Source organism: Myxocyprinus asiaticus, chromosome 5 (genome assembly GCF_019703515.2).
Source record: "Myxocyprinus asiaticus isolate MX2 ecotype Aquarium Trade chromosome 5, UBuf_Myxa_2, whole genome shotgun sequence".
NCBI classification, from domain to species: domain Eukaryota; kingdom Metazoa; phylum Chordata; class Actinopteri; order Cypriniformes; family Catostomidae; genus Myxocyprinus; species Myxocyprinus asiaticus.
In genome coordinates this window covers 2,307,135-2,379,223 of record NC_059348.1, presented here as the reverse complement: position 1 = coordinate 2,379,223, position 72,089 = coordinate 2,307,135, and the positions used below count along the sequence as shown (strand labels likewise).

The following is a 72,089-nucleotide window of genomic DNA, read 5'->3' as shown; positions in this document are numbered from 1 at the left end:
GCCCTCATGTTTTCCATTGTCCCTTGTCAGGTATTGTGTTTGGTAACGTGTCATGCTATGTCAAGTCAAGTTTAAGTCAAGTCCAAGTCAAGTCAAGTCAAGTCAAGTCAAGTCAAGTTTATGTTCATGTTAATTGTTCATGTTTATGTTTTGTATTTCACATCTATAGTTAGGGTTTTGGATTTCACGACTGTAAATAAAACTGCACTTGGGTTCTTCAATTCATCATCATCGTCTTCATCACTGTCAGCGCCAGCCACTCGTTACAGCCCAGAAATCTTTTAAAACGGATGCAGAGTTGGCTAATTTGCATGTCAACCCGCATGAGCTTGATTCTGGGGCGGGGCAGACAACTCTCCAATATTTTGAATTTGGACTGCAGCCCATTTAAAATGCTTGTTGTCAATCTTACATATAGTACCTTTAATATATCCAAACATACAGTAAAGAAATAAGTCAAGAAAGACTGTGTTGCAGTAGCAATTTGTCATAGTAATATAAACCGTTTTATCATAGATGTGTTTTGTAGTCATTTTATAACTTCAAATGCTGCTATTCCAATTTGAATAAAAAATTGGAACCATCATTTATATCTGTAATGATATTTATGATTTAGCTTGAGAATGTACAATGCAATTTATTAACACAAAGTTATTCTTTGCCTGATAGAATGCGTAACATATCACATATAGCACCTTTACGAAATGGAAGAGGCACCCATTTCCAACATCTGAAAACTCTTTATTGTGTCTGAATGTCCTCCTCATAATCTGTTGTCATGTCTATAAACTGAGACATCATTTAATGCTTTAGAATGTCATTTTTTTTTTTTTTTAAATTGTTCACCCTAAACCTCTCTATCATTTCCTTCTCATCTGAAGTTCACCATTGTTTGTGCAGATGACTTTGGGATGGATATGTTATCCTGTGCTGCTTTATTTGACAGCACTGTTTGATATCCTGCTGCAAATAGTGACAGACTAAAGAGCTTATATGCACTAAAAATAGCACACGCTTTACCTTCCTAAATGATTTCTTCTCGTTTCTCTCAGCAGCTGATGGATTAGTGATTTCCTCAAGTATTTCACCAGACGCTCGGCGAGATGATGGTCACATGGGGTTGCTTTAATTCTGCAAAAGACCCTCTGATCAGTTGACTGTGTATACTCATATGCTGAGTAACGTCCATACTCAGGTCTACAAGCAGATGAGGACATACATGATCAGTCGTTGTGCATTTTTAGCTGTCCTGTTCTGTTCTAAAGGAAGAAATTCTTATTCTTACTTATCCGATTTGCAGTAGTAGTTCACAGAACAGCTGTGAAGCATCGGTAGAACAGTTCACATAACAGTCCACTGCTTCAAACTAAATAGTTCACTCCTCCAAAATTAATTTATTTATTTTAATAATGTTTATGTCATTCCGAACTTACATGTATCTCACATTTTCCTCAGCTAAAATGTTACATTTGACCCATTCTTTCCCATGTGTTTTCTGTTCAATAGCCATGATGTTCATCTCCATTATCCACCTGAGACCTGAGCATGACTGCTGTGTGCATTTTCCCTTTTTGATTTGTAACTAGTAGCACTTAATAAACATACAAAAAGAAAATTGATGTCCTAATAAGGGGACAGCAGGACTAAGTTGTTAATTTTTAAATAATACCAAGCTATAGAAAGTCAGATTGTTTTTCATCAATTTGTTTATTATGTTTCCAGGAGTGTTGGTTATTCATGTTTTTGAGGCGTTATAGACATTACAGCAGATTTTCGGTAACTCTGCTTTGGAACAATTTGTATTGGGAAAAGCACAAATAAAAAATAAATAAAAATTATTTGACTTGATTTGACTTTTATGTTACAATGTTTTTTTTCTACTTTGGAACTCAATTTTCTCTCTTTGCACTGTCAAACAAACAAGTGATAATTAGTAATGAAGCATTTTTCCAATCAGAAATAAGCATAAATAATTCTGATTAAAAGTAATGTCCAGCATCATCCAATCACTGCCCGCCATGCTAAAAAAAAATTAAGCATTATAAATTCTGAATAAATGTACAATCAGTACAAACCATTGTCCATGTCTGCCAAACATGATGAGTGGTCCAAACATCATCTGCAGCCTGAAACTGAACTTTTGTCCAGATTTTAGGAGTGAATGCACTTGGCTGCATTGGAAAGATTTAGGATGCTCCATTGCTCCCTATTTAGTGAGTGACTTCACCTCCAGTGTGCTGTCTGTCTGTACTGGTCTCAGAACAGTTCAAAATGCATCTTATTTTTATCCTAACTTCATATAAAGCCTCTAAAAGCAAAAAAAAATTCTCAATGTGAAAATGCACAGTGAATATAGGATTTCTAATGAAAATGTAATGCTTTTAAATTTTAACTATTGTCCACTAACATGGTCATTGGGTTTAACAGTGTGGCGTTTCACGATAAATTGCTGAATATTTCAAAATGGCATATTGGATGAAACTAGAGATGTTACTTTTTTGACTCAAACAGGTACAATGTAAAAACGTAATGAGGTTTCTTACCAGATGTAGTTTTGTTGGCGTTTCTCCCAAAGACAAACTCTACTGTGATCAGCACCATGTTGTTTTGTCACATGACTCCGTCCGTCGAAAATTTAACCCTTTACTGACAGCCCTGAGTGTCCTGAACTGAGATCGGTCTGTTTAAATTAATTAAAATTATGCGTTGCGTATAGTGAAGCCAAAATGTACCCGCATGAGGATTCAAGGTTGCACGAGGTTATGAAATAAATAAATCTGTAAATTAATTTGCCTGTAACTCATTGAATAAAAATTGTGATACTGCATGTATATTTTCCTTGCAGCTCCCTGTGCTTTTACTTCGCCGACATCTCTCATCGTGCTGCGGTCTGACTACACCATAGAAATAGCGGTCTGCCCATGAAGAAAAAAAAGGTGAATGGATGGTAATAGCCACGTACAGTACAGGTCAAGTTAATCAAATCACAAAATAAGATGTGGTCCTCTGCCTAATATAGTCTACATACTTGGACATTCAGTTTCTTTAACTTTTTTCTAAGAACAGGTAAAAAAAAAAAAAAAAAAGCATGCCCATTGAATGTTTGAACTTGCACTTGTTTGAAGCTGTGTAAGTAAATTAAAGTAATTTTCTTCATATTTAGCCTATAATTTAAGATGCATCACTTCTATTTGTCATTGAATCCTCATTTTCAGTGAATTTTTTTTTCTTTTCATTTTTGTATTTTGTAGCAAGGTAGAAAGGTATGCATTTTATTTATTTTGAACATTTGGTTTAGCTTTAGGGTTTTGCATGTCTGCCTTTTCCTTCAGATGGCAATGAACACACTCACACACTCATTTTAACAGCGTTTCATTTAATGTGTGACAAATGTGTGCCCCCTGAGAATGCAGTAGAGTCTGTGTCCATTTGCATGAGAGAGAGAGGGATTGTAATTAGCAGGGATTTAACAGGGATTAACTCACTTCAGTCTGACAAACAAGCTCAGCACAGAAACCCCCCCAGACCCTACATCATCTACACACAAATAAACACAAATACTGAGCTTTACACACCAGCCTTCTCAAACGTATTAGCATTTAAAAAATGGATTGTTTGGACTCTTCTAATTGGATGAGCTATGTCAGAAGCTGTTGAACAATGCTGATAAACCACACATTCTATATCAGAGACTCATGAAACAGAATAGAAAAGAAAATGAGCAGGGTCTAAGGGGGCAGTCTCTGGGGGGCACAAAGAAATTCTAGGGGGTAATGCACCTCCAACAACCCCTCGCCAAGACCCTGTCATGATATGCACCCTTTATTGCATGTGTTGTCCCGAGATGGAAGAAATATTGGATCTAAACCTTTAATATGCGAATGCTCAGAGATGCAGAGTGTTTCTTTCTTTCATCATTCAGTTTGTATCTCAATGTAGAATGACATTTGATTGGGACAGAATAAAAAAGAGTGTTAATTAGTCACTATCAGTGTGTTCTAAATAAAAAGGTTTCTAAGGAGACATATCAGCAATGAAATATTGTCACTTTGCTCGGAAACACAATGCGGCAGCTTCAGTGATACCAAAATATATTCCTCTTCCTGTAACACAGATTCAGTCGAGAAAGAGGGGGTGATCGGTGATGTATGTGTGTGAAAACACCCACTGCCTGCACCAAATCACTGACAGACAGACGGATTGGTGGCTTCTATAAATAGCAGCACCTACATAAGCCTCTTCCTGCTGCAAAGCTAGTTTGATGACAGACGTGTGGCAGCAACAGCACACTCAAATCTGCAGCAGCAACATCAGCATATTTTAGGCTAACAAATAATGCATCACACACAGAGAAACAGCAAAATCATGAATTATACTAAAAAGTCTCATGGGTGAATCTCACAGAAAAAAATGTCTAGCATGCTCTTTTTTTTTTACTATTTGGTTTTTAAATATAAATTATATGGTTGCAGTAAGTTATTGCAAAAACGACACAGAAAAGTGAAGTTCTTTCATTTGAAAGTGTGACTTAAGTGTCCAAACACGCCACTGTATGCAAATTTTAACGTTTGTGTGATTCTTGCATGTAATAGGCTACATGCTGAACACAAAACAAAGAGACTATTGCTGCGTCCGAATATGCATACTCCCCTATGGTATGCCAAAAACAGTATGTCAGTGGAAATTGCCATTATATCAAACACAGTTGAAAGCTATTTGGTTCATTAAATGAAGCTTAACATTGTCTTTGTGTTTGTTTTTGAGTTGCCACAGTATGCAATAGACTGGCATTCTTAAGGTCAAAATGGTAAAAAAGAAACCACTGTCTCTAGAAACTCATCAGTCAATCATTGTTTTGAGGAATGAAGGCTATATAATGCTTGAAATTGCCAAAAACCTGAAGATTTCATACAAAGGTGTACACAAAATTCTTCAAAGACAAAGGACAACTGGCTCTAACAAGGACAGAAAGAGATATGGAAGGCCAGATGTACAACTAAAAAATAGTAAGTGCAGCACATTGATTATTTAAACTTTAACATACCGATTTATTGATGTGAACTGGGAAGCTAACTCAACTCTGCCATCTCCTTGTTGCAGACTTGTGTTGTAACATCGGGGAAGTTGTTATTGTATGCCAATTTAGTGTCACAAATTTGGCATGTTTTTTTGTTTTAATCCAAAGTAAAAATACCGGCAGACTATACAGGTCTGGAAAGCAGATATGTTGAAGGGCTTGTGTGATTGCTTCATACGGAGAGGATTTACAGATGCTGACGCACTACAAAAGACACACAGTCAGGTTGATGATCGTTAAGATGCAAAAAATTTATAATTCGTTTGTGCTGTTAGTCAGTGGTCAAGGAAATAAACACAGTTCAAAGCTGGAGTCAATTCCTTTTGGGGAAACTGGTTGATATTACAAGGTTTCGAGTCGATTCTGGATTCCCAATGCCTCAGAATCGAGAAATCGATTCTTTTTGGAATTGATTCCCAGCCCAACCTATTACATCCGGTGAGATTCCGAAGTGCGAATCAACTCAATACTAGCTCTGTCCAAAATTATGCAATACACTATGCATTTAGCCATGTAGTGTATAGGTGCGTCTAAGTAGTGCAAGTAGTATTGCTGCCTTCATGTGCTATCGGAATTATCCAACTTCCCACTTCTGAAGTGGTAATTACGAGTACGTCGTGTTCATGTGCTTTGTTGTCGGTAAGAACAGGAAACATGGACAATGCCAGGTTCATTCATACATATTTCTTGAGGAACTTTTATTTTGACACCATAATACATATCACTTAGTTAGCTTGCTGACGATAATGGAATTTTGTTCAAATACAAGCTATTTTCATTGTGTAAAAATGTACAACATGCATCAAATGGTTGCTGATATACATAAATGAATATGACCAAAACGGCAAGTGCTAACAATTAGCTGTATTTAGAAAAATGAACAAAACCTGTCATTCACTACAGAAACTGTACTCTCCTCCGCCATGTTGAAAGCTTAAGACTCCTGCCATCTCGGAATCTCGGGTATCGTCTAGAATTCCGAGTTTCCCACTTGAACTTCCAACTTAGCTGGGTCATTCATGTGCTCGGAACTCGTAATAACGATATTTCCGAGTCCACTTGAAGGGCACAATATGTTTACAGTGAAAATGCAACAAAAAGAAGCGTACTTTAAGTACCCGGATGATGCACTTTTTCAGCCGTCAAAACGGAGTGTGGAATGTTGGACATTTCATGCCTGTGACGTGCACAGAATGGGGGCAGCAGGGGCGCAAGCTTTGTTAAAATGTTTATTTATGAAACATATAGTTAGCATTTTGGCTGTGTACTCACAGAATGACGCTGACACACCAACGCAGAACTATAAATGCAAACCAACACAGGTCAGATAAAATGTCCCCACTCCACGTATTGTGTTGAAAGTTCATCAACAGATTAATACTCGATTACTACCACATTTCCAATATCACATAGCACACCTGCAGTGTACAGTTTGAAAATTCATACACTACACAGCTTGGTGAACAGTGTATTTTGTAAGTGCATCGTGTATATAGTGTGTCATTTGGGACACAGCTTATGACTTTTCAAAGTGTAGTATCGTCCCAAATGGAACAATAACATCTTTTTTATTACACAGCCAAATTTCTCATTTAACAGCTGACAGAAGTGACATTGCAAACGCAAGCTAAGTGTTGCTGTTAGCTTTAGCACATTAGCCAAACTCAGTTCAACACTTTGCTCTCGCATAATGAACATATTCACACAGCATGGGGTGATGGTAAAGCTTTCTACTCACATATGTAAGGTGATGTTTTCAAGGATGTTTTAATTGTTGCCACATTCACCATTAATTACAATAGTTTTGTCAGTCCAGCAGTCCTTCCGCTAAGTAGGGCAAGATGTGGCCGTTGAGTGCATGACGTTTCAAACATTACACACCCGTGTAAAGTCCAAAACACTGAATAACCCCCCTCCTAAATGCTATGTAAACCAAGAAAGTTGTTCCTTGAGCTTAAATTTTTTATTACGTTACATCATATATTCGGGTCATGGACAATGCCCATGTTCCCGGATGAAGTACTGTATGTCCACTACAGGAATGTTTTCTTACTACTCACCTGCATACCTAAAGAACATACTTCTTTACCGGCCGAGAAGTGCATTCTTCATCAAATGCCATATGTGTGATATATAGTGGTTTTTACCTGTAGATGGTGCTCCAGTACCTGTTCACCCGGTGCTTGTCCTGTAAGAGAACAGAATAAGAAAAAAGAAGATAAAACGAGGAGTTGATGTTACCCGGCCACGTGTATATTATGTGTTCTTGATATTGTCTAAAGAAATACTACATGGTGTCAGAAGAAAACTATGGATCAACTAAAGCCTCCAAATGGATTGAGTTTCGAAGGAAACATTGCAGAGAATTGGCAGACTTGGATTCAAAAGTTCCAAGTACGAGCTATATCTCATAGCGAGTGGAATTTCTGTCGGAAAAGGTAAAATGTGCTACATTTCTTCACATAGCTGGTGATGAAGCACTAAAGGTTTATAATACCATGGATTTTAATGAGGAGGAAATTAATAAAACAGAGACAAAATGTTTATTGTCTGAATTTTTGAAAGAGAAATTCAGACAATACTGTGAACCATGGAATAATTTAACATATCTAAGACACATGTTCTTCACTAGAGCACAGGTAACAACTGAAACGATTGATGCCTATGTGACTGATTTGAAAAATAATGCCAAAGAATGTGAGTTTGCACAGCTGACAGATTCACTGATTCGAGATTGCATTGTTTGTGGTGTGAACAATGATCAAATAAGAGCTAGGCTCTTAAGAGAACCTGATCTTGATTTAAGCAAAGCCATGAATGTCTGTCGTGCAAGCGAAGCCACAAAAAGCCAAATTAAAGCTCTTGTTGTGACCGTAAACAAAATCAGCAAGATGAAGTTGACTAAGAAGCCACATGAATGTGGTGCTGCTGCGAACGCATGGTCAAAGAAGGAAAGCGAATGTACCAGATGCGGTTACAGGCACAAGCTCAGAAAGTGTCCGGCCTATGGCCAAATATGCAAATTGTGTCTCAGAAAAAATAACTTTGGTCGGATTTGCAAAATGCAAAAGCAGAACGTCATGGTTATTTGTGTAACCTCCGTTCCCTGATGGAGGGAACAAGACGTTGTGTCGATGTAATGACACTAGGGATCACTCTTGGGAGCCAGAGACACCTCTGGTCTTTGATAAAAGGCCAATAAAAATTGGCGAGTGGTATTTGCATGCCACTCCCCGGACATACAGGTAAAAAAGGAGCTGGTATGCAACCACTCATTCAGGTTTTATGCTGAGGAGCCGAGACAAGGTCCAGCCATTTCAGCGGGTAGTTCAGCGTTGTGGCAGGAGGACACAATGTCTTATTCCCTCCATCAGGGAACGGAGGTTACACAAGTAACCATGACGTTCACTATCTGTCACTCACTCGATGTTGTGTCGATGTACTGACACTAGGGGTCCCTATACGAAACGCCACAACTTGCTGAACTGTGTTACGTGAACTGGCGGTGTGTGACGAGCAGACCACTGTGTGTCTCGTAGCCAGCACACCAGGTCGACACGTAACCTCCCCCAACATAGTTATGAGTGTCGATCGGCCCTTTGGGGACAAGTCCACTACCCAAAAGTTAGAGACAGGCTAACCCAGTCATGGCCTCTTTTCCCCTTCTTTTTTCCACTCCCTAAAAAAGAAGGGGGATTATCCGACTGGGCTGCCAGGTCTAGTTGGGGGGTGTCCCTCCCAAGGGGAGGACACCGCGGAGACCACACCTCGCCCAAAGAGAGGGGGGGGATATTTAAGTGGAAAAAATATGTCACATGGTCTTGACGACCAAGTGGAGAGTCTCAAGGTAGATCCTACCCAGCGGGGGAGGAGTTACTACAAACATGCAGACTGGGGCAGAAGGGCTCTGCCCAAGGAAGATGCAGTTTGCCAACAGGGAAACAAATTAGCGGAAGATATACATCGCATGGGGATTTACCTTACAGGGAACCGCCACATGCGGAGCACCTACCCCAGAACAGGGCTCTTAGTTAGCACGTGTACTGGGCCGGCAGCAAGTCTCTCTGAAAACTCGACTGCCACAGGGCTCGGAGGAAGTCAACCAGGGAACAAATTTTGTGAACACTACTGGGAATTAATGGTGCACATCTTCAGCTCAAAAGAGGTGGAAGGCGCTATGTGCAAGCGATACACCCAGCCGGCTATCCTGGGCTTATCCGCTTGTATTGCATGCCACTACCTGGGATGAAACCGGTTCCACCCGGAGGTTGTAGAACCTTGCAAAGGTGATGGGTGTTGCCCAGCCCACTGCTCTGCAAATGTCTGTTAGAAAGTCACCCCTGGCCAGGGCCCAGGAGGCCGCTACACCCCTGGTAGAATGGGCTCATAGCCCTACCGGGGGCGGCATGTCCTGGGCGTGATATGCCATAGCTATGGCGTCAATGAACCAGTGGGCGATCCTCTGCTTGGAGACAGCACTTCCTTTCCGCTGTGCACCAAAGCAGACAAAGAGCTGCTCAGAGATACTAAAGCTCTGCGTGCAATCCAAATAGATGCGTAAAGCACACATCGGACACAGCAACGATAGGGCTGGGTCTGCCTCCTCCTGGGGCAGCGCTCGCAGGTTCACTACCTGATCCCTAAAAGGGGTCATGGGAACCTTGGGCACATAGCCCGGTCGGGGTCTCAGGATCATGTGAGAGTAGCCCGGACCGAACTCCAGGCACGTTTCTCTGACAGAGAACGCTTGCAGGTCTCCTACTCTCTTGATGGAAGTGAACGCAGTCAGGAGGACAGTCTTCAAGGAGAGTGCCTTAAGCTCAGCTGACTGCAAAGGCTCAAAGGGGGCTCTCTGTAGACCCTGAAGAACTACAGGCGCAGTCTGGAGGGATTCAGCCTCCTGGTGCCTCTCAGGAACCTGATGATCAGGTCGTGCTTCCCTAAGGACTTACCATCGACTGCGTCGTGGTGTCCTGCTATGGCGACAATGTAAACCTTCAAAGTGGAAGGGGACAGCCGCCCTTCCAACCTCTCCTGCAGGAAGGAAAGCACTGATCCGACTGCGTATCTCTGGGGGTCTTCCCGTTGGGAAGAACACCACTTAGGGAACAGACACCACTTAAAGGCATACAGGCGCCTCGTAGAGGGGGCCCTAGCCTGAGTGATCGAGTCTACCACCGCGGGTGGTAGACCGCTTAGGTCTTCTGTGCCCTGTCCAGGGGCCAGACATGGAGATTCCAGAGGTCTGGTCGCGGGTGCCAGATGGTGCCCCGTCCCTGAGAAAGAAGGTCCTTCCTCAGGGGAATTTGCCGGGGGCAAGGAGCGTGAGGTCTGAGGACCACGTCTGGATGGGCCAGTAGGGTGCTACCAGGACAACATGCTCCTCATCCTCCCTAACCTTGCACAGGGTCTGTGCAAGTAGGCTCACTGGGGGAAATGTATATTTGTGCAGGCCAGGGGGCCAGCTGTGTGCCAGTGCGTCTATGCCGAGGGGGACCTCGGTCAGGGCGTATCAGAGTGGGCAGTGGGAGGATTCTTGGGAGGCGAACAGGTTCACCTGTGCCTGTCCGAATCGAATCCAAATCAGCAGGACCACCTGAGGGTGGAGTCTCCACTCTCCCCTGAGGGTAACCTGCCATGACAGCACGTCCGCTGTAGTGTTGAGGTTGCCCGGGATGTGAGTGGCTCGCAGCGACTTGAAGTGCTGCTGACTCCAGAGGAGGAGACGGCGGGCGAGTTGTGACATACAACGAGAACGCAAACCACCTTGGCGGTTGACATATGCTACCGTTGCCGTGTTGCCAGGGGTAGTGGTGGCTTGGCGGTTAAGGCTCTGGGTTACTGCCACGATGCCACCGTTAGGCCCTTGAGCAAGGCCCTTAACCCCATCTGCTCCAGGGGCGCCGTATCATGGCTGACCCTGCGCTCTGACCCCAGCTTGTCTGGGATATGCAAAAATATGGGGGAAGTGGTGGCTCAGCAGTTAAGGCTCTGGGTTACTGATCAGAAGGTCGGGGGTTCAAGCCCCAACACCGCCAAGATGCCACTGTTGGGCCCTTGAGCAAGGCCCTTGACCCTATCTGTTCCAGGGGCACCATATCATGGCTGACCCTGCACTCTGACCCCAGCTTAGCTGGGATATGTGAAAAAATTTCACTGTATGTGTGCAAATGTATAATGTGTGATAAATAAATATAATTATAATTAAATTAAAAAGTATAATTATTGTCTGTCCGAACTAACACGTGCTTGCCTGGATCAATGGCCGAAACCTCCGCATGGCGAACAGAATTGCCAACAACTTGAGGCAGTTGATGTGCCAATGCAGTCACGGGCCCGTCCACAAGCCGGCGGCTGTGTGCCCATTGCAAACAGCACCCCAGCCCGTTTTGGAGGTGTCTGTCATGACCACGACATGCCTGGAGACCAGTTCTAGGGGAACACCTGCCCGTTGAAACGATAGGTCGGTCCAAGGGCTGAAAAGACGGTGACAGACCGGCGTGATGATCACGCGATGTGTCCCGCGGCGCCATGCCCATTTCAGGACTCGAGTCTGAAGCCAGTGTTGAAGCGGTCTCATATGCATCAACCTGAGCGGGGTGGCTACTGCTGAGGATGCCATATGCCCCAGGAGACTTTGAAAAGGTTTCAGTAGAACCGCTGTTTTCTGTTTGAACACCTTCAAACAGGCCAGCACCGACTGGGGGTGCTCGTTTGTGAGGCGCGCTGTCAAAGAGACCGAGTCCAACTCCAAACCTAGGAAAGAGATGCTCTGAACCGGGAGGAGCTTGCTCTTTTCCCAGTTGACCCGAAGCCCTAGTCGGCTGAGGTGTGAGAGCACCAAGTCCCTGTGTGCGCACAACATGTCCCGAGAGTGAGCTAGGATTAGCCAATCGTCAAGATAGTTGAGAATACGAATGCCCACTTCCCTTAACGGGGCAAGGGCTGCCTCTGCGACCTTCATGAAGACGCGAGGAGACAGGGACAGGCCAAAAGGGAGGACCTTGTACTGATACGCCTGACCCTCGAATGCAAACCACAGGAAGGGTCTGTGTCGAGGAAGGATCGAGACGTGGAAGTACGCGTCCTTCAGATCTACCGGCGCGAACCAATCTTGATGCCGGACGCTCGCCAGAATGCGTTTTTGCATCAGCATCTTGAACGGGAGTCTGTGTAAAGCCCGGTTCAGTACTCCCAGGTCCAAGATTGGCTGCAACCCACCGCCTTTTTTCGGTACGATGTAAAACCCCTTCTTCATCTCGGCCGGAGGGACAGGTTCTATTGCGGCCTTCCGTAGGAGGGTAACGATCTCCGAGTGCAAGGTAGCAGCGTTTTCGTCCTTCACCAAGGTGAAGTGGATACTGCTGAACCAAGGCGGGTGCCTGGCGAACTGAATCGCATAGCCGAGTCGGACGGTCCGGACCAGCCATCGTGATGGATTGGAAAGCGCAAGCCACGCATCCAAGTTCCACGCAAGGGGGAGCAAAGGGACAATATCGTCAGACATACCGGCAGGTGGGGCCTCGCGGCGGGGCGGAGCTCGAGGTGCCACACCACGTTGTGGCCGTGCTGAGTCTAGGGACATCGAAGCACTTACCTGGCTCCTTGTGACCACCCCTGAATCAGCCTGGGACGGGGAAGGAAGAGGCCTGTCCTCATAATCCATGGAGACTGTCACATCGGAGGTGGCTGTGTGCCAGAAGGAAACTCGCCGAGCGCAGTTCCTGCAAAAGATCTGGGGCGGAACTACCCTCATGCAGTTCTTTTAGCGCCTTGGCTTGGTGGACCTGCAGGAGAGCCATGGCGTGCAGGGCAGAGGTGGCTTGTCCAGCTGTGCTGTAGGCTTTAGCCGTCAGGGACAACGTGAAGCTACAGGGCTTGGACGGGAGCTTTGGGCATCCGCGCCCGGTGCGGGCATAGGTGCACCGCAATCGCCTTATCCACCGGAGGAATCACCGTATAGCCCCTGGCCGCCCCGCCATCGAGGGTAGTGAGGGTGGGGGAACTGAGGAATCGGGGCCGGGCAGTAAAAGGTGCCCCCCACGATTTTGTCAGCTCCTCGTGCACTTCTAGGAAGAAAGGCACTGGAGCAGGGTGTGGCTGCTTTGAGTGGCGCCGCGAGCCCAGGAACCAATCATCGAGCCGCGAGGGTTCAGGGGAGAGTGGAGGGTTCCACTCTAACCCGACGCTCGCGGCCACCCGGGAAAGCATGTCCATTATCCCTGCATCAGCCTGTGACTGGGCAATCGTCCCCGAGGGGGGGAGCCCAGCTGAGGCTTCTGCGTCTGATTGGACAAGCCTGCTCTCAGATGCTGCGCTCGAGAGCTCATCATCTTCGCGGGCTCCGAACAAGAGGCCAGACTCGCCGTGAGACGAGGCGGCGGACTCATCCGGAAGCCCGACTGGGGCAGACGAGTATGCTGGGGAATGGGAGGTCCGCGGGGGGATACCCAGTGGAGGCGATCACATTGGGGTCCCCAAATCGCCCCCAGTGCTAGCTGTGCTGGCCTCAAACCCGTAGGTGGAAGGACTGAGGCGGGTAGGCGCTGGGGTGGCTTCCTTTCTTATGAAAGCAAGCCGCAACCGCAACGTTGCCATGGTCATGTTCTCGCAGTGAGAACATGAACCATCCACGAATGCTGCCTCCATGTGGGTCACGCCCAGACACGAAAGACAGCGATCATGACCATCCGAAGTTGAGAGATAACGACCGCAACCAGGAATAACACACAATCAGAAAGGCATCTTTAAAAAGACGTGTCTTTAAAAAGATGTTCCGTGTGTGCCGCTCTTTTAGAGAAATATACTCTTTTAGAGAAATGAACTCTTTCAGAAAATATACTCTCTTTTTTCTGCCGAAGCACCCAGGGGCGTTCTCTGCAGTGCACCAGTGCAGAGGAGGGAGAAGCCGCTGAAATGCGCCATCAGATCCAGCAGAAGTGAATGAACAGTAGTAATTCAACTCAATGAGCATGACCGTTCGGCTCCGAATAGAAAATCTGAATGAGTGGTTGCATACCAGCTCCTTTTATACCCGTATGTCTGGGGGAGTGGCATGCAAATACCACTCGCCAATTTTCATTGGCCATTTATCAAAGACCAGAGGTGTCTCGGGCTCCCGAGAGTGACCCCTAGTGTCACTACATCGACACAATGTCGAGTGAGTGACAGATAGTGAAAGACAGGGCAAAGCTAACTGAGAGAAAAGTTCATGAAATTGAACAAGAGGGAAACATAGAAATGTTCATAGGCACCATTGAAGAAAAGCAGAGTGAAGAGATGAATGCATTCCAGATCGACACAGTAGCTGTTGCCACAAGGGTGGAAAGAGAAAAGTGGACAGAAACACTTAGAGTAAATAATAGAACACTTACATTCAAACTAGATACCGGAGCATAATGCAATGTACTTTCCTACAAAGACTTTAAAAGTGTTGCAGTGAAAACCAGGTCAATGCACAAAACAAACTGCACATTAGTTGTGTATTCTGGTCACAAGGTGGAGCCAAAGGGTAAAGCAAAGCTCATGCTGTTTGTAGACTACAGCTCAGCATTCAACACCATAGTGCCCTCCAAGCTAGATGAGAAACTCCGGGCTCTGGGCTTAAACAGCTCGCTGTGCAGCTGGATCCTGGACTTCCTGTCAAGCAGACGCCAGGTGGTTAGAATAGGCAGCAACATCTCCTCATCACTAACCCTCAACACTGGAGCCCCGCAGGGCTGTGTTCTCAGCCCACTCCTGTATTCCCTGTACACATGACTGTGTGGCAACACATAGCTCCAATGCCATCATTAAGTTTGCAGATGATACAACGGTGGTAGGTCTGATCACTGACAATGATGAAACGGCCTACAGAGAGGATGTGCTCACTCTGACACGCTGGTGTCAGGAGCACAACCTCTCCCTCAACGTCAGCAAGACAAAGGAGCTTGTGGTGGACTTCAGGAGAAAAGACAGAGAACACAGTCCCATCACCATCAATGGAACACCGGTGGAGAGAGTCAGCAGCTTCAAGTTCCTCGGTGTCCACATCACTGAGGAACTCACATGGTCCGTCCAAGCTGTGGCCATTGTGAAGAAGGCTCATCAGCACCTCTTCTTCCTGAGACAGCTGAGGAAGTTTGGAATGAACCGCCACATCCTCACACGGTTCTACACCAGCATTGTAGAGAGCATCCTGACTGGCTGTATCTCCGCCTGGTACGGCAATAGCACCGCCCACAACCGCAAAGCACTGCAAAGGGTGGTGCGAACTGCCAGACACATCATCGGAGGTGAGCTTCCCTCCCTCCAGGAAATATATACAAGGCGGTGTGTGAAAAAAGCTCGGAGGATCATCAGAGACTCCAGCCACCCAAGCCATGGGCTGTTCTCACTGCTACCATCAGGTAGGCGGTATCGCAGCATCAGGACCCACACCAGCCGACTCCATGATAGCTTCTTCCCCCAAGCAATCAGACTTCTGAACTCTTGATCTCCCACGATCAAAATACATCAGCACTGCACTTTATTACCCTTACTCTTATATCTCACACCGGACTATTATAAATTATATTATTATTATTATATTATGTTCTCTCTTAACAACTGACTATCAACCGACAGCCTGAATGTCAATACAGTACAATACTGTACATTCTATATATATATATATATATATATATATATATATATATATATATATACTTTTTTTTATATATATATATATATTTTTTTTAATTTTTATTGAATAATGTGTATCTATATAGTAAAAAAAAACAAAAAAAAAAACAAAAACAAAAACAGCGTATTGTATACTGTACAGTGTATGTTATTATTTGTATATTGTTGAGTGTAATTATGTGTATAACAGATGTTTAAATTGTGTTGTGTTAATTTGATGTTATTGTAAATTGGTATATGTCTCATCACTGTCACGACTGCTATGTTGATCGGAACTGCACCCAAGAATTTCACACACCATTGCACTTGTGCATATGGCTGTGTGACAATAAAGTGATTTGATTTTATTTTATTTGAATAGTATGGTAACTGTAGTGAAACCAAACAAACTATGAATCTGCATCGATCCACAAGATTTGAACAAGGCAATTAAGAGAGAACACTACCCACTCACTACCCAAGAGGTGGTGAGAGGAATGCCAAATGCAAAAGTTTTCTCCATGCTGGACGCTAACCATGGGTTATGGCAAATCTAGCTTGATGAAGAAAGTTCCAAGCTTTGTACATTTAACATACCATTTGTTAGATACCGTTTTAAGAGGCTTCCCTTTGGTGTTTCTTCAACCCCAGATGTGTTTCAGAAGTGCATCGCTCAAAGACTTGAGGACCTAGAGGGAGTAGTGAACATCATAGATGACATACTCGTGTGGGGCGAAACTGTGGAACAACATGATAAAAGACTCTGACGGCTTCTGGAGTGAGTCAGGAGCATAAATCTGAAATTAAACCGGGACAAATGCAAGATCAGAATGTCAGAAATAAAGTACATAGGACATGTACTGAGTGGAGACGGTCTAAAGCCGGATCAAGATAAAATCAAAGCAATTGTGGAGATGCCTGTGCCACAAGACAAACCTGCCCTGATGTGATTTCTAGGTATGATCCAATACCTTGCAAAGTTCATACCAAACTTGTCTGAGGTCAGTGCGCCACTAAGGAAACTCCTGGAGAGTGACGTAGAATGGCATTGGGAAACTGCACAGCAGAAAAGCTTTGAAACACTGAAGTCACAAATAAGCATTGCCCCAGTTCTCAAATTATTCAATGTCCACAAAGAAGTGACTCTCTCTGTAGATGCAAGTTCAGAGGGTTTAGGTGATGTCACCTGGTTGCATACGGCTCAAGATCACTGACCGACTGCTGGAAAAGGTATGCACAAATTGAAAAAGAGTTATTAGCCATTGTGTATGGGTGCAAGAAATACCTCAATACCTCTACGGCAAACCAGTAAAAGTCGAATCAGATCACAAACTACTAGAGACAGTGTTCAAAAAGTCACCTGAAAAAGCACCACCACGACTTCAGCTGATGCTGATGAAACTTCAGCCCTATGACCTGCATGTAACCTACAAACCAGGTAAAGAGCTACAAATAGCTGATACACTCAGTAGAGCCTACCTGGAGGAAGGAACTGAACAGTTAATGGACAATGACTTGGAAATGCATCTACTGTCAGTCTATATTCCAGTCACTGAAGAGAAACTAAATACCTTCAAAAAGGCTACAGCAGTAGACAAAGAACTGCAGATGGTTATGGAATTATCTCAGAAAGGTTGGCCAACATCAATAAAAAAATGTTCCAGCTGCAATAAGAAAATACTGGACATTCAAAGAAGAACTTACCTGCTCTGAAGGACTGCTGTTTAAAAACACAAGACTTGTAGTACCACAAAGCCTGCAAGCAGAAATGTTGGAAAGGATCCATGAAAGCCATCTGGGAGTTGTCAAGTGCAAAGAGAGGGCAAGAGATGTGTTGTTTTGGCACGGTATGAGAAAGCAAATTGAAGAGATGGTGTTAAAGCGTTCTGTAACACATTCAAAAGAAATAACATTAAAGTACCTCTTATCAGTCATGACATACCAGACAGAGCATGGGCAAAGGTAGGAGTTGACCTCTTTCACTTCAATCAAGCAGATTACCTGCTCTGTGTCGATTACTTCTCAAAGTTCCCAAGTCTCACAAGTCAACAGGTGATAACTGCTTTATAGTCTATGTTTGCAAGACACGGGATTCCTGATGAAGTCGTCTCAGATAATGGCCCACAATTTACAAGCGTTCACTTTCATAACTTCAAAGACAGCTGGGAGTTCAAACATTCAACTTCAAGTCCAGGATACCCTCAAGCAAATGGACAGAGTGAAAGAGCAGTTCAGGCCATTAAAAACCTGTTGAAAAAAGCATAAGAAAGTCAAGGAGACCCTTACATTGCTCTTCTTGAATACAGAAACGCACCACTGGGAGGAGTGAAATTGTACCCAGCGCAGCTCCTTATGGGTCGCAAACTAAAAGCTAAGCTGCCAACCACGGGTCAGTTGTTAAAACCACAACTCCACATGGATGTTCAAAAAGGTCTAAAAGACAGACAGTGGAAGCAAAAATATTACGATGATTGTGGAACAAGAGAGCTACCTACTCTAAGGTAAGGGGGAAAAAGTCAGAGTTAGAGCTGCGAACAGATGGCAACCTGAACAGATGGCAACCTGCAGTAGTGATGAAACGTCATGACAAGCCAAGATCTTACCTGATACAAACAACAGATTTTTACAGGAGAAAATGGAGACACCTGCTCAAGACCAGAGAGATGAGTTTCCCAGATTCACACATTCAAGACTCAATGGATCCACATAAGTGCAGACACCTGTTGCATCTCCCGTAAAGGTAGTTCCGTAACCCAAAGTTGTTACAGAAGAAACTGTGAAGATGACACGCTCTGGTCGAGTGATTAGACCACCCAAGTGTTATTCTTGTTGAAGGACTTTAAATTAAGCAAAGTAATATCTGAAATTTTTTGTTCATCTAAGATTTGTATTTGTAGCCATTTGAGTTGAACTTTGGACATTCTAAGTTGCATTAATAACCTGAAGTAAGTTTAAGTTTTATAGTTCTGTTTAAAAAAAAAAAATGTAGGAAGCAAAGTAATTTGTAAAAATAAATAAATAAATAAATAAAGGGAGATGTGTGGTCTTTACCTGTAGATGGCGCTCCAGTACCTGTTCACCTGGTGCTTGTCCTGTAAGAGAATAGAATGAGAAATAAGAAGATAAAGAGTTGATGTTACCCAACTATGTGTATGTTCTTGATATTGTCTAAAGGAATACTACAGTATGTATTCTGAAAGTATGCGATATTGGATGCGACTTAAATGAAAGACAGAAAAATTATGTTAAATGTGTGAAAAATACTGGACGATTGTCAACGCTAACATTTCCACCTGTTTATGAATGTACAATCAGAGTGTTTCTAAGAAAAATAGATGGCCAGATTCAGCAGACTGAAGGACAGCAGCTACATGTTTATTTTGAACCACAGATATCGATGACATTAGATTATTGTTGTCACACACATGACTCTATGAAAAAATCTAGAATGTCTGTCCCCTTCAGTTTTCTGGCTGGTGGTTGTACCTGAGACATTATTGGTCATTCAGTGTTTCAGTGAAAAAGACTAACAATAAAGAGGTCAGAGATTTAAAACTCACTACCAAAAAAAAAAAAGTTACCAAAATGTTTTCATCTGTTTAACAATATTAACTTTTAATAGTATTAAAGATGACATCTCTGTTTGCTCACGTCTTATCTCGTGTAGATTGCAGCTCAGTTTCTGTCGTTCCTGGCATGCTGGGGATGGTTCCTATTCCTACGCCCCTAGGCGTCATCCTCCACAATTTTAGCAATAAATGCATTGATTTAATATGCGTTATTAATACAAATTGTATATTCTTTGTTGTTAAAATGAGAACTTTCCTGACCCATGACTTATATTTTTAACATATAAATGATGTATTGTTTTTATATTTATTGAATTTTTTTTTTTTTGATTGTTTGTCTTTATCTTATTTATGTATGCATTTTGGATGGTTTATACATTTATATATATAATTTTTATTTGTTTATTTTGTTCCTTCACCTGTATTTGTCTTTATGATTGTATTCATACATTGTTTGATCTTATTGAACATTTATGTAGAAAAACTCCACAGTTTTACCACCATTTGTGGACTTTTCAGACGGTCCCTTACCCACCGTAGGCAAATTTTCCAGCTTATATCAATGTTTATCAAAATTGGCTATCTGGGACGATTTCACCGTGACGCCATCTGACCAGTTTAAATACGGGACAAGTCGCTACGGGACGAATCATTTATCTTTAAAAACGGGACGATCCAGTATTTTACGGGATGGGTGGCAACCCGTACGCCCCTTGCGAACACATTAGGCCTATGGGATCAAAATCCCATATAGGCCCTATACAGAGAGCAATATCTGCACATATTTGCTGTAAGTGTGTGGGCTCCCTCTTGTGGTCGATTCTCTCTTACTGTTTTTCTCGATCGATTTTACACATTTCTCCAAACTCAGGTCACTGCTCTCAAAACAAATAACACAGTCATCTGAAAACGTAGTAATTGTCCTAAACAAATTGTAAATTTTTCTTGATTTTTATCATTTTCTCGAAACACTAAACACAAATTTCTCCGATCCAAGATTCGTCCTTTCAAAACAGTTAACACTGACAACTAAATTAAAGTCATATTCTTAAATGTCAGGTTGTCATAACCCTTCATATTGATATGTGCTGTGTAAGTTTTCACACAGTCCTATAAAAAAGTATCTATAAACAATTATCATGGTCTCTCTGAAGCACACAGAGTTTGGCCTAATGTAAGCAGATCTACAGTGACTTCAATCTCAACAAAGAAGAGGGAGAAATGGCATTAGTCTGCATGCCACAATTACTGTACCATCTGTGCTTACAGTGCTGTCTAACGTAGTTCTATACAATATAGCAAGACTGATTATTTTTTTTACAGTAAACTTCCTCATTCTCTTCCTAGAGGAAAAGTGGATCAAAACTAATAATGTAGAGATTTTTTTTGTTTTTTGTTTTAATAAATGTATAATCAGAAAACAATACACTGCTTCATGATGCTGTGAAATTGAATTGTTCTGCAACATTAAGTGTCTGTTTTGTCGGCAGAGTGAATTGTTTTAAAAGCATTTACTATAGTTTGGACAAATGTGTAAAATCAGTCGAGAAAAACTGTAACACATTGCTCTTATGATGAGAAATAATCAGAGGACGTTACAACAATGACACTATAAAAACAAATAAACAAAACACTGACATGAACAAAAGAATGTTAAATAATTTAATGCATTTTCAGTTTTTATTCTTTGCAGTGTAATATCAAACTTTATATGGAAAGCTCATTATATATGCTATAAAACAACAGTAACAGACACATCATATAGTTAAACATGTAAGACACAGATGACAGAATGGGGTTTTTATGATGGGGATTCTTTCTTGTGTAGTTTGGAATGCTGTATTACTTCATCATACAACATACAAAACACACAAACGATTATGATGTTATCAAGCACCTAGACTGAACAAAAGCTCCCATAACATCAGAGTATATCTCAGCATCTTATCTGGAATGTTCTAGATCGAGCTGCATCCTGTGTAAATACTTTGTCATTTAATTTTGGCAGTGTATTATTTCTGTCCCTTTAGCTCTTCATAAAATAAGGCACAATGTGGTTAATGGAAAACTGTTTAAAAGTGCAAAAATATATCCTATTGACTCCTTTACATTTAGGGAGAAGTTCTGCTTTATGCTATTACTTTGGTCCAGTTTTTTTAAGCCTAAAACAGTTCACAATATTTCCAAAACAGAGATGAAACATAAAGGGCTAGTTTAATCAAAAATGACATTTCTGTCAACATTGACTCACCCTCTTTTTTTAAGTTTCTTTCTTTTGTGGAACACAAAAGCAGATGTTTGGCAGAAGTCTCACCATTCACTTTCATTGCATCATTTTTCCATCCAATGAAAGTGAATGGTGACTGAGGCAATGAGTCCCTAACCTTCTGCCGAACATCTGCTTTTGTGATCCACAGAAAAAAAAAAGTCAACAATATGAGGCTGAGTAAATGACAGAATTTTCATTTTTGTTTAAATTAACCCTTAATTAACATCACTGCATATCCTAAATTCTTTAAAACTCAACAGCATTTTGAGTTCCAGTTGACTGAATGTTATTGCTAATAATAATAATAATAATAATAATGATCCAGTGAGTTTTTCCTCTGATATTGATGGATGATCGCAGTCATTAGCGTTAGATGACCTCAGACTTGTGACGTGCCAGAGCGATGGGGAGGGTCAATCACACATGGGCCCTGGAAGTGAAACATTTAACACACCAGATCAACCAAAGATCATGAACCGCACATCCACAAATGAACTATTTTGCTGCTAGGAACAGCATCATGTTACATTGTAATTTGCAAATTATTTTGATTCATTGATTAAATTTGATTATACAACAGTCAGTTAGTGTTTACAGCACTGGGACGCTTTACTGTTTGTATCACTCCACATGTCTGTGTCGGCAACATGCAACGCTTGATCCATTGGCTTCTCTTTTTGTTAATGGAGCAAAAAAAAAAACTGTTCATATTGCCAATAAATTCTATTTATTAATTTATTTGGTAGGTAACAATGTAATACATGGGATAATGTACAGTCTGCTTTGTGTTGAGGTCCTTATCACCCTGTTGGGTTTATTTTGCAGTAATGACAGGGTGAATGTATATTATCTGTAAAAAAAAAATATGATTAAATCCTGGTATATTTGTCCTTTTTAATTCTGTAGAATGTAAATGTTATGGTTATGCTCACATGAAACGTGTTGTATTAGGTGTCGTTTGAGTGTTGAATTCAGCCACTGGAATGCCGCGTGATGCCACCTGTGGGTACACGGCAGAGGAAGTGCCAACCTGTAGTTGGAGACGTCAGACCAAACATGAACAAAATGCTGAAAGTAAATGGAATTCAGAGTAAAATAAAACATTTTATTAAGTGACTATAAATAATAGACTAAGTCTATTTTAGCTGATAGTATATCACAGATGTGGAGTTCAAACCAAACCAAACCAAACAAAACAAAGCATAGCAAAAAGATTGTAGCATCCTGTATCACTCTGCAAACATGTTTGGTTAACAGAGCCATTTAGACTATTTAAGCTGATAGTAAATAATGTGTGGAGTTTTTAAAAATAAAAAGGTTGTAGTGTCTTAAAACTAAAAACAAACAAAAAAAAAAAAACAAAACAGAAGTTAGAAGTAATAGTACAGTATCCAGTATTAAGTTAAAAATTTTAGGAGTTCAAAGAAATCCAGACAAAAACAAAAAGATTGTAGCATCCTGCATCACTTGGTCAACATGTTTAGTTTACAGAGCCATTAAAAAGTAAAATTATTTTAAGTGACTATTTATTTTAGATTATAGTAAATGATTGTGGAGTTCAAACAAAACATAACAAAAAACAAAAGATTGTTGCATCCCATATATCACTCTGTCAACATGTTTAGTTTGGTTAACTGAACCGTTTAGAAGTAAAACTATAATAGGCGACTTTTTAAAATCTATTTGATAATAAATAATTTATGTGCCGTTCAAACTGAACAAAACAAAAAGATTGTAGCATCCAATATCACTCTGCAAACATGTTTAGTTTGGTTAACAGAGCCATTTAGAAGTAAAACTATACAACATTAATTTATTTTTTTAGGCTGATAATAAATAATGGAGTTCAGACAAAACAAAACACAAAACAAGATTGTAGCATCCTATATTGCTGTCAACATGTTTGGTTGCAGTAACAGAAGTTAGCAAAAATTATATTACAGCAAGTTACAATATTTTTTTAAATCTATTTTAGCTGATAGTAAATCAAACAAAAAACAAAACAAATAAGTGTTCAGTTTGGTTAGCAGTCATTTAGAAGTAAATCTATACTAAGTGACTGATTTCTTTAATCTACCAGTAGATCTGAGGCGAACACTTTGCTGAGAAAGCATTATTAGTCTTGACTGAGTGGTGTGTGAAACTGACCACCAGACAGTGATCACATGTGTCCAGCTCTTTCTCCACTTTTGTGAGGATGTGAGAGTCCAAAGTCTCTCCAAACCAGATGATGTGTGGTCTGAGCAGACCGTTACAGCCCTTCTCATCACACCTGCAAGAAAAGCCAGGTTTAGCACAGATATCCATATGCATTACATAATTGAAGAAATTCATCTAGAGATCCAACAACATCCATAATATATTTGTTTATTTAACAATAATATCAGTCATAACACATGGTATAAATGTTAATTTCTATGGGTTTTAGGCAGTATAAAAAGGATTTCCATTGGTATAGTTTCCAGTTGTGGGAAACCTCTTATTCATTCATCAAGTTAATCAGTCCCTTTACTTGTGATATCATGAAGTAAATCAGATCACTCCTTTATTATCATGTTAGTACATACTGTTAGCTGTATTTCTATAGTACTAGTACTCAGTACCTGGGCAGGTCTGTGACAGGTATAGGAGCATCACTGACATCAGGATCAGGTGATCTGTGAGAGATTGAAGGCTGAACATCATTAACTTCATACCCATGAAACATTCACAAATTTATCCTACCCCACTTAAAGTGAGGCTGATGTACTCTTTGCCCTCCAGTGCTGGACAGATGAGGCTCTTGAGATTGCTCTCCACATCTCACATCTGGTTTTAAACAGATTTCCTACAGAGAGCAAAAGATTTCAGCATGAGAACAACCATCCATATAATGCATCCATCAAAAGACTCGTAAACACAAAGACAAACAGACTGATATTCTTCCAAAACTAAAAATACTTCTGAAAGGAACTATTTGACACTTAAAATTAAATCTCTATAAATGCAACCAACAAACTGGACGCCAATTCAAATAATTTCTAACTATAATGACATCTCTATGAGGGTGAATCTTGCCTTAAAAGGTATCTATTTATCTATACATACTGTATAGATAAACATTTTCATGAAGCTAAGCACATTTCCCCCAAAATTGTCATTAATAAACAAATAATCTCTCTCATTGTAATGCTAAGAAAAAAAAAAAAAAAAAAAGTTCCTCATACATTATTTAAAACATATACATTATAGTATTACTTGTACTGAATAAAAAATGTGTCAGGATATCACACACACACACACACACACACACACTCTTATGGAAAGAAATTGGTACTTTTATTCACCAAAGTGGCATTCAACTGATCACAATGTATAGTCAGGACACATTTTTTTTAAGAACTTCTTAAACTACAAAGAGTTCTCATCAAAAAATCCTCCACATGCAGCAATGACAGCTTTGCAGATCCTTGGCATTCTAGCTGTCAGTTTGTCCAGATACTCAGGTGACATTTCACCCCACACTTCCTGTAGCACTTGCCATAGATGTGGCTGTCTTGTAGGGCACTTCTCACGCACCTTACAGTCTAGCTGATCCCACAAAAGCTCAAAGGGGTTTGTCAAAGCCGGGATTCAAACTTGGGTCTCTGGTGCAAGAGTCTTAATTTCCACCAGTGAGCCACAGAAGGGAGTTAAACCTAACAGTCAGACGCATTCTTAAATGAACTCAGAAGAGTTTTACAAAAATAGCAAAAAGGGTACAAAAAGCAATTTCTTACTGACAACCACAAAACAGAAAAATCTTTAGTCTAAAAAGGATCCAAAAGGAGGAAAAAAATTATCTCCAAAGAACTCAGGAAAAAGACACCAAAAAACAGCAAAAATAAACACAGGGAAAAAACAATCCAAAAGGCTTTCAAAGTTCAGTACTTAGAACTAGAGCAGACTTACGGCAGCAACTGGCTAGGAACATCAATAACCAAGCGAAGAAACAAAAGGAAGTGATCAGTTTAAATACACAGCCCAGAAGGAGGCACATTTGAAAACAATGGCACTGATTACAAGAGGCACAAGATAGACATGAGTACCACAGGGACCTCTAGTGGCCAAAATATAACATTAAAGCAAAAACTCTGACAGGGGTTAAGATCCATAACACTCTTTTCCAATTATCTGTTGTCCAATGTCTGTGTTTCTTTGCCCACTCTAACTTTTTGTTTTTGTTTTTCTGTTTCAAAAGTGGCTTTTTCTTTGCAATTCTTCCCATAAGGCCTGCACCCCTGAGTCTTCTCTTTACTGTTGTACATGAAACTGGTGTTGAGCGGGTAGAATTCAATGAAGCTGTCAGCTGAGGACATGTGAGGCGTCTATTTCTCAAACTAGAGACTCTGATGTACTTATCCTTTTGTTTAGTTGTACATCTGGTCTTCCACATCTCTTTCTGTCCTTGTTAGAGCCAGTTGTCCTTTGCATTTGAAGACTGTAGTACACCTTCGTATGAAATCTTAATTTTTTTGGGCAATTTCAAGCATTGTATAGCCTTCACTCCTCAAAACAATATTGACTGATGAGTTTCTAGAGAAAGCTGTTTCTTTTTTGCTATTTTTGACCTAAAATTGACTTTAAGACATGCCAGTCTATTGCATACTGTGGCAACTCAAAAACAAACACAAAGACAATGTTAAGCTTCATTTAACGAACTAAATAGCTTTCAACTGTGTTTGATATAATGGCAAGTGATTTTCTAGTACCAAATTATCAATTTAGCATGATTACTCAAGGATAAGGTGTCGGAGTGAAGGGTGCTGGAAATGGGGCCTGTCTAGATTTGATCAAAAATTACTTTTTTTTCAAATAGTGATGGTGCTGTTTTTTTACATCAGTAATGTCCTGACTATACTTTGTGATCAGTTGAATGCCACTTTGTTGAATTAAAGTACCAATTTCCTTCTGAAACAGCAAAATCTGTACATTATTTCAAACTTTTGTCCGCCAGTGTGTATATATATATATATATATATATATATATATATATATATATATATATATATATATATATATATATATATATATATATACATACACACACACACACACACACACACACCGATCAGCCACAACATTAAAACCACCTGCCTAATATTGCGTGGTTTTACATCCAAATACATTCTGAGATGCTATTCTTCTCACCACAATTGTACAGTGAGGTTTTCTGAGTTACTGTAGACTTTGTCAGTTCTAACCAGTCTAGCCATTCTCTGTTGACCTCTCTCATCAACAAGGCATTTCTGTCCACAGAACTGCAGCTCACTGAATGTTTTTTGTTTTTGGCACCATTCAGAATAAATTCTAGAGACTGTTGTGCGTGAAAATCAGCAGTTACAGAAATACTCAAACCAGCCTATCTGGCACCAACAATCATACCACGGTCCAAATCACTGAGATAAAAATGTTTCCCCATTCTTATGGTTGCACTGCACTGCTGCCACATGTCTGGCTGATTAGATAATCGCATGGATGATTGTTGGTGCCAGATGGGCTGGTTTGAGTATTTCTGTAACTGCTGATCTCCTGGAATTTTCACACACAACAGTCTCTAGAATTTACTCCGAATGGTGCCAAAAACAAAAACATTCAGTGAGCGGCATTTCTGTGGATAGAAATGCCTTGTTGATGAGAAAGGTCAACAGAGAATGGCCAGACTGGTTCAAACTGACAAAGTCTACGGTAACTCAGATAACTGCTATGTACAATGTGGTATGAAGAATATCATCTCAGAATGCTATTCTGAGATGCGGGTTGGTGCTGTTTTGGTGGCACGAGGGGGACATACACAATATTAGGCAGGTGGTTTTAAAGTTGTGGCTGATATATATGTATACACACACACACACATAGTTATTGTATATTTATTATTTTCAAAACAGTTATATGGCATAATTAATATAATATAATATAATGTCGGGGGCCTGGGTAGCTCAGTGGTAAAGACGCTGAATCCCAGGGCATGCTGAGTGACTCCAGTCTGGTCTCCTAAGACCAACCAACCAAATTGGCCCAGTTGCTAGGGAGGGTAGATTCACATGGGGTAACCTCCTCGTGATCGCTATAATGTGGTTCGCTCTCGGTGGGGCGCATGGCGAGTTGTGCGTGGATGCCGCGGTGGATGGCGTGAAGCCTCCACAAGCGCTATATCTCCGCGGTAACGCGCTCAACAAGCCATGTGATAAGATGCGTGGGTTGATGGTCTCAGATGCAGAGGCAGCTGACAAAGCTGGAGGGAAAATATTTAATTGGGTAATGGACTTTTTAAATAATAGAACTGTTGGGCCTCATGTATTCAGATAGAAGACAAAGGCAGGCCTAACACAGTCGTAAAACCTAACTGAGGCCCACACACAAAGTCATAAATCTTACTGATAAAAACCATGCCAAAATCAAACAAAGGGAGTACGAAACAGACTACAAATCCCATGAAGCCTTGCTCACTAAAGGATCAAACTCTCAACTCCTATTGGATGAGGCACACGACAGAACGCCCCTCAACTATGACATCATCAGGAGTAGAAATACCTCTGAGATGCTTCCGGGCATTGCTTCCAGCAACTTTGCTCGCCGTGCGTAGACTCAGCTCATCGAACAAGGAGGTAATTTACGACTTGAAACTGTGGCCATACAATCTCCATCTTGCTGGATGAGTTGAGATTACTCTGTGTTCCACCAAACACTCTTAACGGATCCGAAGGAGATCGCCGAGCAATCCGCATCTTCTTCCGTTTGCCTGCAGAAGTGAAGAGAAAAAAAAAGATTTCTCTTTCCTCTTCAATCAAGTCGACGTCGCTGATATCTCCGCCAGCCCGCCGAGAATCAGCAGCCATAACACCCGCCGACAGAGCGAGGAAACGGCCTCCCGTCATCACTCGAGCCTCGAGGAAACGAGTCGGAGTCAAACGATGGATGAACACCATTCTACCTGCATCCTCATGCAATTCAAGTAAGAAGTTTACGTCTGGGCAGAGATAGAATATTCTAGTGTGTTATTCTTGTATAACAAGGTTATTGCTTGAACAGTTTACGGACCGCCGAGTCCGCTCATTGCTGCTAATAATACTCAAGGTATTACTGTAATGTACTGTTATCACGAATGAGATCTGCTGTGTTGTAGTCCAACCACATTGGACTGTTGTGTATTTCCACCATCGCGGGTGAGACTGGCACACTGAGTTTATCCATTAAAGAACCAAAGACCATGGGACGGTTTACGAGCCGTCCACCGCGTCTCTGAGTGATAAACTAACAGTAGCTTTCTCTCCCACGATCGCGAAACTGGCTTTGGCGCTGTCACTTTATTCTCTCTCTCTCTCTCGTACTAACCACACACAAACACGCGACCCCTCACAAACATTCTCACACACACTTTTGGCTAGAAGATAACTTTGTGATAAAGCTCAGCTTTGTCCCTAAGTTATCGTACAAGCGGAGACACGCGGTAAACAGGCAGACACCATTAACCGGCTTCTCTCCGCCCACATTCGCGGCCATATTCTCTGGCCGGAAATCTCGCGTGAGGTACTCTCCACGAGAGTCACGTCCGCCATTTTGTTCGCGTTACACCTTACACACACACACACACACACACACACCTACCTTCCTCTCATGTGTTATAGGCTTATTTTGGTTACCATATCTAATCATGTCACTGTTTAGTTTGTAGTTGTCGGAATTTATTGACTGCATTGTATTGATTATTAATTGATATTACTGCATAAATAAACTTTGTTATATTTCAAAGAGAAGTGTTTTGGTTTGCTGTTTTTTTGTTTGTTTTTTTGCATACACCTGTGTCAAATGCTGACATTTGACATCCAGGGGATGTCTTTTCATTTTTGAATGAAATATCCCTTTAAACCTTGGTTTATATGCTCTGGAATGTTAATATGCACATGATTCATACTGTTTTAATTTCAGGGCTTGTTCGTAACTTTACAGCATTTCTCAGAAGCATCAGAGTTGTCATTCATGCAGTAGGCACAACTGTGACATCCAAGATTATTTTGTAGCATTCCTGTAGCAAAGCTTCTGGTTTAGAACCATTTGTTTGTTTTCTTGTACTGGTTCCTGGTATTTTGGGGCCCTCACAGATGCTGTTGTAGAATTAATTTCAGCTAAAGAATTGATTAACAAACTTGACTCTTGTAGAAATAACGCAGTGGGATATTCTGTGTGATGCTAGAGGTACAGGAATAAGTCTGAAAATCAAAATGCTAACTTGTGTGTTAATTCTGCTGAACACTGCTCATTTGTCACATTTCCAGAATACCACCATCGAAAAGAAAACGTGAATGCATCTAGAGAACACTTGCTACTTACCTGAATGAAGACCCCTCAAAACTCGTGAAGGAGTACATGGTAAGTTATTTAAATTAAAATGGTATGTTTCCCTAAAACAAACTCCCCCTTTCACCCCTGGTCTATAATTAATTTTCTTTTTGTATTTGACCTTTTTTTTAGGATGTTTCCCATGATGAAGCCCTAACCTCTATGCGCAAGACCACCCTTGGAATCTATGCAGTCTCTTTGTGGACTTTTGAAGTGTATTCTCATTGACTTCTGGCTTTCTCTAAGTGCAACTTGAAATAATTGAAGAAAAAAAAAATCAGCAGTCCCTTTCTTTTGCAATCTGCCTCCTTTAAATTGGAAAAAAGCATCCAACAATGCATCAGTTGTTCAAAAAAAGACCAATATTAAAGGACATGGTAACATGGTCATACTTGAAACAAATATACTGTAACACAGCCAACAAGTATTTCAAATTGCACTTAGAGAAAGCCTATATATGAGTATTTTAAAATCCTTTAACTTAAAGGCAAGATTTTTTCTTGTAATAAGGAGAATTACTTTTGGACTTTGAAATCTGAAGGCAGTCTTTTACAGAGTAAATATTTTGTAAAACTATTTTCCCTAAATGTATGCTAAACCTACTCATACATGTTCATTGAACAAACCCTCATCAAAGGATCCAGAATGTGGAAGTACAGCAGCAGCAGTTTATATACCACTTTTTACAAGTTAAAATAGCAAAAAGAATCACTCATCATTTTCATTCTTAACTTTATTCCTGAAATTGAGCAAGAAGAGTACAAACAGTGCCTTCAAGTGATGACATTTAAAAACAGCAAAATACTGAGTCAACAAGAATAAATTAGAATTGGGGGAAAAAAGACACAATAAAATAGATAAACGAATAAATTAGACATGGTAGAGGTTGAAATTTTAAAAATATGTGATATGTATTATAAATATTAATGGTTTTGATAGTTTCCTAAAAATCAATGAAATTAGCCATTGTGTTTATCATGAGGAAGCCAAAAATTATATCTTTGAGAGACATGGAAAAGTCTTTTATAATAAGTCTCAAAATATATGTTCCACGGAAGATGGAAAGTCATACAGGTTTGGAATGACATGAAGATGAGTAAATGATGACAGAATCTTCTTGTTTGGGTGAACTATCCCTTTAAGTAAAAGTACAAAAGAATTAGCATCATATACTTAAAACATCAAGAGTAAAAGTTCAGAATGGCACATTCCAGAATATTACATATTACTGGATTATAATTATTGAATTTATGTGTTCATCTTTAAAGTTGTTGCTAGTAATGGTGGGCTCATTTTAATTACTGTATATTACTTAGTAAAATTACAGCTCTGCTGAAGATGTATAATTCGCAATGTCACCTGTGACTATGTATATACCAGATGTGACAACAGAACATCAGTTTGCCTTCAGGACTTTCTAGCAGAAAGACTTTCTAACACATGGTTGAAATTGTGAAAGGGTCTAGTATCTAAAACTAACCAAATTGCAACTGAAAACCGTAAATAAAATGTAAATAAGTTCTGGCTACAAATACGACAGGAACTCCAGCCTCCTGAATGAAATAAAAGTCCATGACCCATTCAGCTGTCAATAAATTTACACTTTCTGAGTTTTGTCACTCTTTTTACAACCTCACCTAAACCCTTTGGTAGAAAGCCCTGACACTAGCTTTGCATTAGGTTGATTTACCTATCAACGACTTTCTATAGCGGCGACGTACTTAACCACGACGCTGGAGTCACACTTCTATTGAGGCGACGTATCCTTCTCTAACGTAAAAGTACACGACTGTCTCCTTCGGTAGGTAATCGTGGCACAAAACACTCGCCATACTGAGGGACTGTGACAGAAGCGGGTTATTAATGCGCGATATTGTGCGTTCGTGATTGAAAGTCTCATAAATTATCTACAAAACAGACGAATTCACCATGTTTTGGCCTATTATTTTAATGAGATCTAATCGTAACTTTAATGGTCAAAAGATTTTTGATTGTTTCAAGCCGTTTTCTGTAGTGTGCCAAGGTTTGGGCGAGGAAGGGAATGTTTTTAGGAACAGGACATCGATCAGGAAGTTGCTGCATCCGGGAAGCTCCCACGTCACGTTTACTACTTGTCCATGTGCAATCGGAATAACTTCCCACTTCTGAAATGTCAAAATTATTGCTATATTAAATATGACAAAGTTAATACGTATACACTTAACATTAACACATGCACATGTATTACACTCCAAATTAGGTTTCAAGAAATAATTAATATTTTTGTCAGCATTTGTTCATATTGGAATTCTTGGTTTATGTTCATTCATACATACAATATTGTTCATTGTTAGTTCATGTTAGTTCTTAATGATGTTACATTACTCATTTCTCATTTTTAATATTTAACTGCATTAGTGTATGTAGAAATTGACGTACCATGATAACAATTGTGTAAAAATATTGTTCATTTTTCATGTTAATTGTGTATTAATGTTAATGTTTACACACAACCTTATTGTAACGAGTTACCAATAGACTTAATAAAAATGCCTACAGCCTATTATTGTTGCTATAATAACGAACGCAACTTCCAAGCGTGTCTGATTGACAGGTAAAAAGCAAGTTTTTTATTTCAGCTTTGTTGTTAGATTTGTGATTATTTTTCGTTATTTCAGCAGACACCTTGCATCATACATTCGGATCAAGAGCATTAAGTTAGAGAGGGTAAACTTTATCATTCAACTGAACTGTACACAAGCATTTTAGACACTTACATTCGCTGTACAGAATGAATGCGCGTCCCTGAATGAGCTGTTTTTCCCCCCGCGCATTCACTTGAACCGCTCAGGCAATGTCAATGGTATGGCCCATTTTAGGGATAGCCCAGATATGTAGTTCAAATCTTGATTAGGGTGGTCAACCTCCTTAAAGAAAAAAGAAGGGGAAGAAAGCCTTGAGATCCAACACCTTGTGACATACTTAAGAATTCGGCGAACAGGCAAAACATATAAGAAAAAGAATTTAGGATGTAAACCTCCTCCTCCACGCTCATTATTAGAATACCCGTAAAACAATTAGAACCAAAAAAAGCAAAAGAACATAAATCCTATACTCGCATTGAAACTCTCACTAGTTGCAGGAACCAACTGTTGCGCATCTGGAAACCATGCAGTAAAGTCCACTCCGATAAAAAATTAAAAAAAAAACGTTACTGTCCTTCTCAGGGAAACAAAAATGACGTTCCACCAAATGATATCTTCGAGAATATGAGGGGGGAAAAATTGTGAATCAATCCATACTAAATAATGGCAATTTAAAAAGATAACTCAGACCTGTTTATGTGGCGGTCTATGACCGTAACTCCATACAAAATTTAAGTACGAATGCAGGACATGATATCTCAGGGTAAAAACAAGGGCAACATGGTTAAGCATTGTCCATTATGAATAAGTTCCTGATATAGTACCATTCAGCTGCCTATGGAAAGTCAAAAACATGCTCACCATTGTGAGTGATTCACAGAGGAGCTGAATAGACTATGCCAAAGCATATTCCCTTGTTGTACAGACTTGTCTTAACTTTGTTAAAGGCTGCAAGTCTCTTTGTAATGCCTGAGCTGAAGTCCTTGTAGACCTTTGTTATGACCTTGATATGAGATGTCTTTGTGCTCCTTGGCCCAGCGCAACACCATGTTCTTCCCCAAAAAACTGTGAAATCTGACGATGATCAGTTGAGGTCTATTACCTTGACAGGGCTTGGGTGGGTTGACAAAGCATCTCTCATAGTTTCATGGAAAAATTTCTGTCATTGACTCCCTTGCATTTCTGCCCTCTATCCCCTCCAGAAATCTCTTGATGGGGACACCAGGTCATCCACAGCTGAACTAAGAAATGCGTTTAAATCTGATGGTACTGTTAAACTGGCCTTTAATGAAGCAACTTTATTCTCCAACTGGGTAATGTGCTGTGAATGCTCTCCAAAGATGTTTGTATAGGAGATAAAGAAGAGTTCAACAAGGCTGTATGTCCTTCTGACAAAATTTCCTTGACTTCTCAAGCTTCAACACGAGCACATCTAATGTTAAAGGAGCATGTGCCGCCACATGTCAGATGCCTCATTATCTTTACCTGAGGGTTGTTGTTCTTGGTTTTTAGCACCCCCGAGTTGAGTATTTTTACCCATTTCTAAGGTAGTTTTGTTCCCTGTTCATTAACTTTATAGCATGAAAACAATTTAATGTGGCAGTTGTATTTGGCACTAACTAATGGAAAAGAAACCGTGCAAACTCTCACTACATCATGTAACCGGAAGTCCAAGACAACCCATTCTAACTAATGCTTTCAAGACTATAACAAATCAATCTCAAAATTTTAACAAAATTGTAAAAAAAAAATAAAAATAAATATCACAAAAAACAACAACAAACAAACAAACATACAAAAAAACAACAACAAACATTTAAGTCATCAATGAATGTATGATTTAGTTTGTTGATAGTTACTGTATTTCATCTTTCCCACTGGTACTTAGTGGGCAGTCACTGGTTTAAGCTGTGGAAGAGATATGTTGATTTTGACAGCAGGGACACATCAGATGGGTCACATCAGATGGGTTATCATAAAGTCTACCCTGGACCAGTGGATAACTCCAACCTTCTGCAAGGTTCATTATACATTCATCTAAACTGAGACAATGGCTGAATCCTAATTCATATACTTTCTTTTCATGCAGTATGCAAGATTAGGATTGGTGTGTCCATGCAAATATTACCCCAACCATTTCACTACTGAAGAGGATTGGTTTGTGATGGTTCTCAGATGCAGAATCAAGATGTTGTACTTGGGCACTGGATTACTTAATACTTAATAAAATGTGTATTTAATCACCATCGCTAGTAGGGCTGGGTATTGATACAGATTTCCTGATTCAATTTGATTCCGATTCACAAGCTCTCGATTAGATTCCGTTTCGATTCAATATCAATTCATGTGTGTATGTTTCAGTTATAATGTCCCTTTTGCTTGCGTATAAAATAATTTATCTCCCAGCTAATGCTGTTAATTATACAGGGGACCATTTAAATAGGTACATTAGGAAAATATTAATTTTATTACTTTTTCATCATTTTGGTCACATTTTGGCTTTTTAAAAAAGAACAAATCAGTGTATTCAATCAATAAATAAGATATTATATTCCATATATTATTTTTGTTACATATTTTTCAATTGCATTATTTCTACTATTTACAAGTATTTACATTGATTTGTTGAACACGTGCTAAAACTGGTGCTGTAAACAATGCCTTTAAATTAGTGCATGTTAACTAGAGAGGACTCAAATGACTTTACCTCATTTGTGCTATGCATGATTAGAATTAAATGTATTTTGTAATTGTTTTTGATCAACAACTGACTGTAAAGAACAGAGAGGGTATTAAAAGAAACAGTATTCAGTGACAAATGGGTTGCGTGGATCTCGTCTTTGGACATACATTACACGGAACAACTTTTACTCTCAACACGCTGTGTAAGGATCTCGCTGCTGAACACTTCATGACAAAACTACACAATTACTGGTGTGTGAAATGTAAACATTTATCAGCCAGTTGCCAAATATATTCACTTTAGTCACACAGCATTGCAAATGCAAGTGATTTCCTTTCATTATAGTAGAGGGTTGCGCATTAAGTGAAAGATCGATCTTGGGATTTAAGAATCGATATTTAGATTGTTCAAATGAAGATCGTGATTAATTGGAAAAGCAATATTTGTACCCACCCCAATCGCTAGCAAAGTATGTCATTCTCGTACTTTGATGTATGCATTGTATGGTTATATTCCACTATGCATTAAGTAATGGCTACACTTGTTGTGTATCTAAAAAATAAGTAACAGAAATGAAAGTAAATTCTACCCAGAGACCCAGGCAATGTTTAAGAGCGGCCTATCTCTAGACTTTCACAGAAAATGCTTCTCTTTTAAAAAAGATAACTGTTGTTTGTTTCACAATACATCAGTGATATCTTTTTTTGTCCAGGTTTTAGATGGAGATGGTCTCAACCTTAAGGAGTACCTCATCGATCAAGTGGACTATATTCTGGTGCCCACGCAGGGCTGGAGTAAATTAGTGAGCTGGTATGGCTTGATAGAAGGACAAGAGCCCATCGCTCGAAAGGTATATCTGTTTTGGAAGAGAAGGCCATTGCAAATAAATGATGACTGAATGATGATGAATGAATGTTTTGAAATTAAATACTGTAAATATGCAATAAATAAATAAATAAATACAATAAAATAGGTAGTGAGATTAGGGGTGGGTGGTATGTCCAAAATCGTCCTAATATCACTTTTTTATTACCATAATATTAGAACTATGTATCAGGATGAGTCATTTTATTTCACAGTAACAGTATTTATCATAGTTATTGTGGCAGCGGGGGCGTGGTCAAGCATCTCTCCAGAGAGGGAGAAAGCGGTAAGGGCGCTTACACCTGAGCTAAATTATGTCTAACACCTGTCTCTAATTTCAGTGAGCACGGAGAGAGCGGCATAAAGAGGGCCACGCAGCACTCAGACGAGAGAGAGAACCTGGGCACTAGAGACCTGATTCTGAAGCCAAGAGCTTATTATTGTAAAGTTGAGAGTTTATTTTTCTGAAGTAGCTGTTTATGTTTAGACTGAGTTATTGAACACGGTGAGAGCCCTGAAAGAGTGCATTTGCTGCAGTGGGGAGAATAAAACGCTTACCTGAACCAGAAAATCTGCTTCTCGCCTACTCCTTTAACTGAGAAGTGTTACACTGGTGCCGAAACCCGGGAAAGGTTTGAAGATGGACGGAAGTTGCCCCGTAGAGTCCTCCCAGTTGGCGGAGATCCTCCAAGCCCTCGCCAGCCTACATCAGAACCACCAACAGACGCTGCTTGAGCTCCGACAAGATCAAGACCGCCGGTTTGTCGAGCTCATGCATGCTCAAGCCGAGGACCGGCAGGCGATCCGGAGCCTCCTCAGTCAGGGGGCATCCTCAGCCGCGACCCCGGACACTCCCACGCCGTTATCCCCGCCAGCATTACAGAAAATGGGGGGCGGTGGACGATCCCGAGGCCTTCCTGGATTTGTTTGAGCGGACCGCCGAGATCTGGGGCTGGCCGCTCGGCCAATGGGCAGCCCGATTGATCCCACTATTGTCCGGGGAAGCCCAGCTCGCGGCTCAACAACTGCCAGCGTCGAGCCTCCTGGCCTACGGAGATTTAAAAAGAGCCATCTTGCAACGGGTTGGTCGCACTGCGGAGGAAAGTCGTCAACTCTTCCGGAGCTTGAAGTTGGAGAGCTCCGACCACCCGTTTGCCTTTGCCCAGCGGCTCCGTGACGCCTGACGAAGATGGCTGCTAGCGGGGGATCGCGACGTCCAGGGAATTATCGACCAGGTGGTACTGGAACAGTTCATAGTTCGACTGCCAAAAGGGACGGCGGAGTGGGTCCAGTGCCACCGCCCGGCATCATTGGAGGAAGCTATCTGACTTGCGGAGGACCACATGGCGGCGATCCCGAGGGCGGAAGAGCCCTCCTATGTTTTCTCTCCTCCCTCTGTTTCTTCCCCCTCCCCTCTCTCTCTCTCGTCTGCTCTCTCTCCAGGTCCCGTTCCTGCCCCACGCAGATGAGGAGGACCTCAGCCCCTGAGACCAGTTCCCCGGGGGTGGGAGGCGACACCTTCCCCTACTCCAATGCCCCGCCACTCTCCCCCTCGGGGGGGGCGCCCGCTGACGCAAGTGCCGTCAAGCTGCAGCCCCTCCCCTTCTCAGGGAATTCCCTGACGGGGATTTCCCTTTGGAGCAATCGCGAGACGAAACCCTCAAACACGCCTTCGACCAAGTGAGAGTCATCGATGGTCAACGACTCCAGCCTGACATCACACTTTCATACCCCTATTTTGCAATTATAAATGAGCGGTTGTATCGAGTGACACAGGACACTCGGACCAAAGAGGATACAACCCAACTGTTGATTCCAAGGAGCCGTCGGGAAATGGTATTCCAGGTGGCTCATTATAATCTCATTATAATCCCATGGCGGGTCACCTAGGAGAAAGGAAAACACTGAACCGTCTAATAGCCCGTTTCTATTGGCCGGGCATTGGCGGCGATGTCCGCAGGTGGTGTGCGGCATGCTGCGAATGCCAGCTGGTTAACCCACCAGCCACCCCAAAAGCACCATTGCGCCCTCTCCCTCTGATCAAGGTCCCCTTTGAGAGAATTGGAATGGACCTCGTGGGGCCATTAGAACGGTCAGCACGCGGACATCGCTTTGTATTGGTCCTAGTGGACTATGCAACGCGATATCCGGAAGCAGTGCCTCTTCGCAACATCTCAGCACGCAGTGTTGCGGAGGCACTCTTCAAAATAATCTCCCGGGTGTGGATTCCGAAAGAAATCCTCACTGATCAAGGCACAACATTTATGTCACAAACACTACGCGAACTGTACAAGTTGTTAAATATTAAATCGATTCGCACCAGTGTATACCATCCTCAAACGGATGGCCTGGTGGAACGATTTAATAAAACCCTCAAAAACATGATTCGTAAGTTCGTGCATGATGATTCCAGAACCACACCTTGGGGCAACTAACACAGGAGAATTTGCTCCAAGCTCAAGAACGACAGCGCCGACTGTATGACAGGGGAACTCAGCTAAGGGAATTTGCACTGGGAGATAAAGTTCTTGTATTGCTTCCCACATCGAGCTCTAAATTACTCGCCAAGTGGCAAGGACCCTTTGAGGTCACACGACGAGTGGGAGATCTCGATTATGAGGTTAGAGGGGACGCACGTCAAATATACCACCTCAATCTCCTGAAATTGTGGAGGGAGGCGGTTCCCTCTTTGATGCATATCCAATGCCTCGCGTTGATGAGTTGCTCGATCGGTTGGGCACTGCTCGTTTTTATTCGACATTGGATTTGACGAAGGGTTATTGGCAGATCCCCTTGACACCAATTTCCCGTGAGAAAACCGCCTTCTCCACACCGTTTGGATTACACCGATTTGTGACTCTTCCGTTCGGTTTGTTTGGAGCCCCGGCTACATTTCAGCGTCTCATGGACCGAATCCTCAGACCGCATTCAGCTTACGCCGCTGCCTATTTAGATGACATCATTATTTATAGCAATGATTGGCAGCGGCACATGCAACATCTGAGGGCGGTTCTGAGATCGCTACGCCGAGCGGGACTCACAGCGAATCCGAAGAAGTGCGCGATTGGACGGGTGGAGGTACGGTATCTGGGGTTCCACTTGGGCCACGGGCAGGTGCGTCCCCAAATTGACAAGACAACGGCGATTGCGACCTGCCCGAGACCCAAGACCAAAAAGGGGGTGAGACAGTTCCTGGGGCTGGCTGGCTATTATAGAAGGTTCGTACCTAATTATTCGGACGTCACCAGCCTGCTGACTGATCTCACTAAAAAGGGTGCTCCAGATCCGGTCCAGTGGACGGAGCAGTGTCAACGGGCGTTCATGCAAGTTAAAGCTGCACTTTGCGGGGGGCTGCTTTTACATTCACCTGACTTCTCTCTCCCTTTTGTTTTACAGACAGATGCTTCAGACAGGAGGCTGGGGGCCGTACTCTCGCAGGTGGTGGTGGGGGAGGAGCGCCCGGTGCTGTACATTAGCCGTAAGCTCTCGTTAAGGGAAACTAAGTACAGCACCGTTGAAAAGGAGTGTCTCGCCATCAAGTGGGCGGTCCTCACACTCCGATACTACCTGCTGGGGCGGGTCTTCACCCTCTGCTCGGATCACGCCCCACTCCAGTGGCTCCACCGCAGGAAGGATACTAATGCCCGGATCACCCGTTGGTATCTGGCTCTTCAGCCGTTTAAGTTCAAGGTGGTCCACAGACCGGGGGCGCAGATGGCTGTCGCCGACTTCCTTTCCAGGAATGGGGGGGGAGTGGTAGGCAGGCCGGATGCTGCCCCGGCCTGAGTCGGGCGGTGGGGATATGTGGCAGCGGGGGCGTGGTCAAGCATCTCTCCAGAGAGAGAGAAAGCGGTAAGGGCGCTTACACCTGAGCTAAATTATGTCTAACACCTGTCTCTAATTTCAGTGAGCACGGGGAGAGCGGCATAAAGAGGGCCACGCAGCACTCAGACGAGAGAGAGAACCTGGGCACTAGAGACCTGATTCTGAAGCCAAGAGCTTATTATTGTAAAGTTGAGAGTTTATTTTTCTGAAGTAGTTGTTTATGTTTAGACTGAGTTATTGAACACGGTGAGAGCCCTGAAAGAGTGCATTTGCTGCAGTGGGGAGAATAAAACGCTTACCTGAACCAGAAAATCTGCTTCTCGCCTCCTCCTTTAACTGAGAAGTGTTACACTTATGTTTGCGGGAAATGTAATTGTTATGTTTCCTTCATCAGGTGGTGGAACATGGTATGTTTGTAAAACACTGTAAGGTGGAAGTCTATCTCACTGAACTGAATCTATGTGAAGACGGCAACATGGATGATATTGTTTCGAGAAGGTTCAGCAAAGCAGACACAATAGATGTGTTCATGATTTTGCAGAAAATAAGTGCATTTTTTTGGGTTCGATTTTTAATACTCAGGCTTATTGATACTTACAGTTAACTATATAGTTAGAGTTTTAAATATGGAAAGTGAATCTATTTGTCTTTTTAAATTAAATCTATTTTATATCTTTAAAGATTTGTGCATGTAAAAAAATTTTTACTTTATCAATCTTTAGGTACATAATTTAGTTTTACATCAGAATCTGGTAGTAGCTAAATTTTTTTTTTTCTTTACAGGTTTTTAATACCACACATATGAACATTTTTAAATAAATAAATAAAAGAAAAAAGTAAGGACACTGACAATAATCTAATACACACATTTGTGCTGACAGACACCATTGAAAGGGAGATGCTTAAAATATTCAGTATTCCAGATGACAGAGAAACCAATTTGTGGTGCAAATACATGAGCAACACATAAGAGCCTCTGAACAAACTGGACAGCACCATTCAGGTTGCTGGAATTTTTCAGGGACAGATAAGAAATATTGTTTAATTAAATCAGGAAATAATCTGAACCCAAGATATCTTGTTTTACAGAATGCTGGTATAATTACTGCACCATGTAAAAATGGTCTAAAGTGGGAGCTTTTATAATACACTGTGCTGTGGTCGACTGATATGTGCTTTTTTACTGGCTGATGCCAATATCCAGAAAGCAGGGTGGTGGATAGGTGAATGTAATGCTGAAATATCTCACAATTAAATAAAGTAAATAACATTTACATCAAATTTATTTATGGGTTTAAATTCCTTAAGAGAAATAGTCCAGTATCTCATAGCAGTTGTGGTGCGCATGCGCTCACAGTCAAATAAAGTATACTTTGAGAGGCTGAGCGTTCAACTGCGTTTGCGTCAAAACCGAAATATACTTTGGGCTTAAGTCAAACTAATTGTACATACACTCACTGAGCACTTTATTAGGAATACTAGGAACATGTTCTTCTGCTGTTGTAGCCCATCCACCTCAAGGTTCGATGTGTTGTGCATTCTGAGATGCTATTCTTCTCACTACAATTGTACAGAGTGGTTATCTGAGTTACCATAGTCTTTCTGTCAGCTCGAACCAGTCTGGCCATTCTCCGTTGACCTCTCTCATCAACAAGGTGTTTTCTGGCACAGAACTGCCGCTCACTGGTTGTTTTTTGTTTTTAACACCATTCTCTATACACTCTAGAGACTGTTGTGTGTGAAAATCCCAGGAGATCAGCAGTTACAGAAATATTCAAACCAGCCCGTCTGGCACCAACAATCATGCCAAATCACTGAGATCACATTTTTTCCCCATTCTGATGGTTAATGTGAACATTAACTAAAGCTCCTGACCCATATATGCATGATTTTATGCATTGCATTGCTGCCACATGATTGGCTGATTAGAAAATCGCATGATTTTAACATCTGGCACTGGTAATGAGGATCTCAATAATGGTACATCCAACGCCAAAAGAAAAATGTGTACTTAATACTAATAAAAAAATAAATAAAAATGATTGATGTAACTGGGCCAAAAACATGATAGTCAGTATTTAACAGAAAATGCTACTATTTTACTTCAACAATGAACCATAAAATGCTTTGAAGGAATTTCTGGGAACTCTAGTGATGACTTAATCGAATCGGTGAATAATATTTTTGACTCTGTTCATTGCAATGAACCATCTGAACGAACTGATCGCATCAGCTCGCTTGTGTGCAATGACATAAAAATTTTGATGTAGTGTTTTGTCACACTTCTCTGCTACATGTTGGGAAAACGTCATGGTTACTTGTGTAACCTCCGTTCCCTGATGGAGGGAACGAGATGTTGTGTTGATGTAGTGACACAGGGGTCACTCTTGGGAGCCCGAGACACCTCTGGTCTTTGATAAATGGCCAATGAAAATTGGCGAGTGGTATTTGCATGCCACTCCCCTGGACATACGGGTATAAAAGGAGCTGGTATGCAACCACTCATTCAGGTTTTATGCTGAGGAGCCGAGACAAGGTCCGGCCATTTCAATGGGTAGTTCAGCATTGTGGCAGGAGGGACACAACGTCTCGTTCCCTCCATCAGGGAACGGAGGATACACAAGTAACCATGACGTTCCCTATCTGACACTCACTCGATGTTGTGTCGATGTAGTGACACTAAGGGTCCCTATACGAAACGCCACAACTGGCTGAACTGTGTTATGTGAACTGGCGGTGTGTGGTGGGCAGACCACTGTGTGCCTCATAGCCAGCACACCAGGTGGACATGTAACCTCCCTCAACATAGTTATGAGTGTCGAACAGCCTTTTGGGGACAAGTCAACTACCCAGAAGATAGAGACAGGCTAACCCAGTCGTGGCCTCTTTTCCCCTTCTTTATTTCCACTCCCTAAAAAATAAGGGGGATTATCCGACTGGGCCGCCAGGTCTAGTTGGGGGGTGTCCCTCCCAAGGGGCAGACACTGCGGAGACCACACCTCGCCCAAAGAGAGGGGGGGATATTTAAGTGGAAAAATACGTCACATGGTCTTTCCGACCATGTGGAGAGTCTTCAAGATAGATCCTACCCAACAGGGGAGGAGTTACTACAAACATGGAAACTGGGGCAGAGGGGCTCTGCCCAAGGAAGACGCAGTTTGCCAACAGGGAAACGAATTAATGGAAGATGTATATTGCATGGGGTTAGCCTTACAGGGAACCTCCACATGCGGAGCACCTACCCCAGAACAGGACTCTTAGTTAGCACGTGTACTGGGCCGGCAGCGAGTCTCTCCGAAAACTCGACTGCCACAGGGCTCGGAGGAAGTCAACCAGGGAACAAATTTTGTGAACACTACTGGGAATTAATGGCGCACATCTTCAGCTCAAAAGGAGGTGGAAGGCACTATGTGCAAGCGATACACCCGGCCAGCTATCTCGGGCTTATCCGCTTGTATTGCATGCCACTACCTGGGACGAAACCGGTTCCACCCGGAGGTTGTAGAACCTTGCAAAGGTGTTGGGTGTTGCCCAGCCTGCTGCTCTGCAAATGTCTGTTAGAGAGGCACCCCTGGCCAGGGCCCAGGAGGCCGCTACACCCCTGGTAGAATGGGCTCGTAGCCCTACCGGGGGCGGCATGTCCTGGGCATGATATGCCATAGTTATGCCATAGTTACATTCAGCTTTAGAACAAAAATAGATGAAAAGCGCTTATAGATTTGACACATGCTTTTTTACTTTCTCAATCTTTTGTATCTTCATTTGCTCATCTGGTGCTTCCATTCCCTCTGGTTTTTGAAGATCTTTCCTTTCATCTCTCATGCAGTTATAACAGCAGCTTCAGTAGCAGGAAGAAAGCGTTGTGTGGGCATGGCTTGGGAGGGGCTTATGAGTGGGAGGGGCTAATGTAGGCTGGTCTCACAACCTCATCTAGTTACACCAAAAAGCCACCGTCTCCTCTTTTATCTTGAACAAAATCTTCTTAAACAGTTTTTGTTTTATAATGTTGAAAGCTTATTGTAAAAGCTCTTGCACACAAAACAATCGGTCCAAGACCACATGGACGAGGTAGCCTTGGGGCGATTGCAAACTAACTCTTGTGCGGTTTGCTTGTGGTGAGAATGCAATGCGACTTGATGAACCAAACAATATCCCTATTAAAACCATCATGAGCATAACTGATTGATCTGCGGAGAAGAAATCTTTAGGTCAGCACATCAGTGTAATTTATCATCAAAATGCATTTGGTGATGACAATATTAAATAAAAATGCATGTTTAAAATAAGAGTTGTTTAATAATACCTGAGGTAATTTGAATACAGTCACTTCTCTCTTTTGGATATCGGCAGAACAGACACAAAAAGGAGGGCGTTAGAAACTATTTGACAGATAAAACCATCTTACGTGACTTCACTCTTTCTGCTCTTTGTATGTTTGTGTGTGCAAGAGAAAGTAAGAACATGAAGTAAATTAAATAAAACTCATATCCATCTGAGTGATGGATAATGTTTATTTGCAGCGCAACCTCTGACTGGAACCCGTATGCCCCCATGCGGCAACGTTTAGCATAACAGTGACATAAACAATACTCGAATATTTGTACTCGTTGTCAAATTTTTACAGGTATATCATTTTAACTGGTATACTTATGTATGAGCTAAATCCCGGAAGAGCACTCAAATATTCTGACCAATGAGGGAACATTTTTATCACATGTGACTTTAACACAGTTTTGGTGTGTTTTGAATGTTTCTTTGTCTGTGTCTTCATGTAGTGAAATGGCAGAAGACAGTATTTCAGTGGCTTATGAGCAGTTCGGCTGTCCAGTGTGTCTGGATCTACTGAAGGATCCAGTGACCATTCCCTGTGGACACAGTTACTGTATGAGCTGTATTACAGACTGCTGGAATCTGGATGATCTGAAGCGAGTCTACAGCTGCCCTCAGTGCAGACACACCTTCACTCCAAGACCTGCTTTGGGTAAAAACACAATAGTGGCAGAAATGGTGGAGAAACTGAAGACGACGAAACCGCAAGCTGCTGTTCCTGCTCACTGTTACGTTGCACCTGGAGATGTGGATTGTGACATCTGTACTGGCAGAAAATACAAAGCTGTCAAGTCCTGCCTGGTGTGTCTGGAATCTTACTGTCAAACTCATTTTGAGCGTCATGAGGAATTTCACACAGGAAAGCAACACAAAGTGATTGATGCCACTGGATGACTTCAGGAGATGATCTGCCCAAAACATGATAAACAGTTGGACATCTACTGTCGTAATGACCAGCAGTGCATTTGTTGTCTGTGTTGGATGAACAAAACACCATGACACCGTGTCAGCTGCGTCACAGGACAGAGAAACAGGTATTTGTTAAAAGCAAATATGAATGGGTAAAAGCATACAGTAATGAAAAATAATAATAAAAATAGAATATTTAGTGCTAACTAATGATGCCAAAATATAATTATAATCTGTACGAACTGTTGGTTCTCTTTCGGTCAACCCACTCATCATCCCACAATGGGACACGCATCTGCTAGGCCATCCATTAAGCCCAAAATGCCTTTTAAAGGAATAGTTCACCCAAAAATGAAAATTTGCTGATAATTTACTCACCCTCAGGCCATCCAAGATGTATATGACCTTCTTTCTTCATCAGAACAGGATTAAAGATTTTTAGGGAAGTATCCTGGGTTTTTAAGCTTCATCTAATGCAAGTAAATGGACAAAAATTTTTGATGGTCCAAAAAGCACACTTAGTCAGCATCAAAGTAATCCACACGACTCCCGCCAATCAAGTAATGTCTTCTGAAGTGAATCAATACATTGTGTGAAAAACGAATTGCTAATTAAACCTTTATTAACTTGAAAAAAATCGCTTCTTGTAAACAATGAATGCCTCACGTCGCTGTCGTGTGACATCATCACGTTGGCGCGTTCACGCGAGAATTTGGAAGTTACACTCTGTTTACCACAGAGGAATGTACTTCACAAGAGAGTTAGGTCAATTCAAACAGCTACAGAGAGCTGGCGGAAGCGCCGATTTAAAGTTAAAAATGTCTTAATTAGTGATTTGTTTTTCACACAAATGTATCTATTCACCTTAGAAGACATTACTTGATCGACTGGAGTCGTGTGGATTACTTTGATGCTGCCTAAATATGCTTTTTGAGCCATCAAAAATTGGTGTCCATTAATTTGCATTGGATGAAGCTAAAAATCTGGGATACTTCCCTAAAAATCTTAAATCCTGTTCTGATGAAGAAAGAAGGTCTATACATCTTGGATGGCCTGAGGGTGAGTAAATAAAGAGCAAATGTTCATTTTTGGGTGAACTATACCTTCAAGGCCACTAAATGTGGTGCATCAGGGAAACCCTCCCCTTTCCTTCATAACCTGTTACACATGGCTCAGAACATAATTTCTGCATTTCCTAAAATATAATAATTTTGAACAAAACATTGCAGTTATTTTGGTGTATGTGTGTGTGAAGTATGAGAGCGTCACCTCTCAAATCATTCCAGAGCATTCAGCACATGCAGACATATATATATAACTATAACTTTTGCACAGTACTGTGTGTATGTATGTATGTATGTATATATATATATATATATATATATATATATATACATATATATATATCCGTTTTGTAATGACATCTACTAAATTCAGTGCAGTGATGTTGGAACTGAATAGTATCTTCTTGAAATCCAGTAGCATCCTCTAATTTTGGTGAACACACTCTCTGTTTAAATATCTTAAAGTGGCACAAGTCTGATGGAAGACAGTTCTGGACTGTTGATGAATCTGTAGTGTGTTGTACTGCTAATTTCAAGGGTATGCCTTTCTTTTTTTTTTTTTTTTTTCAAGGACTGCCACCAGTTGGGCTCCAGTTAGAGCGGCACAAAGTTGTAGTCTTTAATGTCTGTTGCTGTTTAAGAGCTCCTCTGAATCTACCTGTTATGGCGTGATTCTTACAAAACCCGTCAAAATGTCAATAAACAAATATGAAATAATTTTTTCCATATAGTAAATGAAGCCTTATGGCCACTGAGATTTTTTACATTGTGACAATTTCATGACAGTTATTCCCATTTTACTTCCCAATTCTCATTAATGCAATGTGTAAAATAAATAATATACTGTATTTAAACTGTAAAAATATATATATACATCAGAGTGGTACTCTTTGGTACTGCCTTTAATTTTTGCTGATTTGAATTGTATAAAAATATTGTACAACTAAATTTTTTATTAATGAAAAGCATAGGTTCTGTTTCCACCTGGTTGAAAACAAAGTCATGAAAGACAAAGCACGAGAAAAAAATGGCAAACTTTCTACATTTCGAACAGAATTTTTACATTTACCTGAGCTTCAGATGCATGTGCTTGTCATCTGTGTCTCTGCATGTTGATATCAGACACATTAAAGCTTGGCTTAGAGCATAGAAGATGAGGTCTTCTCTGAAGATCCATGTAGAGTATTTACTCAAGGAGGACACAGGGAACCAGATTTCTTCACCTCAGGTAGGAGGGTTTTTTAATAACGTAACTTGGGGTTTTTACAGGGTTGCCACAACACGTCAGCTTCACACTTTCACAGTATTCTCTAACTTCACAATACTCTTTAGCTCCACAATACTTTTTAGCGTCACAACACTCTTTAGCTTTACAAAGACCTTCACGACCCAGACTATCTCTCCGGTCTGCTGGCGGCGTGGCTCTTTTATGCCGCTCTCCCCATGCTCACTGTAATTAGAGGCAGGTGTTAGACATAATTTAGCTCAGGTGCAAGCGCCCTTACCGCTTTCTCTCTCTCCGGACAGATGCTTGACCACGCCCCCACTGCCACATATCCCCACCGGCCTGCCTACCACTCCCTCCCCCGTTTCTGGAAAGGAAATCGGCAGCAGCCATCTGCGCCCCCGGTCTGTGGACCACCTTGAATTTAAATGGCTGAAGACCCAGATACCAACAGGTGATCCACGCGTTGGTGTCTTTCATGCGATGGAGCCATTGGAGTGGGGCGTGATCCGAACAGAGGTTGAAGGCCCACCCCAACAGGTAGTATCGGAGAGTGAGGACCGCCCACTTGATGGCAAGACATTCTTTTTCTACGGTGCTGTACTTAGTTTCCCTCAATGAGAGCTTGCGGCTAATGTACAGCACCGGGCGCTCCTCCCTCTCCACCACCTGTGAGAGTACGGCCCCCAGCCCTCTGTCTGAAGCGTCCGTCTGTAAAACAAAAGGGAGAGAGCCCAAGTGGAACCCCAGATACCGTACCTCCACCTGCCCAATCGCGCACTTCTTTGGGTTTGCTGTGAGTCCCGCTCGACGCAGTGATCTCAGAACCGCCCTCAGATGCTGCATGTGCCGCTCATTGCTATAAATGATGATGTCATCTAAATAGGCAGCGCCGTAAGCTGAATGCGGTCTGAGGATTCGGTCCATGAGACGCTGAAACGTAGCCGGGGCCCCAAACAAACCGAACGGAAGTGTCACAAACTGGTGTAATCCAAACGGTGTGGAGAAGGCTGTTTTTTCACAGGAAATTGGTGTCAAGAGGATCTGCCAATAACCCTTCGTCAAATTCAATGTCGAATAAAATCGAGCTGTGCCCAACCGATTGAGCAACTAATCAACGCGAGGCATTGGGTACGCATCAAATTTAGACACCGCGTTGACTTTTCTATAATCCACACAGAACCGTACAGACCCATCGCTCTTAGGCACTAGAACAACTGGGCTGGACAAGTCGCTGTGGGATTCTTCTATTTCCCCCATATCGAGCATTGCATCCAATTCTTCCTGAACAATTTTCTTTTTGTGCTCGGGTAATCGGTAGGGGCGGCTACGTACCACGACCCCCAGCTCGGTCTCGATATGGTGCTGAATGAGGTTCGTGTGACCCGGTTGAGGGGAGAACACATCCGCAAACTCCTGTTGCAACCTGGCAACCTCCGCGAGTTGACTCGGTGAGAGGTGGTCTCCGCAAGTGACCAGGGTGAACTGTTTATGTTTTGAATTCACCTCAGGCCCGAGCTCCGCCCTCTCCGGAACTACCGTAGCCAACATCACAGGGACCGCCTCCCTCCACAATTTCAGGAGGTTGAGGTGGTATATTTGACGTGCGCCCCCTCTATCGGTTCGTTTAACCTCATAATTGAGATCCCCCACTCGTCGTGTGACCTCAAAGGATCCTTGCCACTTGGCGAGTAATTTAGAGCTTGATGTGGGAAGCAATACAAGCACTTTATCTCCCGGTGCAAATTTCCTTAGCTGAGTTCCCCTGTCATATAGTCGGCTCTGTCGTTCTTGAGCTTGGAGCAAATTCTCCTGTGTTAGTTGCACCAAAGTGTGGAGTTTTGCTCTAAGATCAAGAATGTATTGAATTTCATTCTTACTATTTGAAGGTCCCTCCTCCCAGGCTTCTTGCAAAACATTAAGCACACCGTGTGATGTTTATTTAGCTATTTATTTTATTTGAATTTATTCTTTATTTTAATGGTCAGCCATTGACTGATACTAAACATACAGTACTGAGGTTTATTTAGCTATTTATTGTATTTTTATTTATGTTTTATTTAAATGGTCAGCAATTGACTGATACTAAACAGTACTGATGTTTATTTAGCTATTTATTTTATTTGAATTTATTCTTTATTTTAATGGTCAGCAATTGACTGATACTAAACGTACAGTACTGATTTTTATTTAGCTATTTATTGTATTTTTTATTCTTTATTTAAATGGTCAGCAACTGACTGATACTAAACATACAGTACTGATGTTTTTTTTATTTATTCTTTATTTACATGGTTAGCAATTGACTTATACTAAACATACAGTACTGATGTTTATTAAACTATTTATTGTATTTTTATTTATTCTTTATTTTCTCAGTGTTCATTTCTAGAATTTGTTGACAGTGTATAATAATAATGTCAAATAATCTTTGATAAAAATATTTGTTTAAGAAAGCAGCCTTCTGGGTACCTTTGCATAGTCATATCGGTGCAAAATCAGTGACAGTATCACAATCCACATAGAAAAGGTCTGTTTTCATTCCAGCTCAAAAATTAGCTATATCGGCCACCATATCGGTAATCGGTGAATTTTCCCCCTCTAAAATCGGTATCGGTCTCAAAAATCCCATATTGGTCGGGCTCTAATATAAACACATCACTAAGGACAGTTTACCCAATATACCGTGTGGCAGGGTGAGCAAGAGACAGACACAGTGGGTGTGGTGTCAAGCCTCAGAGAAGCATTTTTTGGAAATAATAATATAAGTAAAATTTCCATAAAGGGGGATAATAAGGTGTCCAGGGGGAATAGTGTTCATAACAAAGGGGGAATCTGGAATCCTCGTGGTGAGACGGGGCTGTGTGAAGGGTGGGTTAGTGTCTGTGGAATGGCCCAGGCATGAGCTGGGTCCGTCGGCCGCACACGCTCCCCTCCAGGGTCCATGGTGCGAGGGGCGGTGGCATCCTTGGTGGCCTGTCTTCCCAGGCCCGTGGCAGGTGAGAGGGGAAGGCGGCCCGGCCTCTAGCCCGTCGGCCGCGACGTGTGCAGTTCTCCCCCGGTGACTCATCTAATCAGGCCGGGGGTCCGAGGAGTGGGTCCGGTGGCACATCATCTCGTCCGAACCCTCCCATCCCTGATCCTGGGCGTGCAAGGATGCCAGTGTGTGTACACCTGGAGATTTGAAGCCGGTTTCCTGCGCTCTGCGTTTTAAAGACAGCGGTGATGAAGCATTATTCACATCAGGTGTGCTTCATTCACCGCTGTCAGAACGAGACTTATTAATTATGCACCTCTTCTCGCTCTCCTGCCCAACTCCCATCGTGAGCCTGGCTGAAGGGCGGCCCAAAGAGGCGGGGTAGCGATGACGAGCCGGAGGGGTGGATCATTCCACCACAACCGACACAACATATTCTGTGTCTAAATAATTTATTACATTTGCCAACTTTGTTAGCTTTTCTTATATACTACTTGTCTTATTTTATTTTTGTTCAGTAAGGGGACTTTTAGCCAACTACTTGCTTAGCTATCTGTTAAGTAAACCGGTGGAATTCTCGTAACAATGTTATATTCTTTGGCAAAAATCCAAATATAACAAAATGCTACACCAATGTTAATAACGATTCCACTGTTACAGTTTATAGAACTTAGCTAGCAAAGCCACATTTAGTAGGGACAGTTCTTTTGGGCAATGGAGGAGTCAGGAGACAACGAAGCAGTGCAGGCAAGTCTTTTATTTTCTGCCTTCAGGGTCTTGGGTTTCTTTAATGCACTCAATTCACGTAGCTTCACAACACTCAATAAAATAACATATGCAGCCTATGGCTCCTGCTGGCTTTGACTTACAAATCATGTTTTTTAAGGTTTTATTAAACCGTTCTACCATCTACCACCAAATTGAATCGATTTAATGCCTAACAATTTGTATAGTTTGCATAGTGTTCGTGACATAAAGGTAGTGCCTTGATCAGTGAGAATTTCTTTTGGAATCCCCACTCAGGAGATAATTCTGAAAGAGTGCCTCCGCAACACTACATGCTGAGATGTTGCGCAGGGGCACTGCTTCCGGATATTGCATTACATAGTCCAGCAGAACTAATACAAAGCGATGCCCGCGTGCAGTCCATTCTAATGGCCCGACGAGTTCCATGACAATTCTTTCGAAGGGGACCTCGATTAGTGGTAGAGGGCACAATGACGCTTTTGGGGTGGCTGGTGGATTCACCAACTGACATTCACGGCACGTCGCACACCACTTGCGAACATCCCTGTGAATGCCCGGCCCAAAAAAAAAAAACAGGCCGTTTTCTCGTGCCCTAGATGGCCAGCCATTGGATTATGGTGAGACACCTGGAAGAGTGTTTCCCGATGGCTCTTCAGTACTAGCAATTGGGTTATATTTTCTTTTGTTTGAGTGTCCTGCATCACTCAATACAACCTATCTTTGATAATTGAAAAATATGGGTATGTGAGTGCGGGGAGCTGTTGACCATCGATTACTCACTTGGTCAAACGCGTGTTTCCTGAGGACAGGAATTCTCTCCCCTGCGTCATCATGATGCGGAGCAGACGTAGACGGCCCTGGAACCGCCTCCCCAGCCATAGCATAGCACGTCACACACTGAGACAACGTTTTACAGGACCCATCCACACATATTTCCCTTAACAGATTCTTATTAATTCTTATTATCTATACTTTTTTCCCCTGAATAGTATCTCAGTGGTAACCACTGGTTACCTGTGAATATCCCAGTGGACACACCGCACCCTCATCCATTTATCCGTGCCCAATGCCCCGTCTTGCCCGAAGCATTGGTGAATGGAGGTTTAAGAACAGCCTGAATCCACCAACATGTGGTATGCATCCCCTTTTAGACTCACCGGTATACGATACACCCCTGCCCGATCGAGGGCGGCCTGTGGAGCATCAGGGATCCGAACCAGTGTCGTCACCTCTATCGCCGAGCACTGATCCTGGAAGTGTAACTAACCCTTTAAGGTTTATTATATGCATGCAGATCAGTTTAGTATCAGCTGTTCAAAGCAGTGTCTGATATGGGTTCTTTTAAAGCTGAAGTATGTCATTTCTGCGCCACTAGCGCCACCAAATTTAATTGCAAAATACTATGTTGTCAAAACAGCTTTCTGAATACACCCCCCCGTCTGACAACATAGAGATAGTCCCGCCCCCAACCATTGGTTGAGTCACTGTTATTGTGTTTGTACTGACAGGTCATTTAAACAAACAGAGGATTTTCATAGTGCAACAGAGAGGGTGCATAGTTTTTGAGAAAATTTACCTATGAATCGCTTGCTTATAATTTTCTCTGCATATTAATCTTGGATAGGAGAAAGTATTTTACCACACAAAAGTTACATACCTTACCTTTAAAATGTCACATGAACAACCTTACAAGAAAATCTGATTTGAGCAGAAATCATGTTTGGGCCACATTCGGCTGCAGTGTGAACAAATCCACAGAAAACTCTGGGCAAAAACAAAGGCATTTGTTATTTCCAGATTTTCTGATTATGTCTTTTATTTCCTTCAGATTCCTGTCAGCTCACTCTGGATCTCAACACAGTGAATAAAAACCTCTGTCTGTCTGAGGAGAACAGAGTGATTACTGCCACTGAATCAGTCCAGCAGTATCCTGATCATCTGGACAGATTTCATAATTTTTATCAGGTGTTGTGTCAAGAGAGTGTGTGTGAACGCTGCTACTGGGAGGTGGAGTGGAGCGGTCGTGCTGTGTGTATATCAGTGTCATATAAGACCATCAGCAGGAAGGGATCTGGTTCTGAGTGCATGTTTGGATATAATGATCAGTCCTGGGGTTTGTTCTGCTCTTCCACCAGTCAAACAGTCAACAACATAAATACTAAACTCCCAGAGGTGTGCAACTCAAGTAGAATAGGGGTGTATGTGGATCACAGTGCAGGAACTCTGTCCTTCTACAGCGTCTCTGACACAATGATCCTCATCCACAGAGTCCACACCATATTTATGCAACCTTTGTATCCTGGGTTTAGAGTTTGTAATCATGAATCAGCAGTGAAACTGTGTGGCATAACAAACTAGGTGATATCATCACTCTACCAATAATTCACTCATTGTACAGCTAAAAGTGCTAAAATAAGTAACTGACCTGTTCTCACTGCCCCATTTTCTGAGCTCAGGCCTGAATTGTACATACTCAACAGTAATGACTGTAGTTCATCACCTCTTTGTATTACAGTCATAACTATGGTCTGTTTTGAAAAAAGACACTTGTAAGTTTGTTGCCCAGATGTCAGAATATATTTAAGTTATAAAGAAAAATAGTTATAAAAGCTAATTTAGAGGAATTGATCTGCAAATTATTTTCATAAAATATTTGTCATTTTGACTGGCCTTAAAAGGAACTAGAGACACAATGGAGCTCAAGCCACAAGTCTGATAACATTATATTCCAAATCTGATGATGATAACTTTAAAAACTCAAAATAGTTTTATTAAACCTTATTTGGCGTATTATGAAGAAAGTTAGCATGTTAGCATTAGCTTAGCTCCTTGACAGCAGCACGTAAACAATACAAATTAAACATAACATACTGCATATATCTTAGTTTTAATTATTATTGAGTGGTTATCACAGCTTCTTTTACTGATCTCATGTGGATTCCATGCATAGAATGAAGCAGAAATCAAAACATTTATAGAATATGCAGCCTATCGCAAACAGCATGTTCAGCGACAGATGCAGAATTCAAGTATACTGACTTGTTATTATTACGATTTACACAGTTTTTAATCCTACTATTGTAAGGGATGATGGACACCTGTCATGTGATCTCTGATGTAACAAATTCTCCTCTTCTAAACTCCATATATGAATCATATCTTCCTGCAGCTCCTTCTATCTCCCTGGTTCCATAAAACACACACTATAGAAGAGTTTTAAGGCCTTGATATGCTTCCTACGAAATTGAAGAATGAACTGGTGTGACATCATTTAGAACAAAATCTGGCCGAAAAGAAGGGGTGGGGGGGCGGGGGGGGGGTTCCGTTAGTTTCGGTGGTTCATAACAGCTCGCTGGGGCAAATTTTTAAGAAAATTTCTGACCGGCTGGTAAACTAAACACCTTACTGTCATTGGTCCACGTCATCAGTAGGTGTGACCAAGAGCTCCACCTAACTTGAGGCCGATGGCTAATTCTGTTTATGTGAGTCAAAATCAGTCAACATGAACACATTGATGTGCAGAGGTATTAGCGAGCTGGTGCAAATGTACCTACATCTGTACGATCGTTCGCTTAGAGAGATTTTCCAAGACCATGTCATGTGATTTTATTTATTTTTTTAGTCTACTAAAGGAATCAAATCTTCTCAAATACTCTAAAGTGTCTATTAAGTTTTATATGTTGCGTCCTCATGTTTAAATGTACTTCTAAATGTCTGAATGTTCGGAAACGGTATACTGCTCCTCGGCTGTTTAGAACTTCTCTTTACCCCTGAATGAATAATGAAGAAGAGCTTCTACGGAAGTATATCGAGGCCTTTAGAGTGCTTCAGATCACATAATTTGGCAGAACGATTGAGATGAATTACGTTTCTGGCTAAAGAAATGTGAAGTAAACTGTAGAGTCTATAGAGGTAGATGTAACGGGTAGATGTGTTTGTTTACACATTTGGCAGACACTGTGATCCAAAGCCACTTGCAATACATTGAAGCTATACCTTTTTTGTTATCAGAATTTGTGTTCCATGGAAATCAAACCCATGACATTGGTGTGGCTACCATCATGCTTTAGCAGTTGAGCTGCAGGAACCCTGTACAGATGTTATAAAGTTCCAGGGTCAAGTTCAGTTGTGTTTGTTTAGAGTAAGAGCTAAACTTTGCAGGAATGAAGATCTAGGCTTGAGCAACCCATCATTTTTAGTCTGGCATAAAACTGTAAATAAATAATTAAATACTCAACCCAGAGTGGGTAACAGGGTTGAAAATATAGCCTAAATTATGCGATTACTCTGTAAGGGCTAGCTAGATTGGGACATAGTTTGAAGTTATTGGTAAAGTGGTTGTACCATTAATTAAAGAAAATGTTTGTTTTATACAATTACTTGTAACAGGGCTGTAGGTTGAGCTTGACGAATGCAGTCAACACAATTTGTGTAAAAATTCTGAAAGTGGAAAGAGATATTAACTTGCGTGGTTAATTGTACATTATATAACAGTTTTTCAAAAATATATAGTTCTCGCATCAAACACATGGGATTTGTGCCTCTAAAGCTTTAAAGTAATGGAGCACCAAAGTGTACCGTATTCATGGAATATGCAAGTTGTTGTATTTGAACTCTGTACTGTATATTCAATTTAATGTCAAATAAAGTGTCTCTGTGTGATTTACTAAGGTTTAAATTATTGTCAAGACCACTGCTGAAATGGTACAGTAATAGTTTTTGTATTTTTGGTTTGGCATTACATAAAAACAGCAAACAAAATTTGATCGCTCTCATTACAATCAACAGAGTTGTCTTGACGCTGGGAGTGCGCGTTGCGGCAATGCACATTCAGTTAACCATGATGCGCTGTGGCTAGGCTACTCCAGTCACTTTATTTTGCTACCTTAAAGCAGTATTACATGAGCAGGAGTGCTGTTTATGTCTCTATAATTCAGCTGTGATTCGGCTGCAGGTAAAATATACTATAGGCTGCTGCACAAATGTTGACTAGAATACATTTTGGATTTTCTACCTCATTTGACATAGACCTAGTGTTGGTCTACTTATTATTGGATAAAAATAAAAAAATCATGAATCATTTTATATTATACTTTTAGCAAATAAATGTCTTCATTTGCACAAAACGTTACAAGATTTGATTGCGGCTCAAATGAGAATTCGTCTTTCTGAGGCGTCATGCGCCCCCTGGAGTAGGAGACCATTTATGTCTCTGAAACGGTGACGAGCAACATTTGCCGCCCAGCGGTCCTGCCGCCCAGCGGTCCTGCCGCCAGCGACACTGTCCGTCCCAGTAAATCAGGCAGCAGCGGCTGCTCATGGAGGTTGATGCGGACTTCAGACCCATCCGGAGGGCGCCGCACCTCGTCAGGAGATCCGTCAGTCTCAAAACAGGTAACGCGAATATAAAAGAACAACAATAAACTTAACACTATTACATACAGGTAGTCGGTGTTGGACGATCATGGAGCTTAATCTGTTGTTACATAATGCAGGGAGGTAATAGTGTAGGAAATCTGCGATGATATAATATTGTTGTGATGGGATCTTGTCTGCAGATGTGTAAAAATTATGCTGTGCAAAGCAGCATCCCTTGTTGCCATGGTGACCTGTCGTCATTTTCGTGCTGAGTCAGTAGCCTACTAATAAAAGCACGAGGCAAACGCTGCAGCTGTAGCTTACATGGAAGTGATTACATGAATACACAAGAAGTCTGCATTTTTCAACAGAAATGTGTTGTATACGAGTGCAGATGTGTCTGTTTTGCTTGCATTGAAGAGGAAAGACATACATTTACGTTAAGAATACTATCCACATCACTGGTGCGACTGAACTGCTTGTTCTGCTGGATCAAAAACGGACGTGAAGTGTTGTGAAGTAGCGCAGGTGTCCAGTGACTGCAGGTCAACACCATTGATTGGTTTATTATCACTGATCTAGTGCCAGATAATCAAACATTGGTCCACCTGGATGCAAACACTGCTGCTGTATTGCTCCGGCTGTTGTCTGTTGATGTACTGCCATAATGTAATGGGACACCCTGCAGTCTTACCTCATCTTACAGTCTTGAATCAAGCATTAGTTAAAATCTTCCTTAATTCTGTCAAACACAATGCCAATCGGAAGAGCAGAAATCTGATCTCATTCTCAACACAAACAATCAATTTCAGTTTGATTATATATTACTCGTTTTGTTTAATGAACTCGTTTTGAGTTCAATACAAGTTTAAGGGATAGTTCACCCAAAAATGAAAATTTTCTTATCAGTTAGTTTCCCTCATGCCATCCCAGATGTGCGACTTTCTTTCTTCTGCAGAACACAAATGAAGATCTTTAGAAGAATATTTCAGCTCTGTAGGTCTTCACAATGCAAGTGAATTGTGACCAGAACTTTGAAGCTCCAAAAATCACATCGAGGCAGAATAAAAGTAGTCCATACGACTCCAGCGGTTAAATCCATGTATTCTGAAGTGATATAATAGGTGCTGGTGAGAAACAGATCAATATTTAAGTTCTTTTTTACTATAAATTATCCTCCCTGCCCAGTAGGTGGCGAAGAAGAAGAATGTGAAAGTGGAGATTTATAGTTAAAATGACTTAAATATGGATGTACACATATCACTTCTGACGACATGAATTAAAACACTAGAGTCATGTGGATTACTTTTATGCTGTCTTTATGTGATTTTTGGAGCTTCAAAGTTCTGGTCACCATTCACTTGCATTCTATGGACCTACAGAGCTGAGATATTCTTCTAAAAATCTTCATTTGTGTTCTGCTGAAGAAAGAAAGTCATACACATCTGGGATATCATGAGGGTGAGTAAACGATGAGAGAATTTTCATTTTTGGGTGAACTGTCATTTTAGGCTCAATTGACAGCGTTTGTGGCATAATGTTGATTACAACAAAAATTAATTTCGACTCGTCCTTCCTTTTCTTTTAAAAAAAGCACAAATCTGTGTTTCATTGAGGCACTTACAATGGAAGTGAATGTGGCCAGTTTTTTGAGGGTTTAAAGGCAGAAATGTGAAGCTTATCATTTTATAAAAGCACTTACATTAATTCCTCTGTTAAAACTTGTGTATTATTTGAGCTGTAAAGTTGTTTAAATCTTGTTTTTTACGGTTGTTTTAGGATTTAAAATATTACCTCGTCATAGCAACAAAGTTGTAAAATTGGCTATAATTTTACACAGTAAAAGTTAGTAAGCACTGTATCACACTAAAATCAAGTTAACACACATATTGTTTACATTTTGTGGCTATACTTTTGAAACAGTGAATATTTTAACGTTTACAGATTGGCCCAGTTCCATTGTCAGTGCCTCACTGTAACCCAGAGTTTTTATTTTTATTTTTTTATTTTTTTTAAGAAAAGGACTGATGAGTCTAAATTTTTTTTTGTGGTAATCAATATATATATACTCATTGTAATCGAAAAGATAAGAAATCTTATGGGGCTGAACTGCTTGAAAAATGTGTATAAATTTCTTTAGTTAAACATTTCATGCTAAATAACAAATTTAAAAAAAACATTAATTTGATAATTTCACTGTATGCTGATGATGAATGCAGCATCATACAGTTATAACCCAAGCAGTCCAACCACTTAAATATTTATAGACTTTAGATCTTTTATAATCCTTCAATCTACTGTGGTGAATATGTGTCATTCATTCAGTGTTGTGTAAGCTTTGTCACGGATCTAGTTTTCAAAACGATTGGATTGCCGTGACAGTGGTGAATGATTTCTCCCATACAACTGACTCAGCAAATACTCTCACTGTCTTACAGCCACTTACATCCTGATGTGTGTGTGTGTGTGTGTGTGTGAATACAGTCATTTGACAGGAACACAGAACACACACACACATGCTAAAAAAACTATCAAAACCTTCACAGACATTCTAATGGTTTCAATGGTTATAAAGGGAATTGCATTGGGAGTCATGTGACGCCATGCGAGGAGCGGATGTGTAAACGGTGAGCTCTGCACACTTTGCTAGTTTTTAATTATTTTTATTTTAAACCGGTGAGATTCGATACACCCTGCTACATATCTGTTCTTTGAAGTCAACATGTCAAAGAATTCAAAATCCTCGGGCTCTGGAGATATTAAAAGACACTTACGTGCTCAAGCTGATACCTTAGACAGGCCGGCAGACCAGGGACTCGGATTGGAGGGTGCATTGGGAGAAATTCAACGTCAATTGGCGAGCATGTTTGTGATGCTGGCGGAAGTTGTTGCTGACTTAGAGGATCTTGTTGTTATACGTCGATCGATTACTGTGATGGAAACGATTTGGTTACAAGAATCGGGGACGTCAAGAGATGGATCGATTATCTGGAGTCATTGGAGAGGGAATTAGCTGCTAATCCGCTTGTGACCAAGATAGACTTGGAACACGTTTGGGAAAAACTGGAGGATTTGGAGAATCGTAATCGGCAAAACAACATCCGAATTGTTGGAATTCCTGAGCATGAGGAGGGCCAAGATATGATAAAATTCCTAGACGAGCTCTTCCCGAGTCTGCTCGACATAACAGGCCATAAGATGGAAATTGAGTGAGCTCACAGGGTCCCGGCTCACAGATCCGCAGAGGGAGACAGGCCCTGATCAATTCTGGCCAAATTTCTGAGATCATCCGATAAAGATCTCGTGTTACGTGAGGCGAGGAGCAAAGGAAAGCTTTCTTGGAAGAATCACAGCATTTTCTTGTCCCCAGATTTTTGTGAATTTGACAAGAGAGAAACGTGATCGATTCAAGGAATGCAAGAAACTCTTACATCAATGGAAGATCACTTTTGCACTGATGTTTCTGGCAAAACTGAGAATAGATACTAAGGATGGCTGCAAAATATTTACATGCCCACAGCAAGCATTGTCATTCATAGAGACAAAGGGGTGTGTAAACCATTTGGTGATTTTCATATGGACATACACTTGACTGTCTGAGGAAGCTGGGCGCCATTTTTGTTTCTTTTTGTGTTGTTCCGCCTAGCGGCTGGAGTTTGTTTTGTGGAATAACAATCCTTCAAGAAACGTTTGCATCGACGAAGGGTCGCTTTTACACTGAAGTTCCCAGCCAAATTGAGAATAGATACTATGGCTGGCTGCAAAATATCTACATGCCCATACCAAGCGATGTCTTTCTTAAAATCAATGGACTGAGGAAGTCATGTTGTGTTTCACACATACCTCCAAGTGAGCTTGTCTCGCTGAACATTCACTTGACCATCCGAGTAAACTGGGCGCCTGTTTTGTTTCTTTTTGTGCTGGTTCTACCTGGCGGCTGGAGTTTGTTTTGTGGAGTAACATTCCTTTGGGACAGTTGTGGATGAGTCTGCCCGTTCTTTGTGCTTCTACCTCCTGTTGGCTGGAGTTTGTTTTGTGGAGTATTTTTTTGTAGGACATTGGAAGGATTAGGTCATCTGCTGCACTCATGAACAGCCAGCTCACTGAACATTCATTTGATTGTCCGAGGGAACTGAGCGGATTTTTAAAATGTATTTATTTATTTTTTATGCTGGTTCCGCTAGCGGCTGGAGTTTGTTTTGTGGAGGAACACACCTTCGATACAGTTTGTGAATGAATCTTCAGATTCTTTGTGTTTATTCTAACTATTGGCTGAAGTTTGTTTTATAAATAATTTTCTGTTATGTAATTCTGTCTCGCGAATTTGTATAGAAGCTTGAGCAATCCGACGGCAAAGTTGTCGTGGGGACTCTCGTAGGCATACATGGATGTTTTGAGTTTAGAAGGATGGACGCCGGTTGGCGCTTCACACATTTTTCTTTTTTCTGTTTGTTTGGTTCGGGAGGAAGTCTGGGGTTTGACTGTTGCACTAATGTTGGAATATGGTCTTTATAATTTTATTTTTGACACATAATCTATTTTTTCTGATATGTCAAAATGTCAAATGTTAATATGAGTGGATTATCTCTCTCCACGTGGAATGTGAATGGATTGGGGCACCCCATAAAAAGAAGGAAGGTTATTTCTTTTCTTAAATGTAAGAAATTTGATATAGTGTTTCTTCATGAAACGCATCTTTCCCAGCAGGAAGCTGAAAATTTTGGGAAGATATGGGATGGGCATGTTTTCTTTAGTGCCGGCTCAAGTAAGAGCAGGGGAGTCATTACATTAATAAGTAAGCATCTACAATTCAAATGTCTCAAACTGATTAAAGATAAATTAGGAAGAGTCATTATTGTTTCAGCAGAAATTCTGGGGCATAAGTTGATTTTGGCTAATATTTACGCACCTAACGCTGATGATCAGGGCTTTTTTATAGATCTTGATGGGATGTTGCAAGCCGCTGGCACCCCTCATGATATAATATTGGGAAGAGACTTTAATCTTTTGATGGAGTCAGTCCTTGATCATGGTGAAGCAAAAGTGTGTAAGCCCCCTAGAGCAGTGTTTCCCAACTACTGTGCCGTAGCACATTACTGTGCCGTGAAACATTGTCAGGTGTGCCATGGAAAATTATCAGATTCCACAAAATAAATCAGGGCTCCGGACTGAGACTCATTTTTCAACCATTTTTCCTAACAGTTCGTTTAAACTTTGCAAGAGGTCGCATTGGTTGGATGATTCTCTGATTGTGCTCTATTGTTTTTTTGTTCCGTATGAGAAATATCAAACGGCAAATGTTCCAAACGTGAAAGGAAACAGCTTTACCCAGAAGAGTCAGCGCTGAGATGTGCATTTACATGTGGACCGGCCTCGAGTGCTCAGCCACGCAGATCATCATAAACATAGCTGCGAGAAGCACAGGCTGGGTCATGAATTCAGCATTGATTATTTGTTTAAAACCTCTGTGAAAGCCGATGTTGATGATTAAACCAGTTTAAAATTGTATTAAACGGCCCAACATTCTAAATAGCATTGAAAAGGAATAAAGGAGAAATCTGCACAATGAACAGACAAAAATTGTAAGGTTTCAATCCACACATCACAGATATTAAAAACAATATTGTAAATCAGGGGTAAAAACCAAACTATTTGTTCCGATGTCGGATTCCGATAGAATGGCCTCTTGAAGGTCTCTGGTTGTTCTGTCTTTTCTGAGCGCTGAAGTAAAGCAGTTATTGTTAATTTACACTTTACAAATTGATTCTGTTATTCATTTTATCTGACTCCAATTTTATATTAATCTGACTCCAATTTTAAGCTGACCTCTAATTTATATTTAAGCTCTAATTAATTTCTGATCATTCTTTTAATTTAACATTTTTAGATTATTGATTACTCTAAATCCTCTTCTATTCATTGTCCTTTCGATCTTTGGAGTCTTACGCTGGTTGTTATTAAATTACGTAAACCTCCCGAAAATGGATAGCCAGTTCCGTTCTTAGTCAGCGGTTGTAGGGTTAACTAATATCGTCTGGTTTGGCTTGTCTCCTAACCAGATGATATTGCTGCTTAGTCACGTACATACAACTTGCGAAGACGGGCGGTGAGCAGTGACAGAGAGTCTTTAAATGGCTTTCTCCTACCCGGTTGTCCTAGGTGGTTGTCCTACTTGTTGTCCTGAGTGGTTTCTCCTATATTAAAGCTCCAGTATGGTCTACACTGGTCTAATGAAATTCAAATCCTAACCGGTTGTCCTAGGTGGTTGTCCTACCTGGTTGTCCTGAGTGGTTTTTAATGAAATTGAAACTGAGAGTCTATAAATGGCTTCCTCCTATATTAAAGCTCCAGTAATTATATAAATATTTCAGAGGAATTCAGAATAAATCAAATAATAACAATTTATTTGTCAGGTAGGATATAAAACATTGTTGCAGAAATTCAAATCAAAGCCAATTTCACATGATCAGAATAAACAAGCATTACTAAAAATAAGATAAGAATCTAGAGACATATCTGACACTTGGAAAGCTACATGCAACGGCAAGGCATGGGAGATCTGGCTTACAGATTCCCCGACAAATATAAACTACATGCAGCAGTACAGCATGGGAGATCTGCTTACAGATTCCCCGAGCTTCTTGCCAACTTTCCTTAAATACCCAGACAGAATAAACATTGTGTACCAAATGGTATTATACTTTGAACTATGAGAATTTGGGGGTGAATGGTTTCTTGACTTCCTGGGGTTTAACCTTGTTAACATACAGGAAATCATTTAAATTGTAGGTCAAGGAGGGGGATCGACCTCCAGAATTATGCAGTATTTGGCAAAGACCTTATAACTTTTTCACCATTAGTTTTATTAACATGGGAGAGAGACCATTATACCAGTCGCACAGAGACCTCTTAAATGATATCAAACACATACAGTTGCATTCTTTGTTTTCGTGGTATTTGTTATATTTTTTACATATAAATCTTGTGTCTTTGTATTGGTCCTGAGCTGTTGAAGGGGAGAAGCGGGAGAAAGAAGAGGGGGCAGCAAGGTGATTTGCAATTTATCACACTGTGGTGATATTCAGGTGAAGATTTCATCTTTGTAAAACAATGCAAAGGCGATTTGCAATTTATCACACGTGGTGATATTCAGGTGTAGATTTCAGCTTTTGTGAGAGAGTCCTATGACTTTTTCCGGAAATGGCGTCTTTTGGGTGTAGACATCCTGGTGCCAGCCTTACAATATTTACCATGAACTTATATCAATATAGTAGTGAGAGAATACAATTTAATTTCAGAATGTGTTTTTCTTATGAAAAATGCCATAATTTGTTTTATGGTTACTGCTAATCATGGTTTTACTTATACTTTTGGTTACTATGATCTTATTGCAAGTGCCACAGTTAAAACTATGGATACAATGGAACTTGCCTTCTGTGTAAAATCTTTTCTAATGCCCTCTGATTGTAGAAAAAGGCTTTGTTTTTCTTCAGATGACTGTATCAGAAACAAATTTTCTTTCAGTTGGAACGGTATGACCAACTCAAGTGCTGGTGCGACCATTTGTAGAATTTAACACTGGTGCTACCACTCTTAAATGTTAGTCTGGAGCCATGTAAATAAATAGATAAATACAAAATTATTTGCTGTGGCATTGCAAGAATGAATTTGCAAGAACAAATCAAAAAATAAGAAAAGATGCAAATTTGGTGTTTTATTCATTACCCAATTAGCACTCTTGCCACCTGTGATCTCATTACCGTACCTACGTGACTTGTGTTTTTTGCATAGCCGAATTTCAAACATTATGAGTAAACGCAACTAAAATGGACAGAAAATATTGAAGTTCTTGAAAAGGAAAACTATCAACGATGGTTATGTGGGACAGCGGTATAGAGGTGTGCCATGGGATTGTTTAATTTTAAAAAGTGTGCCGTGGCAGAAAAAAGGTTGGGAAACACTGCCCTAGAGCAACAGTGATGCTTCACAGGATGTGTAAAAATCATGTTCTTACAGATATTTTGAGACAGATATTTGTGTTGCCACATATGGAGAAAAATAAATCATATAGTTGGCACTTTAATGTATCCCTTTTGCAAAATCTTGATTTCCAACAAATGTTAAAGGCTGAAATCAATGTTTATATGGAGACCAACTGGTCCTCAGTATCCTCTGTGGGAGGCACTTAAGGCGGTTCTTAGGGGCCGGATAATACAGTATGCCTCATTCATCAAAAAATCCAAAGCACGAGAACTCGTGGAGTTGGAAGGGAATATTAAAAATGCAGAGGCAGAGCTGAAGCGCCGAATGTCGTCTTATTGCCCCAGAGAATTGACCTGATTGAAATACAGATATAAGACTATTTGTTTGTAGAAGTTTTAACTATTCAGGTCAAGACAAAGCAGGGAAGCTTCTGGGTAGATATATAAAACAGTCTCTTTCTACCATTCCCTGGTGGTGAAATATTTTCCTCAGCCATTGATATTAATAATGCTTTTAAAGAATTCTATCTTTATCTTTATAGTTCCACATCTTCGTCCACCGATGAAGATATTCGAAACTTTGTGGAACCATTAGATATTCCTAAACTTGCCTACAGGCAAGGCTCCGGGCCAGATGGCTTTGCCGCTGAGTTTTTTAGATCTTATGCTACAGAACTAGCTCCACATTTGTTAGAAGTTTATACGGAATCATTAAAGAATGGAAAGCTCCTGCCAACCATGACACAAGCCCGGATCTGTCTGATTCTTAAAAAGGACAAAGATCCAAGCAACCATTCAATTTCCCTGATCCAGCTAGACGTTAAAATTTTGTCATATATTTTGGCTAACCGATTAAGTAAATTTATGACATCTCTTATACATATAGATCCGTAGGGCCGTAGCTCTTCTGATAACATCAGGCGTCTAATTAATATCATGTGGTCAGTGGCGAATGAGCAGACTCTGGTTGCTGCCATCTCACTTAATGCTGAAAAGGCGTTTGATATGGTAGAATGGGATAATCTTTTTAAGATTTTGAAAATATACGGGTTCGGGAAGACTTTTATTGGATGGATTAAGTTACTTTATAGACACCCGGTAGTGGTGGTACAAACTAAGGGATTAATTTCAGATTATTTTTCTGTCTTGCCCTGGAACCATTAGCAGCCATGATAAGAAGGGAAGATGATTTTCCAGGGATGATGGCGGGAGGTATGGCACATAAGCTTTTGCTTTATGAAGATGATATTTTATTATTCGTCTCCGACCCCACTAGATCTATGCCTTGCCTCCACAGAATTATTAATTCCTTTTCTAAATTCTCAGGATACAGAGTCAATTGGTCTAAATCCAAAGCTTTGGTTCTGACAGCATACTGCCCAGTAACGGCTTTTCAGCCGGGCGCTTTCCAGTGGCCCAAACAGGGCATTAAATATTTGGGCATTTTATTCCCAGCAAATTTGTGTGATTTAGTTAGAGTTAATTTTGACCCCTTAATAAAAAGTGTTTCGAGCGATGTGGGCAGGTGGGCTTCATTACATTTATCTATGATTGGGAAGGGTAATGTTATTTAAATGAATTGTATTGCAAAATTAAACTACCTGCTACAATCTCTCCCAGTAGATGTCCCCCTCTCTTATTTCAAGCAATTTGATAGCATAGCGAAGTCCTTCATTTGGAATGGTAAGCGTCCCAGATTACATTTTAATAAGTTGCATAGGCCGGTTGACAAAGGTGGGCTAGGCCTACCCAAGATTTTGTTTTATTATTATGCATTCAGTCTCAGACATTTGGTTCATTGGTCGCTTCCACTTGAGAGAGCCCCTCCCTGGTTTGGTATTGAACAGGAAGTTCTTGCCTCTATTTTGCCATTGCAAAGCCTTTCTATTAAACTAACCGGAGAAGTTAAGTCACACCCCGTTATCTCGCATTTGCACGCGGTATGGACAAAAGTGTCCAGAGTTTTAATTCGGACATTTATTTAAATGTTGCCTCGAGCATATGGCTAAACCCAAAATTACATATTAATAAGTCCCCTTTCTGCTGGTCAGAGTGGATTGAGAGGGAGGTTAATACACTCGGTGACCTATATGAGAGTGGAGTGTTGTGATCATTTGAAAATATGGTCCAGGGACTTCCGGGCTGGCCAGCTAGGAGATGGCGGTGTAAGAAAACTTGCTCCCGGCACTTTGGGCTAAAAGTTGCCCACTACGACTCGAATTATTGAAAACTTTTACTAAAATTTTATTCAGGTTTGTGGGCCTTGAAATTGCCAAAAGGAAAGAATAATAAGTTTGTGCAGTACAACTTACTCGAAGAATACAGAGACAGCCAGGTTTCCGCTGCTAGCAGCGCCATGGAGGATAACGACATGCAAACAGGCCTCGATGGGGAACAAGCAGATAATGCAAACCATGGCCTCATACTGAAAGAACTGAGAGAGTTTAGGAAAGATAACGGTCTGCAGCTGAAAGTAATTCGAGATGAAATTAACAAAACTAACATGAGAAGCTGAAGAGAGGATTGAGGCCACTGACACCCGAATACAAGCTACGGAGGAAGCCATTACTGAGCTGCTGAAACTTCAGATTCACCTGGACTCTAAACTGACGGACTTGGAGGGCCGCTCCAGATGAGATTATATTAGAATCCATGGAGTTAAAGAGGGAGCCGAGGAGAACTCTCCATCAGTGGCTTCCTATATTGAACACCTGTTGAGGGAAAATTTGGAGCTCCCTGCTTCTTTTGAGGTATGAGTTGAAGATCCAACATAGCTAAACTGTCAAGTTACAGAATGAAGGAGGAAATTTTGAGACTGGCCTGGCAGAAACGAGGATTTCAACTTCTCGGAAGAAAGGTAAATCTCGATCACGACTACGCGCCTGATGTTTTGATAAAGCGAAGAGAATATGCGGAAGCAAAAAAGGTGTTAAAGGAGAAGAAAATCCGATTTCAAACTCCGTTCCCGGCCAAGCTAATAGTTTTCTACCAGGAGAGAACAGTTCTGTATGGTTCGGCGGAGGAAGCAACCGGAGACATGGCAAAGAGGGGGTGACTGTCATCAAACACCTAGAGTCTCTTCTGGAACAGGTTCAGCTTTTATCGTGGCATACGAGCAGAAGCCGAGGACAGGCACTGTTTTCAATCTTGAGATGACAGACTGTAAAAAATGACTGCATGTATCAGCGTATAGTATCTTGTTGGCAATAACTAAGAATATAATTTTAGAGTGTCGGGGGTTATCTCTTAGCCACATACCCAAAGGGAAATCACCATGGACAAATGCTCGTTGGCAAATGAGGGTCCTCTTCCACCACCCGGGAGGAGAGGCTTTCCCTCAAAGCCCTTTTCCACTGGGGCTTATTTAGGATCAAAATTAAATGGAAGTTATTTCTTTAGTTCTCATTGTTCTTACTATGTTCTTGCCCATCCGAGGGTATTTTTTGCTGCCGTTCCCTGCAGCCACTGGAGTGTTGCCTTTGATGCATTTAGTTTACAGTCGATATCTGTGCAGTTTTATTTTATTTTATTTTTTTAAGCCAAATGCAAGCAGTTAAAATTGTAACTTATAACATGAACGGTTTACTCAGTTCAATCAAAAAAAGCAGGATATTATCCGAGCTGAAAAGAAATAACGTCGAAGTTGCACTTTTGCAAGAAACACACCTTACAGACATAGAGCATGCTAAACTAAAAAGAATGGGTTTCAAGTACCAATTTTCATCATCATATTCGGCGGGCCATAGGACGGGAGTGGCAATACTAATCTCCAGCAAAATTAATTTTGAACTCATATTTGAAAAGTAAGATACAGAGGGGAGATATGTATTGATAAGAGGAAAGTTGGGTGGATCACTGATAACTTTATTAAACGTTTATGCTCCTCCTTACTCTGAATGGACATTTTTTAAACAACTATTTGACTTGATAGTGGCAGAAACTCAGGGCGTCCTGATTTGCGGAGGGGACTTTAACATTAGACTTAATCCTAAACTTGATTCTTCAAATGCATTCATAACTCAGCCTAAACTGATAAGCAAGAAATTTGATTCAGTGATGATTGATATTGGGTTAATAGATGTTTGGAGAAAATTATACCCATTAAGGAGGGACTATACATACTTCTCCAACCCCCATTCCGTTTACTCTGGGATTGATTATTATTTTATCTTTAGCAGAGACCTACATAGGGTTGGCGACTGTGACATAGGTATTATGGACCTGTCAGACCATAATCCTCTTTACTTAAAACTGAATCTTGATTTGGAACAAAGAAATACTTTGTGGAGATTGAACACTCACATTTTGAACCATATGAAGAACCAAATCAAGGGGGATATTAAAGACTACTTGGAGCAGAATGATAATGGCGAGGTTTCTCCTCCAATACTTTGGGATGCATGTAAAACTGTCTTAAGAGCTAAAATAATTAGCTACAGTTCCCACTTAAAAAGGTGTTGGCAAAAAAAGTTAGATAATTTACAATCAGAACTGAAACAGTTAGAGCAAGATCACAAAGACTCAGCTGACCAAAACATTTGAGAACAAATAATGAGGAAAAAAAACAAAATAACTGAGATCTATACAAAATACATACAAAAAAGGTTAATATTTACAAAACAGAAATATTATGAAGGAGGAGGAAAAGCCAGCAAAATTTTAGCTTACAAACTGAAAAAAACAACAGGCTGAGAACTCAATTCATAAAATTAAAAACCCCATGACTAACGTCATTCACCACAAATTAAAAGATATACAAAGTAGTTTTGAACTATTTTATCAGAATTTATATTCCCAACCTCGTATTGACAAAGTGAAAATGGAGGGTTTCTTTAAGACAATTCGCCTACCCAAATTAGCAAATGAGCAGAGTAATCAGCTCACAGCTGAAATATCAGAGAAAGAAATTAGCACAGCTATAGCTCATCTCAAATTGAATAAGGCTCCGGGCCCAGACGGGTTCCCTTCGGAATGGTACAAAGTAATGAAGGAATCATTGATCCCTATTCTGCAGTCCACCTGTAATTGTGTCCTTAAGAAGGAAGAGATCCCCCCCTCCTGGAGGGAAGCAGTCATTTCACTTATTCCAAAAGAAGGAAAAGATAAACTTGAATGTGGCAACTTAAGACCCAAATGTGCTAAACCAGGATTATAAAATCTTTACACATATATTAGCAAAACGAATAGAGGGACTTTTACCACAAATCATCAGCCTAGATCAGACAGGCTTTGTTCGCCAAAGACAAACTCAAGATAACATCAGAAGGTCCTTACACGTAATTAGCCATATAACAGAGCATAATTTAGAAGCAGTGTTGGTGGGTCTGGATGCGGAAAAAGCTTTTGACTGCATGAATTGTTCATTTTTATATGGAGTATTTGGATTTCATAGTACTTTTATTAAAACAATACAAGCACTTTATGATAAACCAAGGGCAAGAATTAAAATAAATGGAGCAGCGTCTAACCCCTTTGTTTTAGAACGAGGAACAAGGCAGTGTTGTCCAATTAGTCCTCTTTTGTTCGCAATTTTTATTGAACCACTGAGCCAATGGATTATTCAAAATGAAAATATTAAAGGGATAGATATGAAGGAAGGAGAGCAAAAGATTTCCTTATCTGCTGATGATGTACTAGTATACTTCTCTGACCCAGAACATTCACTTTTACAGTTATTTTCACTTCTAAATCAATATGGTTCTTTCTCTGGCTATAAACTTAATGTCCCAAAAATGCAGGTTCTCAGTTTAAAGTACAGCCCCTCAAAAGACATGATGACAAAGTTTCAGTTACAATGGGATGCAGAATCCATGAGATATTTGGGAGTAAATATACCGAAAGATTTAAAAAGATTGTTCTCCATCAATCTCCTCACTCTTAATCAAAAGATCAAGGAAGACATAAGGAGATGGGACCTTATACCTCTTCTTAGTTTTGGTTCTCGTATTGAATCAGTTAAAATGAATATTTTACTGAGACTGTTGTATCTCTTCCAGTCCCTTCCATTGGATCTACCTGACCAACAATTTCGGGAGTGGGAAAAACTTTTTTTGAGGTACATCTGGCAAGGGAAAAGACCTAGAATTAGATATCAGAGTCTACAATTGCCAAAAGGCAAGGGAGGGGTCGCACTCCCTTGTCTAAAAGCTTATTATATCGCAGCTCAATTAAGACCCTTGACTTGTTGGTGTAATCCAGAGTATGTTGCTAGATGGAAGGAGATTGAGGAGGCTATAGCAGAGGAATTCCCAATTCAAGCTGTAATTGGGGAAAGGGTGTTGCGGAATAAGGTAATTGATTTGGGAAATCCATGGATTTGTTTGCCACATAAGTTATGGAACAATGTAATAGCACAACATCATTTAAAAGAGGCTGTCAAAGTTTTGAGATGGTGTGCATATGACCCTGATTTTATACCTAATAGATTAGATGTAAGGTTCAGGAGGTGGGCGTCACTAGGCTTAACAGCATACTGTACCTTTCTGCATCAGGGGTCCTTAAAGAGTTTTCAAAACTTGAAGATGCAGCATGACCTGAATAATAACGATTTTTACAGATTTCTTCAAGTTTGGAACTATATTGAACAATTAATGAAGGTAAATAAACAAAAGTACTTAGATAATATTCTGCTAAAAGTTTTCGTAGAGGCATATGCTTCTAACTCAAACCATAAAACCATCTTAAAACTTTATAGGGGTCTACAACATGCAAAATGTAACTTGTATGTAAAACAAAAATGGTAAAGGGAGGGAAACCTAAGTATAACAGGAGGAATGGGATAAGGTATGTGAGCTATAATGGAAAACTTCATGTTCAGCTTTATGGAGAGAGTTTTGTTGGAAAAACCTCATCAGGTTCTTCATTACTCCAGTTCAAAAGACACATTATACTAAATTGACCAGTTGTTGGAGACAGTGTGGGTCCTCCAAGGCACATCATTACCAGATATTCTGGGCTCGCCCAGTATTAAGCTTTTTCTGGCAGGAGGTTCATAAAATTTTAAAAAGAGTACTCCAGGTAGACATTGCATTTAAATTGGAGACCCTGTATCTGGGTGCCCTGCCTTCAGGAAATACTACCTCTTATACCAGATACCTTTTCTGTATTCTAAGTAAAGCTGGCAGAAAAGCCATTACTAGAAAGTGGCTATAACCAGAAATACCTACAATGGATGATTGGATTGACATTATTTATGATATCTTTAGGATGGAAAGAATAACATTTTTGATTAGACTGCAACAGGAAAAGTTTTAGAAAATTTGGGAGAGTTGGATTATGTACATTACACCTGTATGTCCATCATTTGTTTGATAAGAATTTCTGTCCTTTTTTGAGTGAATTGAGCATCAGGAAGGTACACCCCAACATTCTGTTTTATTTATTATATTCTGTTTTCAATTAAGTATTTTGTTTTCTATACCTGCATTTTATATTTATTTTATTGACTATTTTTAGGTTACAAACTGGAAATTACAAGGGTATTATGCCATAAATTTGGTTTATGAGGACATTTCTAGTGTCCCCATAATTCAAATAACTTAAAAAACATACTAAAGGATGTTTTATTGAAAATGTAAAAATGCAGAAA

At 40.9% G+C, this 72,089-nt stretch overlaps 1 protein-coding gene and 2 pseudogenes across 1 annotated transcript; all 3 read left to right on the top strand.

Annotated features, from left to right (window-relative positions):
• Positions 1 to 33,279: 33,279 nt before the first annotated feature.
• Positions 33,280 to 40,955, top strand: LOC127440551 (ubiquitin carboxyl-terminal hydrolase 15-like; annotated as a pseudogene).
• Positions 40,956 to 44,689: 3,734 nt separating this feature from the next.
• On the top strand, positions 44,690 to 46,017 carry LOC127440550 (E3 ubiquitin/ISG15 ligase TRIM25-like; annotated as a pseudogene).
• Positions 46,018 to 52,227: 6,210 nt separating this feature from the next.
• Positions 52,228 to 53,519, top strand: LOC127440549 (stonustoxin subunit beta-like). Its single transcript, XM_051697224.1, has 2 exons — positions 52,228 to 52,294; positions 52,990 to 53,519. Exons 1-2 carry the CDS (start codon positions 52,228 to 52,230, stop codon positions 53,517 to 53,519), a joined length of 597 nt encoding a protein of 198 aa, XP_051553184.1.
• Positions 53,520 to 72,089: the final 18,570 nt, after the last annotated feature.

Excerpts from the sequence above, each read along its gene's own strand:
- LOC127440549 (XM_051697224.1), top strand. The coding sequence starts at position 52,228 with ATGCCCCGTCTTGCCCGAAGCATTGGTGAATGGAGGTTTAAGAACAGC. Across the intron at positions 52,295-52,989 it reads CCTGAATCCACCAACATGTG|ATTCCTGTCAGCTCACTCTG; the intron begins GTATGCATCCCC and ends TATTTCCTTCAG.